The sequence below is a fragment of the Podarcis tiliguerta genome (assembly GCF_965153285.1).
Source record: "Podarcis tiliguerta genome assembly, chromosome: 3".
Lineage (NCBI taxonomy): Eukaryota > Metazoa > Chordata > Lepidosauria > Squamata > Lacertidae > Podarcis > Podarcis tiliguerta.
This window is the reverse complement of record NC_139536.1, coordinates 61124674-61195769: the sequence shown is the minus strand read 5'-3', so window position 1 is coordinate 61195769 and position 71096 is coordinate 61124674. Positions and strand designations below refer to the sequence as shown.

The 71096-nt window shown below is 43.3% G+C and overlaps 3 protein-coding genes across 8 annotated transcripts; 2 read left to right on the top strand and 1 right to left on the bottom strand.

Moving 5' to 3' along the window:
- The first annotated feature begins 18792 nt into the window (after positions 1-18792).
- TCF21 (transcription factor 21) lies at positions 18793-23188 on the top strand. Its single transcript, XM_083433661.1, has 2 exons — positions 18793-19572; positions 22651-23188. The coding sequence occupies exons 1-2, from the start codon at positions 19060-19062 to the stop codon at positions 22738-22740; spliced, it is 603 nt and encodes a 200-aa protein (XP_083289787.1). The 5' UTR covers positions 18793-19059; the 3' UTR covers positions 22741-23188.
- A 13869-nt stretch (positions 23189-37057) lies between these two features.
- TBPL1 (TATA-box binding protein like 1) lies at positions 37058-45527 on the top strand. Of its 4 annotated transcripts, none has more exons than XM_083435160.1 (7): positions 37058-37252; positions 39809-40000; positions 41614-41696; positions 41812-41875; positions 43068-43171; positions 43261-43355; positions 44322-45527. In XM_083435160.1, exons 2-7 carry the CDS (start codon positions 39866-39868, stop codon positions 44399-44401), a joined length of 561 nt encoding a protein of 186 aa, XP_083291286.1. In that variant the 5' UTR covers positions 37058-37252; positions 39809-39865; the 3' UTR covers positions 44402-45527. The 4 variants fall into 4 exon arrangements, with proteins under 4 accessions (XP_083291286.1, XP_083291289.1, XP_083291288.1 ...); XM_083435163.1 differs by having other exon boundaries at positions 37080-37634; positions 43261-43403; XM_083435162.1 differs by having other exon boundaries at positions 37081-37252; positions 43261-43403.
- A 2029-nt stretch (positions 45528-47556) lies between these two features.
- On the bottom strand, positions 47557-67500 carry SLC2A12 (solute carrier family 2 member 12). 3 transcript variants are annotated; one of them, XM_083435016.1, is made up of 8 exons: positions 67385-67466; positions 63425-64762; positions 62327-62473; positions 60425-60934; positions 55432-56760; positions 52088-52210; positions 50437-50569; positions 47557-48760 (listed from the first exon to the last, which is right to left on the bottom strand). In XM_083435016.1, the coding sequence occupies exons 4-8, from the start codon at positions 60522-60524 to the stop codon at positions 48661-48663; spliced, it is 1785 nt and encodes a 594-aa protein (XP_083291142.1). In that variant the 5' UTR covers positions 60525-60934; positions 62327-62473; positions 63425-64762; positions 67385-67466; the 3' UTR covers positions 47557-48660. The 3 variants fall into 3 exon arrangements, with proteins under 3 accessions (XP_083291142.1, XP_083291143.1, XP_083291141.1); XM_083435017.1 differs by lacking the exon at positions 62327-62473 and having other exon boundaries at positions 64656-64762; positions 67385-67490; XM_083435015.1 differs by lacking the exons at positions 62327-62473; positions 63425-64762 and having other exon boundaries at positions 67385-67500.
- Between the last annotated feature and the right edge of the window lie 3596 nt (positions 67501-71096).

The window sequence follows — 71096 nt, the reverse complement described above, 5'->3', positions numbered from 1 at the left end:
AGAGCAGGTCAGGGAGCAGTGGAAAGGCACAGCGGAGAGGCTCCTTCCACAGCCGCACGTCACCTCTCCAGCCGGGAGAGGGTCGCGGGGCTATGGCGTCTTCGCTCCATAGGACGCACACACATTTCCCCTTCATTTTTGAAGGGGAAAAAGTGCGTCCTATAGAGCGAAAAATACAGTATTTCCCAGTTTTCAACTAGTCCCCTCAAAGTGGCTTACAACATTTCTAAATTACAACAGATACACCAAGAATCATACACTCAAAATAAAATCATCATCTCCATTGGAGCAGAAGCTGCCTTCTGAGATTCCCTCTCGTAGGGCAGGTGATGTTAGATGACAAAACACAAAGCACAATTCTTTGAGCTCCTTGGCCCCATTGTGTGATTTACTCTAAGCACTGAGCCTTGTAAGCAGACTGGTTAATGATGTGAAAAAGTGAGGACTGGCTTGGCGTCTGTCAGGTTTATGTCTAGAGAAGGGTGATAACCATTTATTTTTGCTGCCTTTGCCCACTTCTTTACTTTCCCCCACCAATACTTGACTCACTGCACCTCTCTGGGATCAGTTACTGGTAATCATCTTTGTCCTCCCCACCCACCCCCAGTCACCCAACCCACATACTCACCTCATTGTTTTTAGATGTCTCAGCTAAAGCCATTTCCCCTATTGAATGACTTGCTCCCCTCAGAAGACAGATGTATATAACACTGATGGAAAGTTCTCACAACTACCTGATGATGACTAAATAAAATGGAGAAGGCTTGCAGCGGCCTCCATGGGAATTTTCTTCCTCACATTCTGTGAAACAAATGAGAACAGGCGTCCAGTCTCAATTCAGCCTTAAATAACATATCAATATAAGTCTCACCACAATTTTCCTTTCTGATTTATGTTTAGAACATAGGATATTGGGGGAAGGGATTACAAATGGAGAAATAGGTGAGTTATAGCACTCACTAAACTCGGCTCTTCGAAACCTCCCCCTATTAGGATTGATAATAACTGGGAATGTTTTGGCTTGGCCAAGGCATAGGTTGGTGAGGCAGGGCAAACAGGGAGATAACCTTGGAAACAAAATATTGGTTTTACACTGTAGGGTATCTGTTACAAGAGAATTTCCTCTGGCGCCATCAGGTATTTGAGTAGGCATCTGGATGGATCCCAGTGGGGGTAAAACTAAGATGGGATTTTGGGGCTGTGGGGATCAGGACATTAAAGCCACAAATACAGCAAAGTGCTTCCCTAACCCACCACAGCCAAAGCTTTTTTGTTAAAATGTCATTCTAAAACAGATTATAGCTTGCACAAAAACGAGTTCAATTCATTGACTCTGAAGCAACTGCTTGTTCATTTGGAAAGGCATTGCATTAATTAAAAGCCTCCGAAAGGTATTTATGGACAGTTTTCTGCCCTTTGCTCATTTTGAGCAAGGTATGTGGAACACCCTCCAGACATTGTTGAACTCCAACTTCCATTAGCCGCAGTCAGCTTGGCCAATAGGGAGGGATGAAGGACAGAGACTGGGATGAGAGAGACAAGTTTTGTTGCAGCTGGGGAAGATGAAGGTGTCCGGTTTTGCAGTTTTGGAAGCTTTCCCCCTCATGCAAATAAAATACTGAAGGGCCCATATATTGGTCAGTGACATAAATATTCTGAGCTATAAGAAAGCATTAATTAATTTTTTCAGCCTTGCACAAATTTAAGGTGTTACAGAATTTAGATTTTTTCTGGCAAATTTAGGCTGCATTCCAGCCCCAGTTCTGCCAGGGTGTTAGGGTTTGAATTGAACAGAGACATCCCTAGGGTCACTTCTGCCAACTATGCAAGTGGCACTCTGTCAGTCCACATCTCTCCCTTCTGCCCACAAAACAGGCAAGCAGGGGAGCCACCAGCTGTATCCCCACCGGTGGAGCCCAGTGGAAAGTACTGAGATGGGGAGTTCAGAGAGTAGGGCTTTCTCAACTGGCACCAGCTTAGAGCTGGCTCAAGGAGTGACCCCACATCTGCCCACAACACCTTCTGGTGTTGCTGACATGAGGGGCCAGACTGTGGATGAAACAGTGGCTGTGTGGCTTTCCAGAGCCATGGCAGCTGGAGATTAGGGTTGCTCTGACCCAAAATGGAAATTCAATATGAAATCTTAATCTTGAATTGGAAATGTTATGGCAAAGTTAGCCATCTGAGTTGTTTTTATTTTGACACTGTCAAATAGGAAATCCTATAGGCAATAAGATTGGAACCCAGCAACGCAGTGCAGTCAAATACCAAATGCCCTTGAATGTCAGTTGACAAATATCATTTCAAATATTAAATACTGACATAATATATATATAATATAATTTGCTGTCAAATACCAATAGCAAAAATTCACTGAATATTGGGGAAATGTCTAGAATAATTGAATATCCTTCATCAACATTTATTTACAGAGGACAAGTTTGGAGAGCAAATTCATTCCCATTCTACTGAAACATACTATTTGGATGTAGGCAGTAGTAATGGAATATATTACTTCATATAGTACATGTTTCATTATCAAGCAGTAAACAGGTGGTATCAAATTGGTTTTGCTATAAAATGTGTGGTTTTTTTAGCCAGCCTTTCATCTCTGTAGACTTGATGTGATATAACTTCATTGGAGGTCTGAAGGCCAATTCATTAGGCAGCTGTCTGCTGATGCGCTTAGCGAAAGTGTGTCTCAGATTTATTTGGGTTTGCCACTATAAAGGTCTTGGGAGACAGTTATTTATCTGATAGGATACTTGACTAATTGGTCCTGAGGATCTGGACAGAACCCAGGAAGGGTTATCCCACATAGTACAACTTGAGAAGTAAACCACTTTGAGGAGTTTTTAACAATCAAGCGGTGCATAAATTTTACGAAATAAATAAATAATAAACAGGTAAAAACAGGTACCTGCTCAAAAGAAAAAGAATAAAGCTCATCCACAAAGCCTGCACTCAGTGCTATTTTTCTAGGAAAAACTCACCATGAACACCTCTCTTGTTCTCTTATAATAGCAATGGAGCCCACCTGAGAGGTGCTGGAACTGAGTCTGGGTGAGTTCTAGCTGAAAAAAGGCCTTCCTAAAAATTAGTTACCACCATATGCAAAGCCCATATTTCACTTAGCTGGCTTCCCCCCACTTTCAACTATTTTTTTAAAAATAGGTTCCAGTAAGCTAGCACTTAGAGCCAAGTTTTAACAATTGTGTTACTATGTGTTTGTTTGTTTGTTTGTTTGTTTGTTTGTTTGTTTGTGTAGATGGCAGGTGGCAAGATCCAGATTGGGCTACAGTTATGGGAAATTTAACCCTGTGGCCCTTGCTGCAGTTCCATTGTTACCAATGGAAGCTTTCCCCCTCATGCAAATAACTGGCGTGGATGTGGTCATTGCCACAAAGAAATGGCAAAGACTGGGAGGATCCCCCCTCATTTGAACTGGGCCCTCTACCTTCCACTATGGGAAATGCCTTCTGCTCTTTGGTCATCAACTTTGTACATGGTATCTATCTATGGTGGCTTCCATACAGGAGCTTACTATTGTAACTGGATTCTCCAGTTTATCATGAAAGAGTCAATCGCTACATTTTTTTAAAAGTTAAAAATTCACACAATTGCACTTAAGTCATCATTGATCTGTTTTATTAAAGTTTATGGATACAGATGTTTAAAGGAAATGGTGAGGTTAATAGCAGGTGAGAGGAAACCACTTCAGGAAATTATTAATTGAAGAGTCCGGGTCAACAATGGCAGGAGAAGCAGGAGCCACGTTAAACTGCATCAAAGGGGAAGGTGCCTGAAGGCTTCCATCTGTGTACGCTTTCTAGGGCATAGCCCTCATTGAACAAAATGGAACTTGTTCCAGAATAAACATACGTACTATCTCATTCTAGGATTGCCAAGCCAGCTAAGCAATGCTCACCCACGTTTGTCTTTGCAGTGGGGACAGAGCAATGGCTCAGGACCACAATACCTCAAGAACCGCCTCTTTCCATATGAACCTACCTGGACCCAGAGATCATCTTCTGAGGCCCTTCTTCGTGTGCTACCTCCTTGAGAGGTCCAGAGCATGGCAACACAAGAACAGGGCCTTCTCTGCAGTGGCTCCCTGTCTGTGGAATGCTCTCCCCAGGGAAGTTCACCTGGCACCTTCATTATACACCTTTAGGCGCTAGGCAAAAACATTCCTTTTTGACCAGGCCTTTGGTTGATCTGTTTGACATCCTGTACCCTTCTAAAATGTGGCTCTTTTGGGGGGGGGGCGTGTTAGTGGGTTGTTGTATTTATTCTGATTATATATGCTGTGATCTTTTCTATGAACCGCACTGAGACCTCTGGGTATAGGGCGGCATATTAATAATAATAATAATAATAATAATAATAATAATAATAATAGGAGGTTAAATCACCCTATAAAGTGTAGTTTAGAACCACAGCAATGGTTCTCTTTCCACCTCATCCTTTTTCAACAGTAATGCTTCAGCACCAATACAAAAAACTCTAGCATGGAAGCACTCTTAGTTCTCAATGGCCATATATAGCCCAAACTCTATCATCAAATTCATTTGATTTCCATTTTTCAAGATGAGAATGGATTATTAGGATTTCAGCATATTCTATGTTCATCCCCATTACAACTGTCAGGAGCGATGCCTCAATGCCTTCCACATGTGCTGCATCAGGAAGATTTTGGGCATCACGTGGCAGGACAGAGGGTCAAAGGAAGATGCATTCTCCCAAGCCCACATTCCCACCATGTTCACATTCTTGTCTCAACAACTTCTACACTGGCTTAGTCATGTCCACAGAATGGAAAATGGCAGGATCCCCAAAGACATGCTCTATGGGGAGCTAGGTTCAGGCACCAGGCCCATTGGCAGACCAAATCTACACTGCAAAGATGTCTGCGAGCATAACATGAAGGCTGGCGACAATAGCCCCACCGTGTGGGAATCCCTTGCAGATGACAACAGTGCCTAGAGACACAGTCAGGTCATGTATCCACAGCAGTGACCAGAGGAGGAATGATCACTAGGAGAAGCGATGAAAGAAGAAATGCCATGGTGTTTCTGTAGCAGCAAAATTGGACGCCTTCATCTGCCCCAGCTGCAACAAGACCTGTCTCCCTCTTATCATCCCTTTGCCCATCATACCTCCCTGTTGGCCATGCTGACTGGGGCTAATGGAAGTTGGAGTCCAACAACATCTGAAGGGTGCCTTGTTCAAAATGAGCAAATGGCAGAAAACTGTCCATAAATATCCTCTGGAGGCTTTTAATTAATGCAGTGCCTTTCCAAATGAATAAGCAGTTGCTTCAGAGTCAATGAATTGAACTCGTTTCTGTGAAAGTTATAATGAGTGGTTTCCACAGTGAGCATTTTATTATACCAACTAGATATCTTTAAACATTTTGCCTCGGGAAACTTCCTACCTTATCTCTATTCCTAAAATAAAGGGGAAACTGAACTGCACCCTGTAACTGATTTAGGAAAAGAAAGAAAACACTCAAGTGATGGCTCATCCATCATTGAACTTCTCTCTCTCCCACCCCCTGACACTTCTATAATGCATCCCAGAGCCATTTTGCTGCTTCTTTTTAAACATTGTGTTTATTCTAGAGGAAAAAACAATGGAGGTATTCCCTCCCCCCTCTCAAACAAAGTAATTTTTTACCTTTTCTTTTTCAGTGGTGGAGAACTGTGCTCTTCTTGAAAGGTAATGTGGACGGCACTGCTTTGTAAAACATTTGGGATTTTCTGAAAACAAAAGTAATGGACCTCTGGAAGTAAAAGCTATATTTAAATCTAACCAAAATAGAGTTTGCATATACTTTGCCTGGAAACTCTTGTGCAAATAAATACGTGTGGCTGGACCATTATGGGTGCAGCTAACTATTTCTGATTAATGGCCTCTTTGAAAATCTGATCATGATGAACTCAAACTGGCAATGAATTTAGTGAGAGAACTGCACACAGATTGACCTTAAATTGTATTGGTTAAATGGGTGTGTGGTTTTTAAAAAAAGAAATTAAGGTACACAGATTTTTAAACATATATTCCTAAATAATGCAGAGTTGAAGTAAGCGATTTAACAATTTAGACTGTAATCCTTATCTCATTTACCTGGGAGTAAGTCTCGTTTAATGCAATGGGACATACTTTTAAGTAATAGGATTGGGAACTGTTAAGCTCTACCTTAAAAACAAGTGGGAAAGGGAGAATAATTAGAATAAAGCCAGTGCAGGACACAACTGAAAATTTAGAACAAGAAAAGCTGACACGAGTTCCCAAGCTTGTTTCACTTGTAAAATTCTGCCCCTTACAAAGGGGAATCATATGGGGAAGAGTAGAGCATTTGCTTTTCATGCAGATGATCCCAGGTTCAATCCCACCTGGAATACTGTCTCCAGTTCTGGGCACCACAATTTAAGAAGGCTATTGACAAGCTGGAACGTCTGCAGAGGAGGGCAACCAAGATGATGAGGGGTCTGAAAACCAAGCCTAATGAGGAATGGTTGAGCCTGATAAAGAGGAGACTGAGAGGAGATACATCTTCAAATATCTAAAGAGCTGGTAACATGGAAGATGGAGCAAACTTGTTTTCTCCTGCTCTGTAGGTTAGGACCCAAACCAATGGATTCGAGTTACAAGAAAGGAGATTCTGACTAAACACTATGCAGAACTTTCTGACAGCAAAAGCTGTTCAACAGTGGAATGGTCTCCCTCGGGAGGTGGTGGACTCTCTTTCCTTGGAGGTTTATCAACCAAGGTTGGATGGCCATCTGACATGGATGATTTAGTTGAGATTCCTGCATTACAGGGGGTTCGATTAGATGATCCTCGGGTCCCTTCCAACTCTACCATTCTGGCCCCATAGGGTTGCCAGAACTCCCTGAAAGTTGTTGAGCTTTTTTTCAGGAAGACCACCTTCGAAACAGTAATCCTATGAATGTCAGCTGTCTGAAATCCTGGAGCATGTAAAAGAAATTGCTGAGATGATGATGATAATCATGATGATGAATTTTAGTCAGCCAGGAGACTTTAAATAATTCTCCAAGGCTTTTAACCTCTTTATATGTTTTTTGTTCCTGCTGTGACTGCTTTTAGCACTGCCTTTTATTAATTGTTGTTTTATTAATGATTGTAAACTACCCTGGAAACTTTGAATTGAAGTATAGAAATGTTTTAGATAAATGATCATTATTATGATTATTTGCTGCTGCTATAAGTCGTACTGCTTCTTATACACCACCACCAATGCACACAGTGCCTTAAATATTAAAATTGCATTACATCCACATTTAAGAAAAACAATTATACTGAGTCTTTGGTGATGGGACAGATTAAAAATCCTGATGAATCAATAAAGCAAGCAGCCAATTTAGGAAACCAAATGGGCATGTCTTCAAATAGCTGAAGTTCTTTCTTCCCTTGTAAAGTCAACGTTGCTTATATCAATTTCACTCTTGCTTATATCTAGCTAAGTGCCTATCTACTCCATTGTATCAGCTCAGAAACTTTCATTAAATCAGCACAGCCAAAGTAAGCATGTCCATGTAATTGATTCCCAGACATTGCTGAACCAGGTTCAAAACCATTACATTACGTTTGGCACCATCGAAATACCTGTTTTGCTTCTTTATAGGCAAGGGGGGGGGAGTTTCATGCTGAGGGTCTAGGGATGTGAGCAGTGGTTATGAGATTGTTTTGAAATTAGATGTGTAGAACCTGAGACAAGTGAGAAGGCTAGAGTGTATCGCCAAACGTGCTGATGGACATCAGTCTTAAATCATCATTTGTAGAGTAACACTTTGATCATTTTCTTGCACGCAGAGGCCCTGTGCATCAGTTGTTCAATTGTTTGTAATGAGTGATTCTCCTTTGATGTTGTGTACAAATTTGGCCTTGGAACTGCTCTTCTCAATAGTTAACTTCTAGAGGCTTTTATTTCTCTGTGAAAAACCGAGGTGCCAAATCATAGAATGCTGCATGCACTATATTTCCTTCCAGCTACAGTGGTACCTCGGGTTAAGTACTTAATTCGTTCCGTAGGTCCGTTCTTAACCTGAAACTGTTCTTAACCTGAAGCACCACTTTAGCTAATGGGGCCTCCTGCTGCTGCTGCGCTGCCAGAGCACGATTTCTGTTCGTATCCTGAAGCAAAGTTCTTAACCTGAAGCACTATTTCTGGGTTAGCGGAGTCTGTAACCTGAAGCATATGTAACCCGAGCTACCACTGTATTATGTTCAAGTTTTCAAGGTTGTTCTGTTTGTTTCGGTAAACTGGGCTTTTTAACAAACGTCATAAATGAACAGTCAGCAGAAGTAGATTTAAGGCGGGAATAAAATTAATCTGCTTGGATCTAGCAGTGGGGATATTTATTCATGTAAGTAAGCAGGATCCTGCATCCAGTCACTGCCTACCCTGTTGTAAACATGACACATGCACAATCTAGCACCCTATGCAAGCAGTTAAGATCAAGGATCATCTAGTCTAGCCTTCTGCCAATGCATGAAATCTACTGTGAGAACAGTAGATGGACTGTTCCAGGTGTCCATCCAGCCTCTGCTTAAAAGCTGCTTGGTTCATAGAGGACAGGTCTATCAATAGCTGGTGGCCATAACAGCCAAATCCATGATTTGTTGGTGACCCTTGGTCAGGGCATCCTCAGTAGATTTTTTAACATGGAAGAGGGAAGGCATGCAAAGCAAGCATTTATCTATTTGTTGCCTTTATTTACTAGTTGCTTGGTAGTGACTGCTCTCTGGACATCCTACCAAGACATGGGGGCGGGGAGAGATCCATTAAAACATGCTCAGCAATAAAGAGTCAACAACAAATATGAAACCAGCATTAAGCGTGTGTAAAATGGAACTAAAACTATATTAATCAGCGAGGAAACTTGCACATACCACAGAGTAAAAACAAGCTTAACAATGACAGAAACTGAGTATTGTAACAGGACATGTGAAGGCTACAGATTTTAAAAATTGCATTCCTTAAGAATGCATGCAGACGTGACGTTGGAGCAGCCTGAATATCTGTTAGTAGAGAGAGTGGGATTGTACCCATTGATACCTCCATGTATGATAACAGAGGCTCTTTCAAAAGTTTACAAAAGGTGCATAGTAAACAGGCGCAGTGCTCCCCCCCCCCTAGAAAAATAGGTGTTGGTACTCACCATGAAGTTCTTACAGTAAGTGCCACACTTTTTAACAACAAAAAAGAGGTGCCAGTACTACGTACTCATGAGTACCCCCTGGGGGGGGGAGCACTGGGCAGGCGTGGTGTGCCATCCTACTTACCTCCATCAAGTTTACTCAGAAAATAATATCTACAGCATTCTATCAACAGCTGGTTCCGCAAGAACACCAGGAGGACAGCTTAGAAAGTTTCAGCTTCTGGATAAAACCTCTTTTTAAAGAATGCTTACTGTTGTAAAATGTGGGTGGGGAATGCCACAGTTATAAAATATTTAAAAAATTCCCCGATGGACTTTTGAATTGTTTCCTTTAAGCACAATGAACTAAGAATTCCCAGGTCATGAAATAAAAACTTCTTGCCACAAGTTCCAATACGCTCCCTTTCTGAAATGTTTACTTGCAGAGAATTTACAGCAAAAGCTAATGTTATAAAGGCTCTAATCAGATCCAAACTGTTGGAATCTCTGTGCCACTGAAAGAACCAGACAGTCACCAGGTTCAAACTTTTACTTCCTTCTCAGGAGAATCATCTTTTTTTCTTTTCTTTTTTCTTTTCTTTTTTCTTTTCTTTTTTCTTTTCTTTTCTTTTTTCTTTTCTTTTTTCTTTTTTCTTTTCTTTTTTCTTTTCTTGTGACTTTTTCTGATTTCTCCAATGAAGGGAGTAAAGTTTCTGGGAAGTTAGGAAACAGAAGAAACCCCCTTCAAAACTCCATGTAACAGAATCACCTCCGGACTGTCACTATTTTGTGGGAGGGTACAATCACATCCAGGAAATTTAGGTTTTCACAGTGGAGTAAAGCTTTGTGGGGGGGGGGTAATGGTAAATGACGATTTGCAGCTAGTAAAGTGATCAGGGAATGCACTGAAAGATGTGGAATAAATGACTGATGAACAGGAAGACATATAACCACCATCATGGGCATAGCCAAGGGGAGCAGGGGGCAGGGGAGCAGCTAGATCAACTAAAACAATAGAAATACTTGACTAACTGACTAATCATGTCAGTTATTCCCCCCCAACAAAAGTCCTCCCCCTCTAACAAAGTCAATCCCCCCCCACAACAAAAATCGTGGTTATGCCCATGACTACCATTCAAGCTAATCAGGATAAATGTTTATCGCTCCGAATGAAATCTCCTCACAAAAGAAATTAGAACTAATGCTCAACAAAAATTGGACATCACATAACTTCCACATAAATTTTGCACAAGCAAATTACGATGAATAAAGTGTTGCACACCACCCCAGTCTTCAAGTGATGTGATATTCCAAGGGTTTCAAGTACTTATCCAGGGTTTGGTTTCCTCAGGATGAGGGACAGCAGAGATTGTGGGGGTTTTTATGAGATTTGGTTTATCTACCCATATATACAACCTGAGCCTACGATGGCGAGGTTTACAGCATTAACAGCCCAAGAGGGTATTGCTTCTCTCAAGGCCACAGACTGGGATTCCACGAGAGATCAGGCCTGGCTCTGTTTCCTTGCTGCCCAGCCTGCAGCCTCCTGCTTCTAGCTCAGCTCTGGTCTTTGTCTTTCTAACTAACAGACAGTTGAGGGAAGACGGGGCACTCATTTTTCTTCTGGCACAAAGCCACGTTCTTTGTTCCCTTAACCACCCATAGTTTGGGGGCCATTACCAAGAAACTTGTCTGGTTATCCCAGCACTTGTTGGATCCAGGAATTAGAAGGGATTCAGGTATACAGCCTGCCTCCTCGCAAACTCACAACAATGTATTTTGGAGAGTGGTTTGTAGATCTGTCTGCCCATCTATTCTCTGTGAATTCAGACACCTCTCGAGAGACTGTTGCAAATCTCAGCATGAGAGGGGAAGCAGTTTTTGTCAACATTTGGATGCCAGCCACCATTTTAAATAAAAATTTTGAATAAAATTGGTGGACTGAAAGATTACTTTGGCATGACTTTGCCCATCTTTCTGGCAAAGGTTCAGCCACCTCTCAAGGTACCATCACCAATCTCAGTATCACTCTCTCAAGGTTAAATTAATCGTAGCTGGCAGTTTTTACCAACGCACTATGCTGGAGACTGACTGACTCTCCTTTACCTTCACTTTAAAGAAGCATGTTGAGCAGCCATTGCGTAGAGGAGACTTAAACATAAGCATATAAGTTACCACTAAAAATGAAACATGTACACAAACTCTGAATTGTACTGTTGAATTGGCATTAGTTGTTAAAATGCAGGAGAAAGTACCAGAATTAGTCATTTTGTAGGGGAGGTCCAGCTATAACCAAGGTGTAAGAAAACACTCTAACGGTTAGTCTAACCTATGACAGATCTCCTTTGAGACTCCAGTGTCATCCACAAGCGGAAGGATTACAGGAAACTTTTAAATAGTGCTTTATTTTCCTTCCTGGGGAGCCAAGGGACTTCTGAGTACTTTACTAAGGTCATTTGCTATTTTCTGCTATAATGTTACCAGCCCTGGCTTTTTTCTTTTCTTTTTGCATTGCCTCAGTTAAAGACTTTTTAGCTTAAATCTTCCTTAGTATTCTAACTAACCTGGTTCTAACTAACAATGGTTTTTTTTCGTCCTGAGGGTATTTATATTGCTTCGGCATTTTGAAAGTTGCCAGAATGATGCTGGCTTATGATTCAGACATAGAATGAAGTACTTTTGCAAGTTTAGATAGCCTATGGAAATCCACATAGGGATGCTTCTGAAAATCTCCTGATCCAGTTGTTTGCCCAGTTTTTGGACCTCCAAATTCACCTAGGAAATAATTTAGGTAGAGGGATGTACCCTGACTCACTTGTTTTCATCTGCATATCAGAAGGGTCTACTGTCTTGTTTCCAACATAATCCCAATCCATTAAGAATCCATCACCTGAATTATGAATCTGAATAGTGTGCAGAAATCTCTGTGCACACAGCTTGCTACCATTTCCTTTAGCTCATTTCCTTTAGCTCATTTCTATTTGCATACCCATCTCATAAACATTGTACATGTATATATTGCTAAATATTCCAAATATAAAAACCACCACATACACAATATCATGTGATCACACATACCGCTGCCTCCAGCTTCTTTGCGTGCAGTGCCTTGCTGATGTATAGTTGTGTGAATTGATACAATCCTACAAAAAAAAAAAAAAGGCTATAAATAGCTACTAGTTATGATAGCTATATTGTCTCCAGTATGCCTCTGCATACCGGTCACTGGAGATCGTGAGCAGGAGAAGGCAACTGAACACATATCCTGCTTATGGGAGACCAACGGGCATCTTGTGATGTAGGCCATTGTGAAATCCTAACACTGCACTAGGTAGACTGCACTTGTGTTCTTATTTTACTAGATTCCAGTAAAAACAGTGTGCAAAAAATATATATTAGGAGCATAGAATTGTAGAGTTGGAAGGGAAGTTGGACAGGACACCCAGGGTCACTGAGTCCAACCCCCTTGCAATGCAGGAATCTCAACTAAAGCCTCCATGTCAGGTGGCTATGCCTCCTTAAAAGCCTCCAATGACTTCTGAGGGAGTCCATTCCATTGTCAAACAGCTCTAACTGCCAGAAAGTTCTTCACACAATCACATTGATATGGGGGCTGGGGAAAGGTTGCTGTGTTTTATCAATGCACACATGAACATTGGTAACGTTTGAGGGCAGTGTGTGTGCAAATATGCCAAAGAAAATGAATCCTGCAAGAAACTGCATGTGTTCTAATTCCAGACCGGATTTGCCTAGCAAGAATTCATAATGAGTGAGACTTGAAGCAGTGTGTGCAATGTATGCATTAGCAGCTAAATACCTGGCTTGTGGCCTCTTTATGAGGAAGAGTTATGACCCAGGAGGCCAGCTCCCAGAGAGTTGACTCAGAGGTGTGGCGTGGCTGGAAGAGTTAGTTACTATTCTGTGCTGGCCCCCAAGCCTCATCAAGAATAAAATTTAATTTCTCATTAACTCAGGTCGTAGCGAGTTCATACATAAGCAGCAGAAGACAAGACCAAGTGGATCTACTGAAAAATAATGGAACAAGTAAAATCCTCTCGCCTCTACTTAATACTAGAATGTAGCAGGTTCACCCAGTAGATTGTTTGGGAGTAGATTCAGAATGGACCAAATGCAGCATTTCTTCCCACAACACGCATACTTAATGCCTGGGATTCCTAGCTACAAGATGTGTTGATGGCTACTAGTTTAGATAGTTTTAAAAGGGGATTAAAATATTCATGGAGGCTAGGTGTATCATCAATGGCTGATAAGGATACTTACAGGGAAGGAACCGCCATGTTATGTGTTCATTTTGTACATTTCTATCTCTTGCATTTTTCCCTATCTTGGGATTCAAGGCTGCATCCATAGGGTTCCCAGGCAATCTCCCGTCTGGATACTGACCAGGCCCAGTTCTGCTTAGCTTCAGCAAGGTGGCTGCTTCATGTGTGAACAGCAGTTACTGGGGAGCAACAGCTGGGAAGAGCTATTGTCTTCAGACCCTGCCTGTGAGTTTCCAGAAGCATCTGGCTGGTCAGTGTGGGAAACAGGATGCTAGACTTTAGGCCTTTGCGCTGAACCAGCAGGTCTCTTGTGTTCTTATGCGCCTCCTGCGAATGTACTTGGTAGCAATCCGGCCAGGCCCCAAGTAGTAGTCCTCAACTGATTTAAGGGGAGGCATTCTGCCTTAGCTGGTGACAGAACCCGGGTTTGAAATGTGTAGTTCTATGTCTCTAAGAAGCTGGAATCATCTTTCAGAACTATATCCAAGTCTAATTGCTGGGAAGGAAACCCAACAAATGATTTCTTATCAACGGGTTTCATCATGCTCGTAAACCACAAAAATGTAAAGGATTAGCCAACATAGAAACAGCATGTAAAGAGAGATTCGGAATCAAAACACTTTTAATCTTTGGGTTATAAGTTGTTGTGAAACACTGGAGTCGCCCCCCTGCCCCAAACACACTCTAAGGCTTTTCTGAATATTTCGAAGAAGGAATTGCAACATTTAGTGTGGTAAAACATTTTATAAATATTTCATAGAATTGTGGAGTTGGAAGGGACCACAAGGGCCACTTAACCCCCTGCAATGCAGGCATCCTTTGCCCAACATGGGGTTCAAACCCAGGACCCTGAGATTAAGAGTCTCACACTCTACCGACGGAGCTATACTGATGCATTTCTCGTCACTAAGGCCAGATTCAGCATTATGCTTAAGAAACTTGCAGCCTCTGCTGTGCTCTGATTACATCACTGTGACTCTGTGTGGAAAGCATGTCAAACCTTTTATCTGTACTGGGCATTTTTAAGATTGCCTACAGCTCAGTGTGGCTATTCTTTCACGTGATATAAGGCCATATTCTTTGTTGTGGAGAAACCTTGTTGTGGCCCAACTGTAAAACCAGATGTATTATATGGTATGTAATATTGTAATCAATTTCAGATGTGACATTAGCAAGATTGCAGTAGTGTGCAATCAGGCTATGGAATCACTAATAAATGCAGTTCTGAACTGGACCTGCCAACTCACTGAATCTATGGCTGCTTGGATATTCTAGTGCTGGCAAAATGCTGGCATTCTCAATGCAATTTTAAAACTTTAGCTTATATCAGTGACACTTCTACCACATTTGGATTCAAGTCATGTGCACATTGAACTGGACATTTTAAAGCCTATGTACACGTGTACCTTTTTTTAAACACACACCCCTACCAATCATAGAGTTAAAAACCACTGTATTATTATTTTATTTTAAAAGGTCATTCAAGATGCATAAACTGAATATTAGCAATTTGTCCAGGCAGACTCTTTCAGAATATTGACCAGTAATGAATCTGGGTTGTTGTGAAATAATGCTAAATTCATGTTTTGATACAGCTCAAGACATTCCATATTTCCTGCTCTTGAATTTTCAATGCTACATCCTCCTCCATTACATGCTACTGGTACTTAAAAGGATTTAGGGCATGGGCCCCCAGTGATAGAAACCTCTGTTGTTAACTTTTACTTCGAATCCAGACTCTTGCAAGCCTTTATCTCAGCTTAGACAGCCATGCATGAAAGTATCCAGGAACTCCATTGTGTCTTAACCCTGCACTGTCCACTAGAGTCCTGGGTAAGAAACTTTCATTTTGTGTGCCATCACTTCAGTCTGCTCATGTTCAATGACATGAGCGACTGTCTACCTGATATTTTGGTCATCCTCAAACTGAGGGAGGCTCCTCGTACAAGTTTCTGGTATCAATCACTTGGATCATAAATCTTGACTGTGGAAAACAGCCATTTAGAGGTCCACCTGCACAAACAACAATCAGGCACGTAAAATAAGAAAGACCATAAATCTCAGACCTGATGATTAGTAATTTAAAGGGGGGGCGGCTGGAAGAAGGGATGGTCTAAAGTAACAATTCCTAATAATTAATTAAGCCCGAAATGCTGACAGTCTGTTTAGTTAAAAGTACAGTGAAAATACAAACAGACTGCATCACATGAAGCTAACACTTGTAGATATGTTGACTCAGAAGAAAGACTCATTAAGTTTAATGGGACTTACTCTCAGGTAAGCCTGCCTAGGGTTGGAGCCTAAGGAAAGTGTGGAGGGTGTTAGCCAGTGCATGGAGAGTGTTAGCTTGCAGTGAAATGGCATGGGGTTCAATTTCACTCTTTGCTCTTTGGTGTTTTCCATGGCTGAATGAAGCACATGCAGATACAGAGGTAAGATAGTTTTGTTGCTCATTATTAAGGAAGAGGATCAATATCATGCAACAACCTTTAGCACACTTTTAAATGCTGAGATCTCCATGGAACTGGGTCTCCTGAAGTAGCCAAAGTATTGCTGGCTCCTCTGTTGGTATGCTCACCAAACCTCAGAAACAACACTGGCTGAATGTGGATCTAGTTTATATGAAGTGTGATAAAGACCATCACCTCTTGGGAGTTCTTTGGGCACTCTCTATTATCACTTAATCATTATCATATCTTTCTTGAGGGGGGGGGGATTAATTCTCTGAATCCAGTTCCACATCTTACAGTTGGCAAGATTCAAATACAGCATGTGATAAGGTTCAGTCCCTGGATCCAGTCTTGTGCTGAGGGCCAAATAACATCCAAGAACTTCAGCATCTGCAGATACAGGACACAGATGCAGGCCAAAATAGAAAGGGGGATGTGGCTGGCACAGCAGATTCTTTTAGGTGTACCCTGCCAAAATAAACCTAAAAATGTGGCCTCCTGTTCTGCACAATGGCCTTTTATCCCTGGTGCCATGAGAAGGGAATAGACAGGACTGAGATGATGTGCTCAGGTAGGGGTGGCAGGGTGAGGTGGCTGCCTCAGGCAGCAGGATGCACAGGGGCAGAAGATCCAGCCTCCTAACTAGATCATACATGACAGATGGCCAACCAACCTCAGCTTAAAAACTTCCAGTGAAGGAGAGTTCACAGCCTCCCAAGAGGCAATCAGAAAGTTCTTCCTGATGTTAAGCCGGAATCTCCCTTTGTAACTTGATGCCATTGGTTCAGATCCTAACCTCTGGAGCAGGAGAAGACAAGCTTGTTCCATCTTCTGTTACCACCACATTTGATGATGTCTCTCATATCTCCTCTCAGTCTCCTCTTTATCAGGTTAGACATACCAAACCCCCTCAACCATTCCTCATCAAGCTTGGTTTCCAGACCCTTGATCATCTTCTCTGCACACATTCCAGCTTGTCAACATCCTTCTTAAATTGTGTTGCCCAGAATTGAACACAGGACTCCAAGTGTGGTCTGACCAAGGCAGAATAGAGTGGAACTATTACCTCCCTTGATCAGGACACTATACCTCTGTTCCATCAGCCCCAGCCAGTATGGCCAGTGGTCAGGAATGATGGGAGCTGTAATCCAGCAACATCTGCAAGGCCACAGATTCCACATTCCTGTCCTGTGGCGATCCCTTTGTGTGGGAGTGCATGCTGCACTCACAGTGAACTGGATTGAGCCCTATTTGTTTATTCAAATGCCCTCCCCCAGGAAGTAGATCTTATACACATCTTTTCCAGGCATATAAAAGAGCCAGATAAATATAACCATAAATCCAGTATATAGATATTGGAAGAAGGAAGTCGTTACTTGACATGCCATTTTGGTTTAAAGGCAACTCGTTATGCAATCTTTTAAATGTACAGTAGGTAATCATCTGTTTAGGCTTTTATTTTACTTTTTATTTTAGGATAGGAGAGGGAAGGTTTCTTTGTGTGTTTAAAAAATGTAGCATCAAAGAAAATATTTTTAAAACACTTCATTCTACATTTACGTCAGCAGTACACAGGGGAAGAGCTCTAGATTTCCAGCAAAACATTGATGAATTACACATCACACCACAGCTGTGAATAAGTGAAACTCTAGTATCTATCATTCCCATTTCACAGATGGGGAAACTCAAACCCTGAGAGGTTAAACCGACTTGCCAAAGGTCATGCAGGAAGTCCATAGCGGAGCTGAACAATATCCAGATCCCTTGGCTCCAAACTGTAGGTCTTAATCACAACTCAAGCCAGCTTCTGGGTTTCAAACGCCTCTTCCCTGCAAATTTACTTGTGAACAAAAAAAGTGGCACCCTCCAAGAATCAGACACACAAGACTGACCCTCTGCGTGTTGACCCAAAATCCCAGGCATGGAGTCTCAGACTGAAGCCGCAATTTTCCTTCAGACAATAGCCATGATTTCCAACACATGGAAACGGTTCCCATGATGGAACTATTCCGAAGTAAATGAATTGCACCCTTTTGTAAGGCGTACTAACTTTAGAACTGACTTCACGGACAGAGGTGAGAGTAGGCAGGGTCAGTTGAAAAATAACAATAAACCCTGAAAACGCTAGACATTTCAGCATCATTCACTATTGCGGGGACTACAACTTCCATCATTCTCTATCCTTGGCCATGCTGGCTGGAGCTGATGGGGACTGTAGTTCACCAACCTCTGGAGGACACCAAGTTAGCTACCGCTGCACTTCTGAGTATGTTGTTGTTGTTGTTGTTGTTGTTGTTGTTGTTGTGGCAACCCAATACAGGTTGTAGCCCAACAGAAACAAGGGCAGACGTGAATTTAAGTCTACACCATCTTTAGGACAAACAGCTGGTGCTTTAATGCGTTGTGATGCTGTGCCTATCTTTGGCCTGGAAGAAAAAGAAGCTGGTATAATCAACAGGGCAAATGATGTGCAAGGTCCACATCATCAATTTCAGCTCCACTGAGACAAGTTCCTCTCTCTGCTTCCCTCACAAGCCTTTTGCTCCACGGGTCCATGGCTCGCTGTAATGACAGAAAACTGCTTGGATGCTCAAGAGCAAAATATTACAGTTTCTCTCCGTGTGCTGGTAGAAAGAGAGAGAGAAAGCTTGGCATTGAATCCATTTGGCAAAAAAAGAGAGAGTCATGATATTTGAAATAGGAAACCTCCATTCAGTTCTGGAAGCAACAAGGCCTGTTCTTAGAAAGGCTCACCTCTAGGGAGGCATCCAAGGAGCTAGACTGGGTGACAAAGGAGAGAGAGACAAAATCCAAGGGAAGTGAAGAAGGTGGCAGCCCTGCTAAGAAGATCTCCTGTCCCTGATCTACTTCGGGAGTCCCTCTTGCTTCACCCAGGAACGAGGGTGGGGAGAGACTGGCGCGAGCAGGCAGGGGCCGTGGCCAGCCCCGGGGAAGCCCCTCCCCTGGGCCGGGCGGCTCCCCATCCATCCCCCCAGGATAAATGACTCCGGTGTCCGCCTCGTCGAACTCCTCGCAGCCTTCCCTCTCACCGTCCGAAGGCGGGCGAGGGAGGGAGGTCCAGGAGGGGATCCGAGGCGCGGCGGGCTCACCCGCCTGCGACTGCCCGCTCCTCCCAGGTGGCATCTGCCGGCCCCCACCATGTCCACGGGCTCCCTGAGCGATGCAGAAGACCTTCCCGAGGGGGAGATGCTGGAATGCGACGGCAGCCTGAAGATGGGCGGCTGCTCCCCGACGCCGCGGTCGCTGCCGGCGCCTCCGGCTCCCCACCGCTGCCACGAGAGCAACGACGAGGGCTCCGGGGGAGGCGGCGGCGGCGATCGGGTCTCCCCTGCCAAGGGCCGAGGCGGCGCCCCCTCGTCGGGCAAGCGGAAGAAGGCGCCGGGCAAGAAGAGCCCGCTGGGCGGCGTGGGCGTGCTGGGCCCCGAGGGCAAGCAGGTCCAGCGGAACGCGGCCAACGCCCGCGAGCGCGCCCGCATGCGGGTGCTGAGCAAAGCCTTCTCCCGCCTCAAGACCACCTTGCCCTGGGTGCCGCCCGACACCAAGCTCTCCAAGCTGGACACGCTGCGCCTGGCCTCCAGCTACATCGCGCACCTCCGGCAGATCCTGGCCAGCGACAAGTACGAGAACGGCTACATCCACCCCGTCAACCTGGTAAGCGGACTGGAAGGGAGGCAGGCGGGCAGGGAGGCAGCGCCCGAGACCAGCTCCCAGTCCTGACAGGCCCCTTCGTGCAAAGCAGCCCATAGCTCCAGCTCTGCCCTCCTCCCCTTTCCCACCACCTCCGCTTGGGAGGGAGGGAGGGAGGGGGTCACGTCGGTTGCTGCAGGCTTACAGGCAGCTCGGGGTAGCTGAGGTTTCTTTCTAGACGCAGAAACTTTACCATCCCCGGCCCTCCCCGTCTGTCGCTTTTTAAGTAACAACGGTACGTTATCGTCCTTGCTTGGAAACGTGGTCCATCAGCCCCGGTCATTCCGCTGAGTGGAAGCTCTGGTCTTTTGCTCCCCCCCCCCCCCCAAGTGTTGCCCCGACGGCACGAATCCTCTTTTTTCAAGGACACACCACCACGGACGTGTTTGACCTAAAGGCGACCCCGATTCCGTGGGAGGAAACGGGAGAGCAGCCCCCGCCCCACTTGGCACAAACCGGGCAGGAGCTGTGGGGCGCCCCAAAGATCCCTCGACGCGCTTGCTCTCGAGGGGTTCTGAGAGTAACACCCCGCCGAGCAAACCTCGCTTGGCTGCTCTGCTGCTTTATTTATTCGGAGGAGCTGTCATTCCCTGAGCTCAGTTCTCTGTACCTAAGTTATTGTTGCTGTTGTCATTTATTAAATTTGTATACCGCCCTTCATCTGAAAATCCCAGAATTTCCTGTTCACAACAGGAAAAATACAAAAAGAGAACACAAAATACATAACTAAAAAACCAAGGAACCCCAACCACCCTTGGTGTTGCTGCTTAAAAAATTCGTCGAATACGGCCTGGAACGGTTGGGCTGGGAATTTCCCCCCTTCCTCGTCATTCCAGACGAGCTGGATCACTCCGGGGTAAGTTCAGGGAGGGGAGAGGGATGCTACTTCGCATTAAGTCCTCTCCAGTCGCCTTTGGTGACTAGATCCCGGGTGGCAGCCTGCTTCAGACACAGCGAGGCTCTTTCAGAGCCAGTCCTTTCTCACCTCCCTCTCGCTCAGGATTGAAGTTGGGGGCTTGGGTGGGCGCCACAGAATTAGGTTAGGCACTTGGGCCACCCGCTTCGTTTTATTCAAACGGCGAGATGCGCTTCTCTCGCCGAGGACACTAACCGAACTGCGAGAGACGCCCGATTAATTCACTGAAGGGCGTCGAACGTCGGAATGCGCGACCTCCCGTGTCTATTTCCAACCCTACGTCGTAACTTTTGTTATTGGAAGTTCAAGATGAAACAACAACAAACGAAATTTAAAGGTCAGCGTGCAGCTGCCCCATTATTTTCATGTTCTGTCGTCAGGAGTCTCTGTCAGTTCCAGTTGTCCGGGGGTCGCGGGCTATGACACACCTTCACATTTCTGACCACTGGGTCCAGTAAGGGGAGGGGGAGTAGGAATAGGGCGGCTTTGAATGTTTGGGAACCGTCTGCATCCCACCTCCAGATAACTAAGAGGACAGGGGAAGATTCTAAATGGGGTAACCATAAGGCATAAAAATATATTTAAAACCCCGTTCCACGGGTGGGTGGGCAACCAGTTATGTCCCCAGGAATTGAAATATTTAGCATCTCTTACAGCGCAATCCAATACTCAAATGTAAATCCCATATAGTTCCATGGGTCTTAGTCCCAGGTAGGGAGAGACAGGGCAGCAAACTCAATAGCTTGCTGCAGCGACAAAAATGGTTTATATTTTTAAAACACAAAAGCAAATCCTTACAGCTCAGTGGAACAAACTCCATCCCCCAGGTTTTAAACGTCCAAGACTTTTTATATTAAATGAATGAGTGCCATGGAAAAAATCGCATTCCTTTCTCTATTTTCCATAAAAATTGTCGTTCTGGAAAATTAAAAAAGGTGTCATTTTTTATATAATCAAAAACGATTACAAAAACAGCAACAGCAATTAAATATGTTAATATTAACAGAATCTTTTTGAATTAAAATGTATTCGTTATTGACAAAAATTGACATAATATTGGTGTCCATACTTATATGAGTATAATTATTTTAGCAAAAAGATGCCCCATTAATCAGTAAGCAACGAAGCACACAAAATGTTTCCAAAATATGTTCTGATTGAAGATAATATTTTTGTTATATAATGTGTCCGGACTATGTTAATTTGGTCATTGTTATTGTATTATTGTTTAATTTTATTCTAAACCATAAGATGGTAGTGCAGCGATTGCTGTAACAAGCATAAAAAGCTGGGCAGATTTTAAAATTATAAGTATTTGACATTTTTAAAAAAATAAAAAAACAACCTCAAGTAATTGTAACGCTTTATGTTTGGAAAGAAATGCAGCGGATATAATGGGCTTTCGCAGTTTTAAAATTTGCACACCCACTGCGTTCAACTGAAGGGCTTTTCACCTCAAAGGAACTTTTTGGAAACCAAAAGCCAAGTATATCGTGGAAGAGAAACGAAATGGCCAATTCTGAAACGCTTTTAGAACCAGATAGCGCTGTTATCATTTTCAAAACAAAGCAGCAGCCGTGCCTTGACGTTACCCAGTAGAGAATGGACAGGTTTTAAATCTGTCTACCACAATCTGCCTGTGTGAGCCGTGTCAATTAATATGCTTTAGGGAAACATTATCATTTCTAATCGAACGTGGCACATTTTGCTATCGAGGATAACTAAAGCGTGACCCGTCACCCAGAGGATTACAGAGAGCTATGGGGAGAGGGGGAGAGGGCGCACCCGCGCGCGCAAAGAGAGAGAGAGAGAGATGCTTTTATGGACCAAGTGTTTTGTGTTTGCGCTGTGATTCCAGACAATACGGCGGAGCCATCTTAAAGACCTGGTTACGCTCAGTAGCTGAAACTGTCTAGTCTAACCACTTCTTCTCATTGTTTAGAAAGAACACCTGGGTAGTCTATGAAATTCTGACAGTTGGCTTTGCTTTATCGCCGTCCAAGTGCTACACCATTTAAAACACACTGATCTCTCTCTCTTCTCTCTCTCTCCCTCTCTCATCTCTCCTTTCCCTCTTATTCTGGTTTTTCTGTTTCTCTCTCCCCCCCCCCCCTTTATGGCTCCAGACTTGGCCCTTTATGGTTGCTGGCAAACCGGAGAACGAGCTGAAAGAAACAGGGAGCACCACTCGGTTGTGTGGCCCTACAGCATCCTGACCCAAGATGTCCAAGCCTGGGAACAGCAACCTTGTTTGCATGCAGGAGGTTCTGCCTGAGCATGCAAGTATGTGGGCTTACTCGTGTGCAGGACTGGCGGTAGTGAGAAAGGAAGGAGCCGACCAGATCGCTTCCCGTGAGGAATAAAAACACACACTAAATCTGAAGTGAAGACCAAATGCACCATGCCAAAGGAAGAAGGGGAAAAAACCCACAGTGCACCTATTTAACTTTATTAACTTGTATATATTTGACTATCCTGCAACAACGCCTTGCTGGTTCAAGGGCTGTTTTCTGGATTCCTCCTCCTAGACTTTGCCACTGTCTGTTTTTGTGTGCTCCCCCCCTTTCTTGTGAAAGACTGCGATTCCTAGAATCAATTATTTCGATAGTCACATCTCTCTCAAAGAATTCACATTAAAGATATTCTATGGATATATTTTCTTCAGACAGGCTTTGCTATATTTTGTTTCAATTAAAAAAAAGGGGGGGGAACCACTGGTCCTTAGCAGGAAAGGAAAATAGCACATATAGTGGCTTGGGTTTCTTTTAAAAGATACAGTATTTAAAAAAAAGAAATTGCTGAACAGGACCATATTATCAGTTCATCTGCAAACCTTTAAATGGCGTGATGCATCCCAAAGCAAAATTGTTTGACCCTAGATTGCAAAATGTTTATTTTTATAATTAAGAAGAGCTAGACTGTGTCCTTGCGGGGTGGGTGGTTTGGAGGGCTAGAAAAACAGAGCACAGGGGCTGCCAAACTTGTAGAAAGCACACACACACCCCTCCAAAGTGTAATGAGAGTTTTGATTGGGAAGTGGATGCATTGTGACATTAGTTGTGGAATGAGATGTTTTGTGATGTTAGCTCAATCCAGAAACTGATCGAGGTGGAGGAACTAGATTCTGAAACATTTTCACTATTAACAACTTTCACAGACTCCTGTGCATAAGTAAGTAAGTTCAATGGGTAAATATATATAAGATTATAGCCTAAGACTAGGATTTATCATTTGCAAACATGGTTTATATGGCAATGGATGTGGGAAACACAGTTTTAAATTGCCCGTGTACTGAAGACACTATAGGGAGCACTTTTTACTGAAGGTGCAAACTATGTCTTTTAGTATAGAGTGTGTCCCTTTTGAATGTTGCCAATGCAAAGATTGAAAGTGGAAGAGAACTGCTTGGAAGTAGGCACCATTTATTTCAATGGAGTTGTCTGTAAGAAAGGTGCTTGCAGGATTAAAAAAGTTGTTTCCTATTGGGAAATATGTTCTATGGTTTCAAAGGGATTTGATGCCCAATGTGTGTCTAGAATTAGGTTGCTGGCTTTGTTTGCTTTCAGTGGGAGTGCTCTTAAGCCATTTTGTTTGAAAATGTGCTCCACATTCAATGACACATACACATAATGTGTTTAGGATCTGGGTGCAACATGGAGAAAAGTTATGAGTTTACATTTTAACATCCTCAGTCAGTTGTGGACCTTCCTTTATGTAGAATAGGTTACTTTTTGGAAAACCAAATTATAGAGGGTATCAAATTAAGCTAACGCGGGTGGCGCTGTGGGTTAAACCACAGAGCCTAGGACTTGCCGATCAGAAGGTCGGCGGTTCTGATCCCCATGACGGGGTGAGCTCCCGTTGCTCAGTCCCTGCTCCTGCCCACCTAGCAGTTTGAAAGCACGTCAAAGTGCAAGTAGATAAATAGGTACCACTCCGGCGGGAAGGTAAACGGTGTTTCCGTGCGCTGCTCTGGTTCGCCAGAAGTGGTTTAGTCATGCTGGCCACATGACCCGGAAGCTGTACACTGGCTCCTTTGGCCAATAAAGCAAGATGAGCGCCACAACCCCAGAGTCGGTCACAACTGGACCTAATGGTCAGGGGTCCCTTTACCTTTACCCCTAAATATTCTATGAAGGATCCCCCAACCATCCAGAAACAATGGGGGGCAGTGAGACTCCAGGGGATGCAGTCAATACAGCCAGTTTCTGCTTCTCAGCCTAACTTACTTCACAAGGTTGCTGAGAGGACTAAATGAGGGAGAACCATGTACTCCAACTCAAGAGAAAAAGGTAGAAAATGCAAAAAAAACAAAAACCCACAAAACCCTTAATCTCCCCACTCCCAAACCTTGAATCCCCAAGTTCAAGCTTCAGCACCTTGAGGAAGTGTTGTAGGACCGACCTGGGTGAGATGTTCTTTAAAGCTCAGGAAAGAGATGGAATTTTAATAAATCTTGCTGGGATGCATATTTGCTTTCTCTGTTATCCACCTGATGTGGATCAAGTTGAATGGGCCGTGCGTCTACATGAACACTTATATTTCCTGGCAAGCACTAACACAGTCCTGGCTGGCTACCACTCTTCATCCTTCTTATTCCAATCCTAGGCTCACTGAAGTTGGTACAGAGCGTCCCATATGCTTGCTTTCTATTAGAGGTGTGTCTCATTTTGTTGTCTGCCAGACAAATGACCAGAATTAACTAACAGACATTGCACCACAGTTTGGGGGCAAAGGTATTGTCAGAATTTTCTAAAATCAGGTTGTCCCCCAAATACACATACCAAATCTGTGCCTTCTATGCATCGCAGAAGGTACTTAAACAATGTTGTTCAGTGCATGATGATTGAATCACTGAAGCCTTGTTATATGCATAGACATACACTGATGATTCAGTGATAATCTCAGTATAAAATATTAGCGATGCTTAATTTCTTAAGAGGTTTGCTGGCTCGGATCTCTTTCAACTTCGTGTAACTTGACATCCTCCATTCCTATCCATTGAAGAAAAAATGTAATTGCTCTCAAGTGAACACATAGCATTCTGTAGTACAGTGGTTCCCAAAATCCTTTGCCACTGAGCCACTTGGAAATTGCTGGGAGTCCTAATGTTTTTCCTTAATGCTTTTTCTTCTGTTTGTTTTAGCAATTGCAATGAGTGGTGCTGGTTGCCGTATGCTTTTCAATTATAGTTTTACTTTCATTTTTTATATTTCATTTCATTGTATTACAACCCGAATTCTATAGAATTCAAATTGTAATACATTAAAATACAACAGAAGAAAAGACGCAGTAAAAATACAATTAAAAACCAATATGAAATATTTAATACAAACACTCCATGGACCATATTCATCTTGCTCATGGACTGCTGGAAATGCACAAACCACAGTTCCCCTGCTGTGGTATATTCTCAAATGAATTCTCATCTTTATTTTATTTCATATGAGCCTTGACTATCTAAACAGGTTTGGTGCTAATCCCTTTGCGATGCGGCTTGAAGGAAACATTGCCCATGAGTGGTAAAAGCCTGATTCAAAGATACAGACATGATCACATTAGGAGGTGGTGGAGCCAGGGGCTGCACCTAAGGAGAATTAAGGAATACTGATGAAGTAGAGTGATTTGCATTTGGGGGAGGGGTATACCTCTGCTTGGCCCAGCTGTATGGTGCCTTCTGGCTTCTTAACTTAAACAACTTTCTTTCTATTGAATTGAATTGATTTGTTACTCGGTGGGAGATTAAGCCGAGAGATAAACAGAAAGTGCTGGTCTCTTTCCCCTGAACAAGCTCAGTCCAGAGGCAGCTGATGCGCCAGATCCCAGAGAGCTGTTTAATGTTTCAAGGTTATGACCGCACTGTTTACAAGATGTCTTCGGTTATTTATACTGTTTTTCCCAGCAGAGGGGCTTTAAATTTCCGCTTCACTTGCTCTTTCAATATATATATATTTCTATATATTTCTGTTCTGTTCAATTCAATAGCCTAGAGATTTTATTGCCGTTCTCCTTTTGGGAAGAAAGGGAAATACGTCATAACATTATCACAGGGGGAAAGCATGATTTGGAAATGTACAAACGCCCAGTAGAAAGTATGCAAGTAAACAAAAGGAGATTTGGTAGCATGGAGAGATGTCATTAAGAGCTGTTGCCCACTGGCTGCTTTTGACTACAGCTGCCATCAGCTCCAACCAGTGGACATAGGTCAAAATAACAGTCATGCAGTAGTTGCTTCCCAACTGACACTGTTTTCTAGATGTGATCCATATCTAGATCCCTGGGAGATACGTTCATACACAAGCAAACTGAGGTTGCACAGTTGAAGGGGATTTGGTGCTCCCAAGCAACAAGCACACTTAAAAAAATGTGATAAGAAAAGTGCAAGAAAATGCACTGGAAAGTGATGTGTAATGATGCTGTCAGTGCTGACCTTTAAAGCCCTAAACGGCCTTGGTCCTGTATACCTGAAGGAGCGTCTCCACCCCCATCGTTCAGCCAAGACACCGAGATCCAGCACCAAGGGCCTTCTGGTGGTTCCCTCATTGAGAGAAGTGAGGTTACAGGGAACGAGACAGAGGGCCTTCTCAGTAGTGGCGCGCGCCCTTTGGAACGCCCTCCCTTCAGATGTGAAGGAAATAAGCAGCTATCTTCTCTTTAAAAGACATCTGAAGGCAGCCGTGTTCAGGGAACTTTTTAATATTTGATGCTGTATTGTTTTTAACACTTGATTGGAAGCCGCCCAGAGTGGCTGGGGAAACTCAGCCAGATGGGCAGGGTATAAATAAATAAATTATTATTATTATTATTATTATTATTATTATTATTATTATTTAGTAGCAATGTATGTAGTGGAGCAGAATCGTGGAGCTGCCCTGCCAACACCACCTTCACTGCTGCTTACCTGAATGGGGCTGGAGCAGGTAAGGTTGGGGCTGAGCAGCTGCACTGAAAGGACCACCGTCGGCCAATCCGCTGTCCCATCATCCCCCCCCCCACTGCCCTGACCTTGCCGTTATCCATCCAGGCAAGCAATGTCGCTGTGAGGAGAGTGGCTCTGTCCACATCATCTCAGCACAAATGAGAATGAAAGCTTAGCAAACAGTGGCAGTGTACAACCTCCGCACAAACTTTGTGCCAACCAATCAAGAGGAGTGTGCAATTACATGGGTCCACAGACTTTGCCTGTGGCAGAAGATTTTGTGAACCAGAACCCATTTTTCAAGTGCATGAAACGATCTCATAAGTGGGTTGATTACACATAGAAGACTTTAAAAAAAACCTAACTCCATGGCAATGGCTGTTTAAATGTTGTGTTTCAATAAAAAGTGATGGAATGTTAAGAATGCTGACATTTGAGGGAACAAGGTACAGGGCCTGCCCAAGGCATTTTGCTGTCTGAGGCAGAGTAGCAACAGTGTCCCCCAGTGGGGAGATCAGAGTGTCTGATTAGGATGTGGGAGAGCAGGGTTCAAATTCCCACCTTGGCCATGAAGTTCAGTGGGTGACCTTAGGCCAGGCACTGCCTCTGTGCCTAACCCACCCCACAGGGATGTTGCTGGGATTAAATAAGGTGAGACAGAACCCTGCATGCCACCTGAGTTCCTTGGAGAAAAAGGTCTGCTATAAATACAGCAAAGAACCCAAAACCCACAATCTAAGTCAAGGCACACTGCACTAGAAGTCAAGGTATTTTGGTGCTTGAGGCAGAAAACCCCAAAATTCAGCAAGTATTGTATTTTTACTCCAATTTCTTTTTACTGGAGAAAAATCGGCTAAAAGGCTAGGATTGTAGTGGTTAGAATTAACTGGAAACAGTGGAGTAGAAGCTTGCAGCCTTAATTAATTAACCTGGACATGCAGAAGGCACACTGACAATATGTAAGATAGAAATAGTTGACATTGTGAATGAAGCCAGCCCCCAATAGCAGAAGTATGAATAACACATTTCACTGATAGGTGTGATGAAATACCTAACTGCTTGCAGCCCTTGCATATGACTTGAAACTCAAATTCTTACCCTATACTACTTTAGATCTGGAGTAGTCAATGTGCTGCCCTGCACATGTTGCTGGACGACAATGCTTCTCTTCCCTTGGCCACATGTGCTGGGGTCCAATGACATCAGGAAAGTACCGAATGGCCTACCCCAACTTTAGATGGTGATACTTGTGGGTGATGGTGACTGGTCAAATGTTGGCATTGGGATTATTTGCATTTATTGAATTTACATCCTGCCTTTCCTCCCAAAGGAGCCCAGGGTTTCAAACAGATCCGCAATTTTAAAAAGAGAAGCAAAACAACAGCATTCCTAAGACAATTACAGTTCTAAAAACATTCTAAAAGCAGTCACAGTTAGAAAACATTCTTCCATCTAGCGATCTCAGGTTTGCCAGGAACAGTATTCTGGTTTTGGAGACCTGACCTTTACATTGGAAAAAAAGGAGAAACTGAGAGAAGCAAAATTGACTGATCCTTCCACCCCAGGGTAGCCACTTATGCATTGCCAAGGAAATGCCTCAACACGAAAGAGCATACATATAAGTTTAATATGCTAAATTGTATGCATAGATGCAATTTGATAATGACAATTATTGAAACAGAAATTCATCTCCAGGTGCTGTTTCTGGGCATTGCTAAGACCCACCCACCTGCACATGCTCCCTTCTTGGAGTTCTTTACCTTTAAACCAGATGTGGACTGGAAACCCCTTCAAACAGAGAACGCCTTTGTTATGTACTGAGTTGAATAGGATCCAAAATGCAGCAGTCTGATTGGTCCTAGAACAATGCAGCAGTATGATTGGTCTGCAGGAGCCACCCAATCCAGCTCCAGATGGAAGTGAATCCACAACCTGATTGGCCTACAGGAGAATTCCGGAATCAGCCAATCACGTGCAGCCCATTGTATAAATAATGAGTATAAAGCAGATACTTTGGGGAAACTTTCATTCCTCCTCGCCTCTATGAGCTGAATAAAGAGCATGAAATCCACTCTAGACTCTGAGTATATTGCATCCTTCAAAGAGAGGGCTGTCCTCTGATAACCTGTCAAGCAGAGAACTGTCCCCTGTAAGAGGACACATGGCCACCCTGACAGCTGATGCATGCCATTCGTTTCATAAATGGGGAAGAGAGGAGGAGATAACTCCTGCTTTCTGTGGCACCCACACTTCAGCTGTAGTTACGGTCATAACCCACAGCCTCAGTGTAAACAGTGCACTAGATCAATGGTGATGGGAAACACAAAAGTTGTAAATGAAGAATGCCAGAACCCCCTCTGGTTATTTGACGTATCTCCTGGAAATCACATAAACTGGGACAGCTCAAGCAGGTTAACCAGTCTTTCTTCTGGATTCTATAATCTTTCCTGGGAATTGTTTGTTGAACATCAGCTGAGTTTGCATCACAGCGTTCCTTTCTGATATACAGTGGTACCTCGGGTTACAGACGCTTCAGGTTACAGACTCCACTAACCCAGAAATAGTACCTCAGGTTAAGAACTTTGCTTCAGGATGAGAACAGAAATCACGTGGTGGCGGCTCAGGATGAGAACAGAAATTACACGGCAGCAGAGGGAGGCCCCATTAGCTAAAGTGGTGCTTCAGGTTAAGAACAGTTTCAGGTTAAGAATGGACCTCCGGAACGGATTAAGTTCTTAACCAGAGGTACCACTGTAAACGTATTGTGGATTACAGTGGTGCCCCGCAAGACGAATGCCTCGCAAGACGGAAAACCCGCTAGATGAAAGGGTTTTTCGTTTTGGAGGTGCTTCGCAGGACGAATTTCTCTATGGGCTTGCTTCGCAAGACGAAAATGTCTTGCGATTCTTTCCCGCTCCCCAACCCCTTTATCTAAGGCACTAAGCTGCTAATAGCCTTTTAGCAGCTAATCCGCTAATCCCTTAAGCCTTTAATAGCCGCTAATAGCCGCTAAACCGCTAATAGCACTAATCCGCTAATGGGGTTGCGCTAGACGAAGAGACTCGTGGAACGGATTCTTTTCGTCTTGCGAGGCACCACTGTATTATGCTTCTTCTACTTTCTCCCTTTTCCACCCTCCTCCCTCCAGAGCCTTTTTTCTTATGTGTCATGTGTTTTAGACTATAAGGCTGCAACTAGTGCCCTGGCTTTGGCAGCAGCAAGACTTAACAAAGCAGTGGGGGGCACTGCCATATCCACAGCCCTGCTGCTCACACTGGCCAGAAAGTGGGATGGGGTTCCTAATTAGATCCATATTTTGCAGGAAGGCCAGCAGATCCCAGACTAGCTCTGCTCTTCCCCACCACTGGAGTTCCCCGATTCAGGTCCTTCTCCAAGCTGCAGCTGGCAGAGATCCCGCCAGTGGCACTTCCTCCCTCCTGCCCGTTTGGTGTGTGAAATGGAGACCTGTGTGCCAGCAGACATCTTCATCCAAACCAACACCACTCCCAAGCTTTGTGCAAAGGCGCTTTGGGGTGCAGTCCCCACCTGAGAGCAGAGACTATTTTATCATTCACATTTGTAAGGAGCCACTTCTTGGCTGAGAAGCGGAATAAAAATGCTTTTAATAAACAAATGAACTCTGAATCCACAAATGTAGGTTTGCATGCAAGAGACACAATCTACTATGAAGAAGCATGATTGAACAATCCAAACAACTTCTTATAAAAAGCTATAATTTCAGGTTACAACTGGGTGCTTATTGAAGTGGAACTAATCAGAATATATTAACAGCCAACTTGGGGCTTTTAAAAGGTTAATTTGAGGAAATGCTCAAAGGAAAAATATATTTTTAAAAAAAAACTTTGCACCAAGTTGTGGGTTGTGTAGCTCAACATGCCTTCATAACTACTTTAAAACAGACCACTACATTTCCTTCCTTATAACCATGTGTATGCATACTGCCAACTGAGGATTACACTTCATATATTTGAGAAACTGGACTCTAACCCAGGAAAGTTCATGCCATAATAAATATATTAGCCTATAAGATTCTTTGTTACTTTTGCTGAAAAAGACGGGAACACAGCAACCTTTCTGGAAATTACTTCCATCATTTTTTTTATTCATGGGTCAGCAACTTCACTTCCATGTAACTTAATATTCGACTTTCAGATGCCACAGGGTGGCAGTCATGCTACATACAAAAATAAACAGATAGTATAAAATAGACTCTGGACTTTTCAACTTAACTTTTGCCCCGCTTTTTGCAGGTAGAGGTCTGAGCTTTAATCCTTCCCAGCTTTCCCTGCAAAATCGCACTCTTTCAAGCTGAATCAGAGCAAACCTCAACCTGGGATTTTTGCAGATTGATAAAGGGTGGGTTTTCACAGGGAAAGCTTTGAGGCAAACAAAAATAAGAGTGTTCAGATGCAGAGCTTTAATGTGTGGACCACGTGTGAAAAGAGCGGAGGAAAGTTAATTGTAAGCCCTCCATTTTTTACAAAAAGAAGACCTTGGCACAGACCTTGGCTTGCGCTTATCCTTGGCAGAAAGGAACTCTAAAAACTGTATTCAAGAGCTATAGCTCTCTTCTGCCCTTGCACACCTTCTTGTTAAGCCCTTCAGCCTTGCTTCTGCTAAGCCTATATCATGATAATTCTCTGTCAGCCCCCAAATCTTTGTCTGGGGCCTGCAAGTTCCTCATACTTCCTTCCTCAACCCTTCTCTCATTTTGTAGCTGCCAAAGCAAAAACTCACATGCCCAAACTGGCAATTACCACCACCACCACTTTTTATTTGTATACCGCCTTTCCAGTTAAAACAATGCTCAAGGCGGCTTACAATATGAAAAGATTTACATAATTATAAACATAACAAAGTAGTCATAAAAATAAAGCACATTAAAAACTACATAACCAAACTGAACAATTTCCACATAAAAATAAAGATACAAAAAGTATCAGTAATCTCAGTTAATATCAGTAACAAGAGCAAAAACTCCCAACAAAACTTCCCTCAAAATACCCTCATCCTTGCTGGTTAGCAGCCGCAGTTCTTATAACTGCCCTGGGCCAGGTGGAGATTGGCCGGAACAGGGCCCTGAGGCAGGGAAGTCCTCCTCCCAGCCTCAACAGACTGTACTGGGTGGAGGTTGAGGCACCAAGTTATCCATTTGTGCCCTAAACCTATTCCCATATTAGCAGGTCTGCTAAAATCTCAGCAGCAATATATGCTGACCTACTGGTTGTCTGAAAAATACCTTCCAACGAGACTAATCTACTGATATTTGGCTGATTGGTGGGAACCGCCCAGTGGCGTAGCGTGGGTTGTCAGCACCCAGGGCAAGGCAAGTAATTTGCACCCCCTAACCCGTGGATTTGCGCCCCCTAACCCGTGGATTTGCGCCCCTAACCCTAACCCCCAGATGTTGCGCCCGGTGCGGCCAGCCCCCCCTGCACCCCCCACGCTATGCCACTGGAACCGCCTGCCCAAGAGCCCCCCAGGGAGGACACAAGAGACTCAGATCCCAGATCCTGGTGGTGGTACACTAAACAGCAGTCTGCAGAATGGACAAGCTGGGAGGTGCTAGAATGACGGGGGAGGCCAGGAAGAGGGCCTTCCAGGACAGGGTTAGAGACCTAGAGTCATGGTGTGAGTGCAGATTCAGAGAGGAGTCAGAGGTTGGCCCTGCTACACAGTAGCATGACAGCCCCAGTCCCACTGGCTCTACTCCCCCCCCCCCCCACTCCAATCGAACAGAGTCCTGTACAGACCAGGCAGGCACAGAGGAGCTCACCCCCTCAATGCAGCCTGTTTTTGCATGGGAGGGATCCAGAGTGAAAGACTGGGGAGGATAAGGGTGGAGCTAGTGGTCAGTTTCAGCAATGTCTCAACTGGATTAAGGCAAACCAGAGAACTCTGCTGTGTTGTTTTCTGTTAATAAAAAGCTAATTGCATTCCATGCCTCCCGTGTGTGCCTGCCCTGCAGTTGACCTGGCTCACTTTTCAGCTCGACACCAGTTCCTTGCCAGAATATCTTGGGCTACCTGCAGAATCAAACTGCTAATAGAAGTCCCTGCCCCCGCCCCCAAAAAAAGAGGGTTTTAGGATTGTCTGTAGTGTTCTAGGTCATCAGAGCCTATAGGATTCCTGCTTCCCGAGTTTGAGGGAACAGTCAAAAATGTAGCTTTCATAAAATTAATGTAACCAGAGCATCTAGGACTAATGTTGGGGTTGCGACCTTTGGTCAGACAAAATAAGGGATGGGGCAGAGGAATTGGGGCGCTAAAAATTGCCATACATGGTGCAGAAATGACTTCAAGGTCAACAATGGCACACATGGTTTAGTGCTTTATTCAATGGAGAAAAACAAAAGCATTATGATTTGTAATTGGTTTGACACAAACCAACATGAAGCAACTTAACATGGTGTTTAATATCTTTGTTTTTGTGCAAAGGGCCACAGAAGTCCCTGTTTTGAGACAATAGTCTCTGTCTCTCTCTCCACTTCACCTTCCGTAACTACTTTCTGCCACTCCTTGCTGCATTAAGCAGTGCTTTGTCCTTCAAAATAAGAGTGGAATCCGGCACATAGCAGTTCAAAGTTCAGAGAACTCAGGATCTCACTTTTTCTCAGTTCCATAGAGCACCGGTTCTGAACATTACTCCATTTGTTCAACATCATGGAGGAAATCCACTCCACAGGGCAAACTTGGTAGATCACATGCTGTAAATATAGCCATCCGCTTTGCAGCCACATCTTTGTTCCTTCACTGAGCATCCTTTAAAAGCTGCTCCAGAATGCAGTTGGCTGTTACGCTTTCATCATACAGCTTATCCATGTCCACTCTGGTAGTGAAGCTGAGATTTTCATAGACCTTTTCAACGTCTCTGTAGATAAACTTGCCATTTTGGAGGGAGAGGGGCTGGAGGTAGAAAAGCCAGTTGCAATTTGAAAAAGCAAACCATTTCTCAATGCAAGGGCAGTCTCAATGAGTAAAATGAATTCTCCCATTGCCCTGTGTGCATCAACTGGAGAAAGGTGCTGCAGCTTGATTTTGGTCAGGTCTCCAACAAATTGTTCATCACATCTCTGTGCCAGTTTGGCTCTAAAGGAATACAAAATGGCATACAGGCATACAGCTCTATGCAGGTGGTGTTATTGGCCTCAAGCTTCATAACAGTATCTACAAAGAGGGACAATATGTGATTGCAAAAAAGGAGATAATGGGTTCGGGTGGTGATGTTTCTATTATGCTTAATGTATGTAGGGTTTGGTGTCAGCGTTGCTTGTGCTGTTCACTTGTGTTCCTTCGGTGGTGAGAGAGGCTGGGGTTGGCCTAGGGTGCGGCTGTTTGTTTGTGACTGGCCGTGGTGATCTTTGTTTTCGTGTGAGTGGGGTGGGTGGGTGCTTTGGATCAGGTTAGCCATATTGATTTGTATGCTGTTGGTGGATTGTCATTGTCTTGTTGGGCTGTGTATGCAATAAAGGCGTCTTCTTCTGTTTGTCCCCGTGTCAGTTTCAGTTTATTGGTTAATTTTTCTAGTAGGCAACTCCTTGCCAGCTGAGCTCTGGCTGGCCTGCTGCTGCTCCTTTGTTCTCTCAAGAGGATATTTTGAAGGTGACTTATTTCCTGAAATCCAAGAGAAAGAAGTGTGAGGAGGAGGAGGAGGAAGATGTAAAACAGGGTGTTTCAGTCTAAACTGGTGCATTCCAAGGTGTATCAGTCTAAACAACAAAGAGACAGGGAAGTCAGCTGAGAGAGGAGTCACTTCATTCCAGGAATGTTCTCGAGGAACCACTGGGGAATAAAGGTCTTACCTCTGTTTTACAGTAGAGGAATTTCTGCAAAAGCTGCCTTATACCAAGTCACACCACTCTCTCACTTAACTCAGCACTGCCTACACTGACTGGCAGCAGCTGTCCAAGGTTTTGGACAGGAAGTCTCTCCCAGCCCAGCCTGAGATGCCAAGGACTGGACCTAGGACCGTTTGCATGCAAGGAAGGTGTTCTGTATCTGAGCTATATGGCCCTTCCTTCTGCATTTGGGAGATTTAACAGAACAAGAAGAGCCCTGCTGGATCAGACGGGGGGGGGGGGTGTCCATCTAGTTCTGCATCCTGTGCCCTGCTGTGATCCTGCCAGGTACAACAATAAAAGTCAACCTAGCTTGAACAAATGCTTAGTTGTTGCCAAGCCACCATAATGTTCTTCTCACACACTTGACAAAAGAAATGTTTAAACCTGGCTCCCAAGTAAATGTGTACTGGGGAGGGTCCCAGTACATGAGACAGATGCTCCTATACATGCAAAGTAGAACAGAACACATGCATCTGAACAAGCAGGCTGTGCAGTGATGCCAATAGCCAAAATGAACAACAAAAATCTAAATTTCATGCATATAATTATATGAAATTTAACTCAATGATAGTATGCTTCAATGAAGCCATTAATATTCCTGGAAAATATATTAATGTTCTATGGAGTTTTGGGGGCACATTCAAAATTTAAGGAAGTGGTAGATTTAGTAAAAAATATTAAACTTGCATATGATTAACAATTTAATCCATTTTCAACTAATTTAAGAGTAATTTAAGTAATTTACTAGTGTCAAATTGCATTTGCTTCCTCACTGAGAGTGCCAGCTGCAATTTTATACATGAGGAAGGCCCACTCAGTTCAACTAACTACTTTCCTATGAGTAAGCCACATTAGTAGTAATAACTTTATTATTTATACCCCACCCATCTGGCTGTGTTTCCCCAGCCACTCTGGGCAGCTTAGAGCATATATAAAACCTAATAAAATATCAAACATTAAATAAGAATAATTTTAATTTAATTCAGTAGGGCTTACTTGTGAGTAGACATGAATTTGCTTGCACCGCTTACCAACAAGCAGGAAGCATCACCCCGCCCCCAATCTGTCTCACCTCACAACTACCCAATCTCCCATTTCAGCATCAGGCTACCACTGTTAAATCTCCCCTGCCTGCATTTCCCCCTGCTGTGACAGAGAAGGGCCCTGCCCCAAAGGACCCATCAAAGAAAGGGAGGGCAAGCAAGCAAAAGCATCATTTAATTTTTTTTAAAAAATAAAATTTTAAATAAAACATCATCTTACTCTTATTACTGGGAGGGACTCCATCCCAGCATAAAGCCCTGCGCCAGCCTGACAGGCAGCAAAAAGGCACCAGGGTCGCCCGCACCCCAAACAAGAAGAACCTCGTGGAGCCTCACCTGCTGGCGCGCTCTGCCTTCCCTCCTTTTATCCCTGGAGCAGGGCGGGCCGACAACGCTCACTCCAGCTCCACAGCCAATCAGGCAGCGCCAGTACGAATGGCAAGCTAAACAACCAATCTTTGCAGCTTCTCCATGCCGTGCAAACCCCTCGCTATTTTAAGGCTCGCGATTTAAGACGTGCAGCGCGTGGGGGGGGGGGAGGAGCAGCAGCCCCCCCCGCCTTGAACTCGCGCCGGAAGACAGATTCCGCGCCTCCGGGCTAGCCACGCCCTCCTTCCGCCGAAGAAATCCCACAGCCTTGCCTTTCGCCCCGCCCCCTCCTCGCTCCGGCGGCCGTTATCCGGAAGTACACCTCCCAGGGAGAACATCCGGCTGCCGCTCTAGGCGGCGGGGATGCGGGCTCTGTCTATGGTGTTCGCGCGCTTTGTGATGTTTTATTGTGTCGCGGGGATTCGGTGGCCTCGAGACCCGGAACAGCTAGAGAAGGAGGCGGCGGCGTCGTGTTGGAACGGCGGCGGCGACGGGTCGCGCAGCGACTGGGCTGCGCGGGAGCCTATAGGATTTCGGTGAGGAAGAGAAGGGGAGAGGGATCAGCGGCGAGCGCGGCCGTTGCGCGGCAGTAACGGTCCTCGCGTCGCTAAGGCGTCCTCCGCCGGGCCGGGGGGGAGAGGGGGAGGGGAAGATCCGAGGGGGCTTCCCTGCTCCCGCCGCCCCTTCTTGCACCTGGGAAGGAACCGAGCACCGAAAAGAAGGCGGGATTCGTGTGTCCTAAAACTAAGCAAAATTGGGCAGCTGCTTTTCTACCCGGGGCGGGGGAATCTCCCTCCCTCCTCCGCCCGCCCCGCTTCCCCCGTCTTCCTTCTTCCCCGCGCATACCGCTGCATGCGAAGCGCAGCCCCCTCCTTCTCCGTAGGAAGGGAAGAAGCGCAGGAGGAGGCAGGAGAGCAGGTAACCCAACATCCCACCCCCGTCCGCAGACTCTGGTTTGTCTCCTGGCAACCCCGGGTGACTCAGATTAGCCAGGAGCCTTTAGGAATAGGGACCTGCTCTGATCACTGCCAACAGGGTTTAGGAGAGAATTGCCTTTTTTAATAAAAAAAATCGAGTTCTCTTCCCCCCACCACCTACCCACCACCTCCATCTCTCCTAATGGCAAACGCTGAACTCCCGTGCCATATCGGTATTGCAGTGAAATTAGCCTATGTGCAGACAAGAAAGAGGTTTCAGTTCTCGATCGGATTGCGGCTCATGTAAAGGACCGGACTTGCACTCTGGCGTGTCCGACAGAGCCAGGATTGTCACTTGAAGGGGCATGCAGCACCCTTCGCAAGTTAGGGTTAATGCAACCCCTTCTGGATAAAGCTTGGCCAGAGTTGTTCAGCGCCTTGGTAATTTCTAGTCTGGATTACTGTAATCACTTGTATATATAGGACTGCCTTTGAAGATTCTCAAAAATTTGAGTTAGTACAAACCACAGCTACAAGGTTACTAATTTGGGTTGGTTATAGAGAGACCATATCATTTTGCCAGTTCTTAAACAGCTATACTTGCTTTCTGCTCTGTTTCTGGGCACAGTTCCGAGTCCTGGTTTTCTTTAATGTCCTAAATGACTTCAAGCCTGCCCACCTGCCTAAACACTACAGTGTGTACCAGAGGCTTTCTTCTGAGTGCCACCACCATCTGAGTTTAGGCAACTGATGACCAGAGAGAAGGTTGTCTTGACTGTAGAGTCTTCATATGGAATGCCTTACTAAAGAGCATCCCTCTAGGAATATATATACGTTTATTATGAGGTATCACATAAGACTGCTGTGGTTCAGTTGCCCTGCAGAGCCAATTGTTAAGGTTAAAGGCTAGAAACTTGTATGTATACAAGTATCAAGGCTTGGGAAATTGATTAATGCCTCTTGAATAGCTAGAAAGTGTAATATCTTTGTATGTACTCCAAATACCTGGGTGGGTGAGCTGGGTGGATTGGCTATGACTCAGCTTTACCAGCCCAGGTACTCTGTGCAGCACCAACAAATATGTGTATGCTCTTCCATAGAGTTTCAATCTGTCTTACTCGAAAACTTGTTTGGGAGCTGGATTGTGAGGCTTTCTACCTGATGTTTGGCTGGAGAGACAGAAAATGATCTTTGGCTTTCACTACAGGGTATACATTAGGAGTGAGCCAGTGGAAGGGGCGTGTGTATGTTGCCTTATTGTCATAGACAGACACTCCCTGGTGATATTTGGTGTGATCGTAGCTGACTTCCCCTGAAGGGATAGGGACCTATTAAGATGGCCCTTTTCCAAAGATTTATGGTACCTAAGGGATTCCTGAGCACACTGGATTTTTCAGCCCTTGCTCCAAGGGATTTTCCAGGCATCACTGCTGGTGCTCCAGTCTCACTGTGGAACAGCAGGATGATCAGGGCTATCAACACAATCATTCCAGAAAGTCATGAGGAGCCCAGAAGGTTCCTTGTTTTTCCGAGGACCTGGAAAGCAATGAAGCAGGCTGGTAAATGGCCACAGTGACACCATTGCCATCAGTGAACCACCCAGCAGAGCTTTCTCACATGGTGAGCAGGCCGGTCAATTTGGGAGTAGAAACTGCTAACCACTCAGTAGCAAAACACTGAGAGCAAAGTCAGTTACATCCATTCGTAACTTGACATGGCAGTTGCTGCTGTCTGTTGAGTCTTTTAGAGCACCGTCTGGTCAAAATTTGTGAGATAAGCATCAGTTGTTACAGCCTGAGGATGCTGGCAGGCTTTATTAAAAAAAAAAAAATCAAAACAGAGTGGTATCCATTGTTATGCCCATTGAAATCAATGGACTTAAGTTAGAAAGGCTGTTGATTTCAGTGGGTCACCTCTGAGTATGACTTACTTGGATATCACCCAATACTAGTAGTAATAATAAATAATATTATTTTTAAAGTGACACGGCTTTGTGACACTATCCATAGAAAAAATTATAGAATTATCTCCTTGGTGCTATCCTGAATTCATCCCTAGTTGTTTTGCAAAGACTTGTCATGCTTTTCAAAGCAGGACTTGTAGGAGTTTGAGGCATTAAGACTTTTTTTTCTAGATAACTGACCTGTACACCTTCTCTCCTTCACCACAATCAAGGATGTGATCTTCATGGTGTCGTGTTGGAATCTTGAGGTTTTAATCTGAGTCACCCCAATGGATGCGGAGAGTGATGTTGCCTTGGACATTTTAATCACAAATGTAGTCTGTGTCTTCCGAACAAGATGTCATTTAAACTTGCGAAAGATTGCGTTAGAGGGAGCAAATGTAATATACAAGCGTGATGTTGGGGTAAGTTACTTCTCAGTTTTCGTTCACTCGTTGACTTCTTCTAATAAGGCATATTCAACACATATAGACCAATGTGTTGATTTTCATTCTCTATGCAGCAGTTTTGTTAGTGTTTCAGGGGCATTTTTCTTTTAATAAGAAATTGCAGAATTTAACACCGTCATACCCAATTTCAAAATACTGCCGTTGAAGACTTCTGAAGTCGGGTGATCTGATAAGTTTCATTTCTGTGTTTTGTCATATATATATATATAAAGTGACAACATGCAGCTGTTTATTGAGCAGTACACGATTCAACACATTCTGAATTTTCGTTAACCCCACCTTTTTTAATAAGTATTGTGTCATTTGTGTGAAGGTCATCTCAATATTGCAGATACAGCAGCTTTGAGGAAACATGTGTTGACATATACAGCATATTTGTTTGATCAGAGGTGTGTGTGGTGTTTGAAAACATTTTTTTAAAAAGACCTAAACTTGCTAAGTGTCAGATTGTAGCCTATGTATGTGAAGTTCTTGACAGTGTGCTTTCTTTTTATTAGCTTGAAGTTCGGTTATTGAAACCTGTAGCAAAGCAAAATGTGCATTACAGCGGTACCTTGTATTGCGAACCGTCCCCCTTACGAATGCTTCGGGTTACGCACTCCGCTAACCCGGAAGTAGATGCCCCTTGTTACGAACTTTGCCCTGGGATGTGAGCGGAGATTGCGCTCCAGTGGTGCGGCAGGCACCATTAGGGAAAGCGTGCCTCATGTTATTAGCGGTTTCCGGTTATGAACGGACCTCCAGAACGGATTAATTAATAATTCACAATTATTATATAACCGGAGGTACCGCTGTACTATAACCAGTAATAAGCAGTAGATATTTCAGTGACCAAACATGCAAGAGAATGTTATTTTTGGTACTGTGACTACCATGTGTGCCATTAGGAGCTGGCTTGGTGTAGTTGTTAGAGCATCAGATTAGTACCTGGGAGACCAGGGTTCAAGTACCCACTCAGCCATGAAGCTCACTGGGTGATGGATGACCTTGGACCAGTTGTCTGACTCTCAGCCTAATCTACCTCACAGGGCTGTTGCGAGGATGAAATGAGGAGAACTATTTACACCACCTTGCAGGAAATGTGGAATATAAATGCAAGAAATAAATGAGTTTACTCCCCTTTCATTAAAATAATGACTATTGGGGAAGTTCAAGGGCTGAAATAGTTTAAAAAAACACAAAACTTTGGAGTTCAATAATGCCTTTAAAAAACAGGAGTGCATACATGAAAAACAATTAAAAAAAATATTTCTTGTCCTGTTACAACTGCCTGTCTACATGTTAGAAGCAAAGATAGCAAAAGATAGTTGCAAGAAATACTGTATAGTGTGTTAATTAAATAGAATAAATTAATGTCTAAAAGCTTTACCCTTTGGTTAAGGTTAAAGTTATCCAGAAGGAAGCCACGATGAAATTAACAAATAATGGGAATAGTAACATGAACATAACAATAAAAGTGTATGAGCTTTAGCAAAAATGGCAGCATTTGAACCTGTAATTCATTGTTCTCTTTTGCTGCATCAGGAAGTTTCTTTGTTTAAAGTATATTTTTTCCTGACTGATTTCAGAAAGTATTAATGAAACTTCGGAAACCAAGGATTACAGCAACAATTTGGTCCTCAGGAAAAGTAATTTGCACAGGAGCTACAAGGTATATATTGTTTGTGTTTTTTATCATCCATAAAATCACTTCTGTGTTGCTGTATTTTAACCCTTGCTCCCTTAACTTCTTAACCAATCGCTTGTGTGGTTTTTTTCCAATCTAGTGAAGAAGAAGCTAAATTTGGTGCCAGACGATTAGCTCGTAGTCTGCAGAAACTAGGTTTTCAGGTAATTCTTTCAATCACTGATGAATTGTGGCCTTTTAAAATGTTTTTAATTCAGAGAATTGCTGTTTAAAGAGATCTGTTTCTAGAAAACCAGGTGATTAGGCTTACTGCTGAGCAGATTTCCAGAAATTTGCTTGGCAGTCGTGAGTGCTCTTCCTTTGCATTGCAAGTCCCTGGGTTTTGTGCTTATATAAAAAACCACACACATAGGAGATAAACCATACCTTTCTACTTGTGGGAAGGAAACAAGGGGTGACGCTCTGTTCTTTTTCTGCAAAAGTTTTCGCTGCTGGTGCTGCCTTATAAAAAGGGGGAGGGAAAGGAGAAAGCAGGCCTTTTTATTTATATTTATTCAATTTATATCCTGTCCTTCTTCTCAGAGGAGCCCAGGGCAAACAAGTATAAAACACTAAAAACATCTTAAGACATCGGATTCTCATTTGCTCTGGCAGGCACAAACCTTTGCCAAGTCAAGGGAGATCACTTGCTGCCACTAAGAGCAAAAGAAGAACTGAACTGTTGCTTTTAAAAGTTAGAGCCCATCAACATTTTCTATAAAAGGGTTTGTTTGAAATGAAGCAGGAACATGATTACAAGAATGATTATGGTTACAATGATTGTATTTCCCAATACTCAGCAGAATTTGTGGTTGTTGACAGCCATTGTAGCAACTAGTATAAACTATGAAAAGCTAACTGAACTGATGTCAATGCACTTCAGTTAACTGGAAGTTGACATCATTTCTGAAAAGGTGTAAATGGCACACCCTAGCAACAATTGAGCACTTTTAGGTTTAATGTGCTTAATTGTCTCCCACTGAAATCAATAGGACTTATTATCTTTAGGTTTGGAATTATTGTGCCTAAATGTAGCCTTTTATAGTTGTCTGTGATCTCCTTCAGGTAATTGAAAGCTATATTAGTACATTGTTAGTAAGCAAGAGAATTCCATTATAAATTACACTAACTTAATTAGGTGTAATGAGACCTGAAAAGAAACTTACCTTGCCCTAGAACTGTCAAAAATTTCTAACTGTTATAGAGTTTTAATTGCCCTTTATGTTGTATTTTTGTTCAAAGTTGTATTAAACCACTGCTGGCCTTTTAGTTAAAATGAAGCCAAAATGTGTATAAGTCCTTGGCTTTCAGATTAGTTCCTAATATTTTCATTTGTGTTCTTTTTCTTTCTAAAAGGTGATTTTTACAGATTTTAAAGTTGTCAATGTTTTAGCAGTATGCAATATGCCCTTTGAAATCAGATTGCCGGAATTCACAAAAAGCAACAGACCCCATGCTAGGTATAGTAGATTTTATATCTATTCTCTCTCTCTCTCTCTTTTTATTTTGCATTTTCATTTTTTAAAGCGAACTTTGCATTTCTCTTTAGTTATGAACCGGAGCTTCATCCTGCAGTGTGCTACAGAATAAAATCTCTCAGAGCTACTTTACAGATTTTTTCAACAGGAAGTATCACAGTTACAGGTATTCACCTTTTTGTGAATAAGTAACTTTCTCCGTGTTGTAGCTCAGGTAATTAAGTGTTTGATAAGGTCAGCATGTGTATATGACTGCCCACTAATTTCTGTGTACCTGTGCCATCTGATCATTGTTGTAGATCAGGCATGTCCAACAGGTCAGTCGTAGGTGTGTCCCAGGTCAATTGCAGTATACAGTTCAGTGATCTCCTTAGTGTTCCTTTTAGGACCCCCTCCCCCGCAAAAAGCTCAACAACTTCTGGCAGTGACAATGGTAGATCACAGCCGGTCTCTTTCTACTGTGAGTAGATTGCACTCTCTTGGGAGTTGGACGTGCCTGCTGTAGATTAAAACGAGAGTTGAATTATGATTTGTTTTGGAGATTTCGGTGGTTGCTTGAGCTAACCCATTAGCAGATAGGATTGCCGCATATTTAAGAAGAGATACTTTGATTTAAGCTGTCTCATCTCAAAGCCAACAGGGCACTCAAAACGTAAATCAAAAGTATAACGACTGGGTTAGGTGTTGGACTGCTGGACTTGCCGATGGCAGTGTCCCAGACAATTTAGAATACTAAGTGCAGGAAGCATTCTTTGAAAAATGAAAGCATCTCTGCTGGGTTTTGTGCTGCCACTTCCTGTGTGGATTTCTGGCCTCTCTGTTTCCTGGTCGTCAGTGTGAGACAATGGAGATCAGACCAGAATGTACACAGATGTGATGTGGGATGTGTGCACATGGGTGAGGTGTGGCATGTGCTGAACAAGCATTTTCAGGTTAGTCTGAATTTACTTCCTACTTTGCCATGTAGCAGTTTTAAGTAATGCTAGCAATGTTGATATATATTGAGAATATTGGTCGATTCAGGTTTTGTTAGAGTTAAGTTCAAAATATATTCATGATCAAGGAACTGAAGCCATAGGGTTAGCTTTTGTGTGTATCCTTGTTCTAATGTTTTATCTTGTCCTACCCTCAGGGCCAAACGTAAAGGCTGTTGCCACTGCAGTGGAACAAATTTATCCATTTGTGTTTGAAAGCAGGAAAGAAATTTTATAAGTTGCCACTTCACGGTTAGGCGACCTAACCAAGCACCTTTTATAAGACTGCTGCGCATTGGACTAATAGCAAAAAGAAAGAAGGTGGGGAAGAAAAGGACAACTGGACCAACACAGCTGAGGAGGTGCAAACTCTTGGCCGTGGTGATAAACTCCAGTCCCTTTTGGATTTTATTTGGAACAGTGCTGTATTGTAAAAACAAACGTTTACAAGATACGAAATTGCTGCTTTTTACAAGACATTCTATTTATTTCTGCAGTAATTTCTGTGTGTTCATAAGCAGATTTGTCATGATATGCACTAAATTTGAAAACACTTCTATAGGATGAGCTTGTGTTTTTATTTGTGAATATTCTTTACATTTTTGTACGCTGACTGTTGGGCACCAAAGAAGCTGTAGACGTTACCCTTTTTCACCTGATAAAACGTGCACAAATAAAAGTCTGCAAAACTTTTCTTTATACCTGTTCTATTACGTTCCTTCTCCTTTTTCTATTAACAATTGTATATTGGCAAAGTAACTAGAGCAATGTTAGTGTGATCTTCTGCTCTGATTTTATTCCAATTTTTGTGCGCCTGTAAAGTGAATTGTAGCATACTAGTTTGACATGAATGAGAGATATGTATGTGTTCTAAGGACAGAATTTGGTTTTATTGTAATATATTTGTAACTAAATGCAGAATTTAGGGGATCTCTTTCCAGCCAGTCTAAGCAAGGGTTAAGCATAATAGGCTTGAGTGATGAGAGGAGAAGCTTCTGTTCTGAAGTATTTGGCGTTAGTCAAATCAGCTATCCTATTTCCAGATGCAGGGCTGTTTTTAAAAGGAAACCTGCCTTGAACTACTGCTAGTGACTGATTTTAATTTTCAGGAAAAAGTGTATTTTTTCATGGATGCAGTTCTATGCTACTTCTAAAGAACTCTGCACATATTTGCCAAATGTTGCTATAGCACTGTTAGAATTATTTTTTAAAAAATGCTAACAAAACAAGAAAGCTTGGCTTTGGCATGTAATCTTGGACTTGAAAAGCCAATATTGAAACTGCATATGGAACAGATGAGTGATAAATCGTAAGGCAAATGAAAATGATACCCTTGCCAACTACAATAAATATGTCAAAATGCATCTATGTCTCTTTCCCGTATCTAAGTCTCGAGGTGAACAGAATGTGGGCATGACTGCTGCAGGTGCTAAGCATTCATTGTCCAGATTTGTACTTCACATTGAAACAAACTCACTGGAGTACTGTAAATAAAATCCTATTGAAAGCCTGCCCTTTTTATTTTTGCAAAATACTGCGAAATATAATGAGAATCTTGGAGGGGAAAATGAATACAGAAGAATCAACTTGTTTGTGAAAAGGCAGAGGAGATGTTTGGGAAAAAAGAGGGGGGCGGACAATGCCAACCAACCCTAAAAAGTTCTCTAAAAATGTATTCTCCAAGCAAGTGCCATACACTCAAATAAATAGCGGCACATGAACCAGGTGATCAGGAGAAATATAGCCATAATTCTAATGGAACGTGAGAAAGGGCTGCCACAATCAGAAACTGCCACTATGGACTGGATTCAACAAAGTACAGTGGTACCTTGGTTCTCAAACGCCTTGGAACCCAAACACTGCAAACGCGGAAGTAAATGTTCCGGTTTGTGAACATTTTTCGGAAGCCGAATGTGCTCTGTTTTGAGTGTTACACTTCCGATTTGACTGTTATGCTGAGGTCTGTCTATTTTTGCTATGTCCATAACCATGCAAGGGAAGGTTGTTTCATTGTGCAAAAAAATCTTGTGCTGATGGAACATTTGTTTTGGTGTAGCATTGAATTCCTTTATATTTGGCTGCCGGTTTTAGTTACACACCATAAGTGCATGCCTGAGAACTTTTGGGACCATTTGCATTTTTAAAAGTGTGTGAAATAGGAGGGAGACCCTTTGGCAAGTCTGATAAGGGGAGATAGCTTAATTACTTACTTGATATGTGTTGACTTTCATGACAGTGGGCCGACCACTTACATAAGAGTTTGATGGGGGGGGCGTGTCTGCACAAAGGCCAAATCACACAAAGTCAGGAATCCCAGAAACTCCTCCCACCAAAGAAGCAGAGGGCCGCTTACCAGAGTCTGGGAAGGTTGCAGGGGAACCCTGAGAGTCCTCACACCTCCTTCCTAGAGGCTGGTTAGGAAGCTGCCACCATACAGTGCAAGGGCTCTGGGATGCTGTCCCAGAGCCCTCTTGCTCCCTTCCTTAAGCAAGGAAAACCCAGATAAATGGAGAGCAGAGAATGGTGGGTTTTCCAGGCTTTCCATTTATTTATTCCCCACACCCCCAAGTAAAGTTGTGATCTCATAAGCCAAGCGAGTGCAACTTGCAGCCTTACGGTATGTGTTTTGCTAAAACTTTATAAATTTTGGTACTTAAATAAAAGTACCAAAATTTATAAAAAGAACATTTCTGCCGATGAGCAGCCTGCTTGGGAGGTGAGTTGAGGAGCTGTAGGATAGAGTGGTTGCCACCCTCTCATCTGCTCCAACCTTAGGAGGAAGGCTGGAGGTATCCTGTCACTGCGTTTTCAAGACAACTGAATAACCAAGGCATTACAAGCCAACCACATTAGTTCCTGTCACCCTTTTCTGTACACAACTGTTAAGAAAACAAAACACTGGGAAACCAAACTTGTCATGAAAATAGAGGGTCTTTCTTGCGTTTTTTAAAATGTATTCTTAAGAACCCACCTGTGGCAAGTGAAGATGCTTCTGAATCAAATTATGCTTACCGTATTAACTTTCATGGACTAGCAGATTGGTGGGGGCACAAGGATGGTGAGCAACAGCAATCAATTACAGGCTGATTCATACATTTTACTGAGCCATGTTCTATATCTGCTATACATGTAGTGTTTCAAGTACACTTGAACAGCTGTGATGGCTCAGTCAGTACAGCATGAGACTCTTAATCTCAGGGTCATGGGCAAAATATTCCTGCACTCTACAATACTGCAATTCTATCTGTTTTGACTACTTCCTACTTAAGATAGAAGGGGATCAGGTCTTTCAAGGCTGCTAGGCCATAGATGTTGCTTCCCTACTGAAGTTTTAAAAATAGCTTGAAAATACAGCTTAATGGTTGACGCAGCAGTCATTGAACACGACAGTAGTTGTTAAACTATAATTCTTTTATGAGTAATCACAAATAATTATTTTAAGAGTGATCTGCCTATGCCATCATGGAAGTATACTTTATCATTCTTGATATTTGCTAGAGAAGTTGTAGCCCAGGGGTAAGTAATCTGTGACCTTCCAGATCATTTTGGATTCATCACTTCCATAAGCCCCAGGCAGAATTGCCCAATGGTCAGGGATGGTGGGAGCTGCAAAGCCACAGGCTAGCCATTCCTGCTGTAACCCCCTATGCCTGAGATTTGCTAAAATTCAAGTGTGCATAGTCTTTCAAGAAACAGCAGAAAGGCCTGTTGAGGACCTCCTACTTTAGTGCTTATGCATTTCCTCCCCTCCTGCGCTATGGAAACTTCTGCTTTCTCCTTTAAACTAATCAGAGTTTCCTGTTGCAACCTAACAGGGCCACACTGGTTAGTTTGTGGTGCGTTCAAACTAGAAAGCATATGCTTCTCGGTTCACTGATGTGCTGGAGGAGAGAGAAGTGGTCGAGCAGGCTCATTCATTTAACACAAAACCATGGTTTGGCTGCTGTGCTTTAGTTTGGTCATTATGCTAAACCAGGCTTCCTTGGCCTCGGCCCTCCGAATGTTTTTGGCCTACAACTCCCATGATCCCTAGCTAGCAGGACCAGTGGTCAGGGATGATGGGAATTGTAGTCTCAAAAACATCTGGAGGGCTGAGTTTGCCCATGCCTGGTATATTACTATCATGATCATTACTATTCTTGTCTATCCATCATAAGGTTCCTGGGTGAGTTGTAGCATAAAAAAACAATAAAAACAACCCATCACATAATAATAACAACAAATACCCACATTTTGGTCAGATTTACAAGCTCTAAACCACTGGTGGAAGATTCTCTCTGGTATATCCCGTTCACCTAGCATAATGTGATATTTGAGAGATTTGTGCGTTACATCGTGAAGAACCTTTTACAGAGTCCATTGAACCAAAAAATACAGAAAAGCTTATTTGTAGTAGAAGAATATGCATATGGAAGTACTGCCAGCATTTCTGAGTATTCTACCATTTTGTCAACCTTTAAAAAATATATTGATGTGGGTTTTGTGCACCATCCTGCCTTAGTAGAATTGTTCATGGGTCTCTTTGCTGGGAAGTTCTATAGGCATCAGTTGATCCTGGCGTCGGCCCCTCCAGCACTGAGTACTTGTTGCATACTTTCTGGAAGAAAAGGGAGGCGGGATCAGGGCAATATATTTTTACTATAAGAATTTCTATCCCTTACAGGCAACATTGGCAGTTGTGCTTTTGGAGCTAATTGAGTTGTGGTTAGCATGGGTCTTTGCCACCTTAGACCGGTGTGGTTTAGATTTTTTTATTCTGTATTTTTAAAAAAGTTTTAACATTAAATGGAATTTTGTCAACTTCACACTTGTCATCAGATATGGTCTGACAACCATCATGCGACAGACAACTGCTTGTTAAAAGATGAAACGCGATGCTTGTTTTGAAGTGTATAAATCATGCAAATAGTACAAATCCGCATTTTCTTTGCATACATAACATCAATTTATATGCATTGTTCCAAATTTTACAGAATTTGGATTTCTCCTAGTTTTTGCAAAGAACACACTGATGAAGAGACAGATACCATTTACAAAGAGCAGGTGAAAATATTTTTAAAGGCAATTTCTCAAACTCCTACAGTGGTACTTCGAGTTAAGAACTTAATTTGTTCCGGAGGTCCGTTCTTAACCCGAAACTGTTCTTAAACTGAGGTACCACTTTAGCTAATGGAGCCTCCTGCTGCTGCTGCCGTGCCGCCGCTGTGCGATTTCTGTTCTCATCCTGAAGCAAAGTTCTTAACCCAAAGTACTATTTTTGGGTTAGCAGAGTCTGTAACCTGAAGCATCTGTAACCAGAGGTACCACTGTATTCTGAACAGGGAATTTAGACAAATAATAGTATTTTTTATATAAAAATAGTATTTTTTATGTAAGAGAAAATGTAAAAGAAACAAGGCTGCAAGAGTGTTTTTCAATGCTAACTTCCCACCCCAGCTATAAAATTACTATGGATATATTACCTGGCTGACCTTACAAGTGAGTTAGGAATAAAAAATACTATATATCAGCATTAGCTGAGGTGTGAATTCTGCTATTAAAACAACACATTGATTCACAAAGATCCTCAAAAGCCATGGATGTAGCCAGGATTTTTGTCAGGAGGGGCAGAACCTCAGTTTGCTATGCATTTTTATTTATTTTTATTGATGAGGGGGGCAGCTGCACCCCCCCCCCCCGGCTATGTAACAATACCTTACCTGGCTTTGTTAAAGCTCACAGAATTGGGCTCAGTGTGGCCTCTCCATGTAGGATTTATTAATAATGAAGCCACAGTATAGACTGCCCTGCTCTATGGAAAGCTTGCATATAGGTACTGAGCCCACACAGAATACAAACCATCAGGAATGGTGTTAGTGAGCTCTGGGTTCCCTTCAGCCAGTGTGGTGTAGTGGTTAAGAGTGGTAGTCTCATAATCTGGGGAACCGGGTTCGTGTCCCCGCTCCTCCACATGCAGCTGCTGGGTGACCTTGGGCCAGTCACACTTCTCTGAAGTCTCTCAGCCCCACTCACCTCACAGAGTGTTTGTTGTGGGGGAGGAAGAGAAAGGAGAATGTTAGCCGCTTTGAGACTCCTTAGGGCAGTGATAAAGCGGGATATCAAATCCAAAATCTTCTTCTTCTTCAGCTGCTGCCAAGTGTGACACAATACAAGCCCACTAGATGGCAGCTTTTACTTCCAAGAGCATTTGTAACCTCATGAGGAAGGATGTGCCGTTTTTCACACTGCCATTTACTAGAATTCTGTTAAAAACACCGTAACTTCCATACATACTGTTTTGCCAGCTTCATGGATATCTGCTCTAGGGAACATCCTTTTGTCTCGGGGATGAAGAAGACGACAAACGCCAATGCTGCCAGGCTCATCATGGCATAAACAAAATAGACCCATGGTAAACCAATGAGATCTAAGAATTTTTTAAAAAATAAATAGTTATAGTAAATAGTAAATAGTAAATAGTTATAGTAAATAAATAGTTAGTTATTTTAGGAACCTTGTTCTCAGTCCAGGTCAGCAGAGCGGGGGGGGGGGGGTCTGTGGCTTTCCAGATGTTGCTGAACATCAGCTCCAGCAAGCATGGGCAATGGCCAGAAAGGACGGGCCATCGGCCACTGCTCAGTCCCCTGCCTCCTCCCAAAATGTCACAGGTGCATGAATAAATAGCAGCAACAAAATCGTTCATTAAATGAGTTTCGTTTCGCAGACATGCTGTTGTGCATGAATGCGTTGTCTCTCATGCAATGGTTGAGTCACAACAACCTTAGAGAAATGGGCCAAAGGGTGGGATTTTGAAATTCTCCCAACAGTTTTTCCTCAGAAAAAATGTCAGCTAAGAAATGTTGGTTCACTGAGTGCAGAAGCAGCAATGTTATAGCGGTGGATGAAGGGAGCAAGGGCTTAGAGGTTAGGAAGGAGCCAAACCTATTGCTTCCTTCAACATTAAGAGAACTAGGTTCACAGTTGCACCCAAACGGTGAAAATCGGGTGCCATTTTGTAAAATAGTCTTTAGGGGAGAGTTGAAATATTTATCAATGCTTTGTGAGGAGATTTTAAAAGAACATTTCAGATATGACTTTTGAAGACATCTGGAGGCAACCCTGTTTAGGGCAGCTTTTAATGTTTGATGTTTTATTGTGTTTTTAATATTCTGTTGGGAGCCGCCCAGTGGCTGGGGAAACCCAGCCCTGTGGGTAAAAGCCTCAGCGCCTAGGACTTGGTCGGCGGTTCGAATCCCTGCGGTGGGGTGCGCTCCCGTCGTTCGGTCCCAGCGCCTGCCAACCTAGCAATTCGAAAGCACCTTCGGGTGCAAGTAGATAAATAGGGACCGCTTACTAGTGGGAAGGTAAACGGCGTTCCGTGTGCTGCGCTGGCTCGCCAGATGCAGCTTGTCACGCTGGCCACGTGACCCGGAAGTGTCTGCGGACAGCGCTGGCTCCCGGCCTATAGAGTGAGATGAGCGCACAACCCTAGAATCTGGCAAGACTGGCCCGTACGGGCAGGGGTACCTTTACCCCTTAGTCAGCTAAAGCCTAACTAGGGATGGGGGGGGGGGGAAACTAGATTCAGTTCATATCGAAGGTGAATCTACCTAATTCGTGCTTTCTGAAATAATAAGCGAACCAGAAGAAACAGCCATTCTACAAAAATTGTGCTTTCTAAATGTTGCAGTGCAGTTCTCCAGCCAAGTAATATATGCATAAAATGTGCCTTTAAATGCATATATATGAAAATAAGATATAAAAACACATTATATTACGGGAAATATACTTTGCGTGTATTTTGGGCAAACTTTCACAACCCCTGGTCTTACACACATGCAAAATTTGAAGCCAACCTTATTCTTGTGATTTAAACACTCTTCTTAATACTGCATTTTAAGTTGTGGTGACCCATTATGCTCACCCTTACTCATGCCAGCTTTACCTGTTGTAGTCAAAAAGGTTGAGGAGATTAGAAGATTAACACCCCAGTTCATGCTGGAGGTTAGAGCCATCGCTCTTCCTCTGATCCCACCGGGAAATATTTCACTCAGTACCAGCCAGGACACTGAAATTAAAAATACAAACGTAACAGTGTGCGGTGTTATGTAAGGCTCATCTAGTCTACCTTTGCAAACCCCTGTCCTGATCCTATGGTCCCTCATTCCACTAAATTGGGCAACGGTGGGGGGGGGGGCACAGGTGCCAGAAGCAGCAAAGCCAGTGGGAGTTTTGGGTATTCCTTGATATAAGCTGTAGGGCACACAATACAGAATCAGGGCTACGCTCCTGCTTGTCTCTCCCCAGTATTGTACTGACCTTCTTGCTGCACCTAGTTCAGCATACTAAAGCAAAACCACCTCAAAGGTATTGGGCCAGGGGGCTGCATGTGACCATGGATGGGGAAGCCTGGATAGCTCAGTTGGTTAGAGCATGGTGCTGATAACGTCAAGGTTGCAGGTTTGATCCCCGTATGGGACAGCTGCGTATTCCTGCACTGCAAAGTTTTGGACAAGATTATCCTCAGGGTCCCTTCCAACTCTACAATTCTGCGATTCAAAGTCATGGAAGAACACATTATTTTCATTCCGAGGGTCACAGGTGCTTCCAGACTGTCAATATGTTGTGGGTGGGATACAAGTGGCAAATTATAGTTGCACAATTATAGCTGACTTGGTACTCTTCCAAACTGGACTTCTTGCGGTAAGGAAAGTTACGGCAAAATGTACTGGGAAGAGAGGGATAACAGTCATTTTACCCACTGTTGTATAACCTCATCACAAATCATTGCTCAGTAAACAGCCAGAGAAGTATAATCTCCATGCAGACTTCGTGCAAATAGGAGGGATGCTCAATAAACAAATCGGAAAGCAACCACAGCTTCCATTTCTAATGTCTCTAATTAAAAGGCCTCAGGTAGCTGGGAAATATACTTAAGACATTTGTATGCTGTCTTTGACGGCAAAGCCCTCCCAAGGAAGCGGCAAAGCAGAATGAAAACATTTTAAATTTTTTTATTAATCTACTGCAATCCAACTTTACAACGGAAAAACAGCAGCAATTTAAAAGCCCAACATAACTGTTTTGTGAAAATGCGGTTTGAAATACAAGTGTTTAAAATGTCTGGCCAAAGTGGGGATATGTACTTAGCACTGTTGAACTGTAGAGTTGGAAGGGACTCTGAGGGTCATCTAGTCCAACCCCTGGCAACACAAGAATCAATTGCCCCACATGGGGCTCAAACCCACAACCCTGAGATTAAGAGTCTCATGCTCTACCAACTGAGCTATCCACCATCTCCCTGCTTCTCTGGGAGACCATTCCAAAGATATGGGGCTGCCACTGAACAGGCCTGCTTCCTAGAACAACATATCAGATGAACCAATGGTGGACCTGTGTACAGGGCCTCTAAAGATGATCTATAAATGACAGCCAGGTTTGTAAGGGAGGCAGCAGTCTTTCAGATAACATCATCCCAAAGTTTCAGTTCTTCTGTTTCAGCATCTCCTTGCATTGTTATAAAACTATTTTCCTTCTGCCAGGAAGCAGCAAGAACCCAAAGGGATATTTCCACTTGGGCGATAGCAGTACCCAGGTGACAGCTTTTTAAATTGGCAGCTGAAAATCTCAAAATCTCCATCTCTCTTTTCTCAACTGAAGAATTTGAAGCACTCTATCTGGCACAGTGGTTAGCTTCCCATGCCCATTCATTGAAGAAGCTACATTTCAGAATAGGATTAGACTGACCCCTGCCCACCCCCTGCCTTAAAGGACAACATTCCAATATCTGGTTGAAGTTCCTCACTGATAATGATTGATAAGTTTGGGTTTAAGAGTTAAACTGTACAGTTATCATAATAGTACTCTGGCAGATTAAATGTGGATGGAATGCAGGAAATAACCTCTTTGGGAGGCAAGTTATGGAAGGCTTTCGCTGTGGCTGATGATATGAAAATAAAGTAGCTTAGAGTCTTTGGTCTGATGAACAAAACTTGCTCTGTTTCAGCTCTTATGTGAAACCCTCTGGCTTCTTATTGTGGGCATCCAAGCTATATTCCAAACAGGCCTCTGCAGAGTGTGCATCTGACCTTGGAGGAGAGGACTACCTCTGAAACAGGCACTGAGCCAGAGCTAAAGACTCCAGACTTCCCAGCTCCATTAACTTCACTGAGTTATGCATGTTTGCAGATAAGGGACAATACATACTGTTTTCTCCTGAGCACATATACCTGAGAAATTCATTTAAGAACTTTCCTTTTTGACCTTAACCCTTGCCACTGTAACAGGTGCAGCTATGTGGCTGTAATCTAAACAATATAGCAAAGAATTAACTTGGTTTTCTGACTTTTCTTCTTCTCTGTCTAGCAGCTTCAAGACTATTAAAGGAAAGTGGTGTATGTGTGTGTGTTTCTTTCAAAAAGTAGAGTTCAAAGTACTTGAAATGGTTTATTGGGTTACAAAGGTACGCATTATGGGGGGGTGGAGATCAGACAGATTTACAGCTTAGAAATGAATGAGGCATGGGATATGAAAGCCTCTGAAAGAAATGCATGATTAAGAAGTGGTGCAAGCTGAGGGACGATAAGTAAAAGGGATTATTCCCCAAGCAATAGGGGTGGGGAAAAGAGAGCCAAATACAGGCATAGGCAAACTCAGCCCTCCAGATGTTTTGGGACTACAACTCCCATCATCCCTAGCTAACAGGACCAGTGGTCAGGGATGGTGGGAGCTGTAGTCCCAAAACAAGGCACTGAAAAGTAAAGCTCAGAATAGGTATCTTTATTTCTTAAACTTCAGGCATTACACAGATGCTTGAGACGAAAGTCCTATACACAGAAGGGGCTTGACTGATTTGCTCCTCTGCTGTGCTTGTACCATGCTGGCCCTTTCCCCTTTCCCTTCCAGTAAGCAAGAGCAACTCACCTGCCAGGAAGCTAGCAGATTGGGCTCGCCCACACTTCCACTTGCCCTGTTCCCAGGAAACCTTGGTCTGAGAGGTTTTCTGCTTGTTCCATCCCATTTGCCCTGCCATTTCCCCACAGGAAAACCTGCTCTCTACCACTGAATTGGAGCAAACCTCAATCTGCTGTAAACCCAATTGACATTTGCTCCAATTCAGCAGTAAAGAGTGGGTTTTCCCAGGGGAATGTGGTATGGCAAGAAGACATGTGGATGAGCCTAACAGAGCCCATGTCCCACCCAGCAAGCCACTCCTACCCATAGACACTGTGGTCTCTTCTTACTTATCAGTCAAAACAACTTGCAATAAATAAATTGAAAAACACTTACTTGGTCCAAGTCCTATGGAGAAAGCAGCAATGTAAACAAGCAAGCAGGCCAGAGAGAGCCATTTCAGAGCTGATCGAACTTCCATTGCTTCTGTTGCTACCTGAGAATCTGTGTGGCTTGTGTCGGGGACTCTGCCTCCCACTGACATGGTCTTGTTCCACCTTTCCGTATTAGAAATGTCAGCCTTCCGTTGTGAAACTGTGCTGGATGAAGCCAGGCTAGCAAATTGCTCCTCAAGAGTTTCATTTGTGGAGGTCAATTGTCCCACTCCGTGGAATGTGGCATCTTCCCAGGACTGGTTTCTACAGACAGCAGTGGCATTCACATGTATATTAAGCGTGATCAATCCCATGGTGAACAATGACACAGACATGAGGGATGAGCCAATAATAAGAAACGTCTTGCTTCCTATTTGGTCAACAAAAAGGGTGGCTGGGATTGTACTGACCACTTTGACCACTCCAACACCAGTAGAGGCCAAACTAGCTGCCTGATTGCTCTGAAACCCAACTGCTTTCAAAACAGTGGAGGCATAAAACAAGATGTTAGGCTGTCCTGTTGTTTGCACAAAAAACACTAGAGTGATTCCGATCAGCATCCGAGTCCTCATATTGTCTTTTGAATGGAACAGATCCCAAAAACGGTACTGGTGCTCATCTTTCAAGGAAGATTTGATCATAGCAAGTTCTTTGGTGGTGTCTGCGGTTGTCCTGAGTTTTCCAAGCACTTGGCTGGCAGCTTCGTCAAAGCCTTTCATAACGAGAAAACGAGGACTTGGCAGAAGGAAATACAAAGCGATAGCTTGCAGAATCCCCAATGGGATGACCAGGCCAAACATGTACTTCCAGCCATGGGAAACACTGGCAAAGGCATAATTTGAAACATAGGCAAAAAGTATGCCCACCACAATCATGAGCTCATTCAAAGACACAAGCAAGCCTCTTCTGTGCTGCGGGGCAATCTCTGCGATATACACACAAGTTGCGGTTGAGGAGAGTGAAATGGAAACCCCTATCACAATCCGCCCTATTATGAGGAGTCCGTATGAGGCAAAGAGTATCAGCACTAGACTTCCCAGTACAAGTAACCCAGATGCCAGCATAATGGCAACTCGCCTCCCATATTTGTCAATCAGGATCCCACCAGTCAACGAAGCAAGAAAGGCACCAATGAGAAGAGCACTTACAACTATCTCCTGTTGTCGGCATGAAAGGACTAGGATGCTAGTTAGCTGAAGAAGAGCTCCAGAGATAACTCCAAATTCATAACCCATCAGAAGGCCACTGATAGCAGCAATGCCAGATGATAGAAGAGTGAGCATTCCGAATCCTGGAAATAAAGTTTATAGAAATGTTCAGCTTTAGTTCAGTATTTTCAGAAACCATATCTTTGCCCAAGATTCTTAAGCCAACAGAGATGAAATTTCCATCCAAGATGATGAAAAAACAACCCAGATCTTTGTTTCTGATACTTCCAGTGATTAGAATTGTATAGTTAGTTTGCTAATAATAACTACTTAAGCTTCATATTTTAAAAAGAGGGTATATGTCTGAGTGTCCCTAAATACTCACATGCTTGCTTTTGTAGTTATTCCCCATGTTCTGAGCCCAACTGATCATGTAATCCTTGACTTATTTAAATTTGTACTCATACTGTAATTTTAAGATCAGCTCGGCCAGCTTGTTTTCTCAATGGTTTTTTAATTACTGCTTTTATGGTTTTGTTTTTGTACTTAGCACACATGTGTTTTAATTTTTATTGTAAGCCAGGCTTGAGGCCAAAAAGAAGGCAAGATATAAATGCTTAAATAATAAATAAATAAAATTAAAATTGCATTGTGGGCCATAGCATGGCCCATTTAGAACTACATTCAGTTTCAAGTAAGGTGGCTCTGAAAAATCATGGATCTCATGTTGTTTCTTCCTAAAAGCCAGGTTTAGTTCAGTTATTATGATTAATAGTTCTGAATCATGTGCCTAAATCCTGTTGGTTGCCATGGTCGTGTCTTGGGCTGGATAATTCCACAGGTTAATTAAACAGCACTCCCTCTGTTTGCAAAATTCAGGCTGTGAGTGCCATAACTAACGCAGCCAAAAAGGCACCAGACGCATACAATAAGAAGACTACTGACAGACTTGGGGGGGGACCCAAGGTTTGCAGAAGTGTATAACTTTATATATAAAGCTTCAGGAAAAATCCTCTGGGGAAGGGGGGGGGTGTTGCTGTGAGAACTGAGCATGCTCTGGTCATGGAATGTAGGCTGACTACTAGATAGGATAACGGGGGTGGAATGGGGGTGGAAATGCTGGGGCAATTGCCTCAGGCGCATTTTCTGGGGAGAGATGCTCATATCCCCCTCTTTGAGCCAGCCCTGCACCACTTTGCGAGGTTGGGATCTGATCAAATCCTAGCCTCACAAAGCGGCTTGAGGAGGGTGGCATGAGAAGGATGCTGTGCGCCCTTTGATCACAGCCTCCCCCTCCCCAAGGGGCTTGGACCAAAGGGCACGTAGTTGTTGCATCTTTCTCATGTCGCCCTGCCCGGATCCCAACCTCACAAAGTGGGACCACCCTGCAGACACATTGTGGCCTATCAGGTGTACAACAGTGCATTGTGGCCTGACAACCTCCTTACACTCCTTCTTTTGGCAATCTCAGACAGGCAACAAGAAGAGATTTGCCGAATATCTGGTGGGCTGTTTCTCATGGCAGGTGGGCTGCATTTGGATCGGTGGGTCAGAAGTTATGAAAGGGAAAGGGGGTGGGGGCATCACCAAGCACAAGAAAGCAGAAAAGATAAAAGAAAGAGGCAAAGCCTCAAAGTGGTAGTGAAAAGGAGAAGGGAAGAAAAAGCAATTTAACAGTAACCTATTTATTTATTAGATTTATAGACCACCCTTCCTTATAAGAGCCCAGGGCAGTTCACAGAATAAAATGCAGGATAAAACTACGTAATGAACTGAAACAAAAAACAAAACAAAACAGCAAAGAACTTATTCTGATAATATACACATAATTGCTAAATATAATGAAACAACCCATTTATAAAAACAAGTAAAGGACTTGTTGCAACAAACCTAAATCTCTGCTAACCATCATACAAAACATCACACCTGAGCTTTTCATTGGACCATTAAAACTCTCAAGATTTCTCCTTACAAAACCACAATGTTATAATTAAAATGCATCTTGATGCATAAGCCCTTACAAGAATTATAACTGACAAGTAGGAGCCGCAACAGGCTGGGAGCGTTGCTGTTCCGTGATCAAGTTAGTCAGCGAGCTGTGTTTTTGCTCTACTCTATTCCACCCACAATGGATTTGTTCAAAGTAACATAGGTCTCCTTCAGGTAAAGGGCTGTAGCTCAGCTAGAGAACACATGTTTTTCATGCAGTAGATCCCAGATCAGATACCTTGCATTTCCAGGTCGGAAACAGGAAAAGACCCATGTCTGAAATCCTGGTGTCACTACCAGTCAACATAGACAGTACTTAGCTTGATGTACCAATTGTCTGACTTGGTGAAAGGCAGCACCCAGTGTTCTTACTGCATAAAGTATTTTACAGGTTGACTGCCATTCAGCCATGTTCCTATTAGCAATTGTGTGCATTGTAAAATGTCCTTTAAGAGAGTGCACTTTATAAATCCACGGCTAATTTTGTTTTAAAACTACTTTCTGTATGTATAAGAAACACACAAAAGTGTGAGCAGGCACTGAAAAAGTTTAGCACTTAAAATTCACTTTCAGTTGTCCAATGAAAAGGCCCCAAGATCAGTGGATTAAAGTATAATCTTTTCCTTATTCAGCACCAGTACATTCTGTGTGAATGTATTTACCCCATGTAGCTGTTTTGTGTTACTTTTGGAACTCGACAGCTTGGAAGTCAGTGAAAGACCAAGAATGAACAACATGTGGGATAAACAAACTGAAGCAACACTGACGCTAAGGTTCTTTTTAAAAAATTTAAAATAAATAAAAAATCTAGAAATAGCTACACTGCTCTTGGTGTGCTTAGAAACCAAAGCCAAAATCACTGGTGAAACATGGAAGAGAAGCATATTCTATAAAGTCTAGAGCAGAGTTTCCCAAACTTGGGTCTGTAGCTGTTGGACTACAGTTCCCATCATCCCTGACCACTGGTCATGCTAGCTAGGGATGATGGGAGCTGTAGTCCAAAAACAGCTGGAGACCTAAGTTTGGGAAACATTGGTCTAATGACTTGTTTTCACAGCACAACCCAACCAGCCAGCAGCCATCATAGGCAACAGTGGTGCTCCAATGCGACGGAGCTGCAAAATAAGGGTATAGAAATTTATAAAAAAACAAATAAAAATTGCAAGCCCCATAAGAAAAGCCAGAAGCCAAAAGGCTTTTCAAAGTCCCAACTAGCCACCATCTCTTAAGTACACCTCAGTGATGCTGAGAAAATAAATGAGATCACTGGGGTCCTGTGTGTTTACTTCCCCTAGTTCCCTGAAAGCAGAGATATAAATGTGATGAATACCTAACATATTATAAAACTGTTAGTTCAAAAATAGCTCTTCCTTGTACATCAATATAGTGGTACTTCAGGTTACAGACACCTTGGGTTAGACACTTCAGGTTACAGACTCCGCTAGCCCAGAAGAAGTACCTCTGGTTGAGAACTTTACCTCAGGATGAGAACATAAATTGCGCAGCGGCGGCGTGGGGGTAGCGGGAGGCCCCATTAGCTAAAATGGTACCTCAGGTTAAGAACAGTTTCAGGTTCAGAACGGACCTGCAGAACGAATTAAGTTCTTAACCTGAGGTATCACTGTAATTAGAAAGCCTAAAGACTAAAGGATTATTTTAGAAAGAAAGAAAGAAAGAAAGAAAGAAAGAAAGAAAGAAAGAAAGAAAGAAAAGATTGTCCCTTTGGCTCTTGTATATATTGTTGCTGGGACTTAGTCACATTCTATCGCCATCTATTGCCCTGCAGGCACAATTGTCACTCAGACTATGCGGCTGTACCTGTTTGAGCAGGAAGCTTGTGCAGGCTGCATTTGCTGCATTCCTCTCCTATATTCTGACATTGCTGGCTGAGGTCCTCTGTGTCCTGCGCAGGTACCATGGCTGTAGAAAAACAGCTCCCCACTTGGTTACTTCTCAGCGATGACAAGAGGCTCTACAGCGAGAGCGTTTCACCCTTGCTGTCAAATCTGGTGCCTCTGGCTCTTCTGTCCATGGCAGCGTGGGACAGGAGCAAAGTGAAATCTGGAAATTACTGAGGGATCCGGGAGCAACTTTTTTTTCTCTTCCAGCAGGTTTTGCCCTTTTTGGTGACACAGGCTGTTGCTATTTTGGGTAAGCCTATCATGAGCAAGTGGGAGGGCTTTTGCTCAGAGGTATTGTTTTTGCCTTTGAACAAATAGCTGGAGACCTTAGAGGGTTGTGCAGAGAGCTCAACAGGAGTTTCAGAGGTTTTGCTTACAGCTTTCCGCTCCTCCAAGCTGCATATTCCCCCTTCTCCTTTTTTTTAATCTGTGAAAAAGAAGAAGAAAGAGTTAAAAGAGGCTGCTGTGTCAGCAAGAAGTGGTGCACTGAGCAAGCACAGAACAGATGGTATTCATTACTGTGCCATTATGAGCAATTAAGAAATAAAGTAAGAAAAATGATCACTTTCAGCATACGAATTAGGTTTTAATAACAACAATAACAATAACAATAATCATCATCTGTGCCACAATAAAGAGAAAACAGAACCGCCACCTGAGAGAGGAAAATAGGTATACTTATAGACTGGAGAAGCTCAAAAGCTTCAAAAAATAAAGTTCTGTGCCTGCTGCAAAAAGATGGCCAAGTCGTAGCAAGGCAAGCCTTTCTGTGGAAGGAGATCCATGTGTGGAGAGCCCTAGTGTGGCTGCTCCTCACCTCACAACAGCAGTGGCCACAGCATGGGAGCGAGAAGGGGAGGTGTGGGAATGGGGTTGACCCCGAAAGCCGGGGATGGTGGGTGGTTTGTGTGCGAGGAGGGTTGCATGGAAGGAGGGCAAGGAGGTGGGGAGCTAGGCATGAAGGTGCAGACGGGTGCAAAGAGGGCTGCAGAAGAGAAGACCAGACGTGGCTCCCAGAAAAGGGGCTGGGAAGGTAAAAAGCAAGCTTAATAGTTGCATGGGGTGGGATGGGGAAGCTCTAGGGAGTTAACAGGGGGTGGTAGGGGGTGTTGGGGTGACCAAAAGCACAGCCCCTAGTATGTGTGTACACACACACACACACACACACACACACAGGTTCAAATTTCCATCACTCCTCCACAGTTGTGACTGATGCCTTTCACTTACAGTTACAGAAACATGGGAACACAGAACATGCTCAGTGTCCCTTACACTGAATGCCAATGCCCCAGACCTTATTGACAGGGATCTTAGGTATGTTCACATGATGCATGTGCCAATTTATTTATTGAATTTATATACCACCCTATACCCAGAAGTCTTGGGGCAGTTCACAGTAATGTCAGGTAATGTAATGTACTCCATGTAAGTACTTACTTTAAAAACAGCCTTTTTACATCATTTCTACAATATTGTGTTCTCTAAGTATATTAGTCTTTAATGACCTCTGTGCAGTAAGAATCCGTTGTAAACGGTGTGAGTGAGAAACAAATGTTTGGCTTTGAAGAAAGAACACTGCTACCGGGGAAACAGCAATAAGATATTAAACTTATCCAAGACGCTTGGTATTTCAGCACTTCAAAACAAAACTGGACAAAGACACACATAAAAAACCGAGGTGCTTCATTTCCTTGGAACTAAAAGGAATAACATGCAGCCAGCCCACGCTCCCTGATATCTGATCACCAGTATTGCAGGACTAAAGTCTCTCTGACCATGTGTTGACTGACAGAGTGTGAAAGAAGGAGGCTTGAGCAACTAATCCCCAGATAGTGAAGCAATGAAGATCTAAGAGTCTGGACCGAAGATGGCACATTTTCGTAAGATGGGCAAGAACTCTGCACCCACTTGGAACATCCCAAAGTATCTGATGCAACAGCTCTGCTCCTTCCTCTTCCTTAGTTTGCTGAAATAGAATGTGGCATTTTATGTGCCCCCCCCCCAAGTGTCTCCCTATTTCCTTGAGGTTGGGCTTTATGCAAAACATTATGCATAACACCACACACAGAAATTCATTTCCTACCCCTCCTATACCGGGGGTGCTGTATTATACAGGTCCTCTCTCCACACTCACCCGCCAATCATAATGATGAGAATTCTGCTATCCAGTATAAAATAGCACCATCTCATTTGCATTGAAAGAAATGGGGATATGCTTTTCTACCAGCCCGATTGCAAATACAACAAAAAGCATGAAGCCACACTCACATCAAACAACGGTAATGGGGTACTAGAGGTCTATTCTCACAACCATTCAAGAAAATGTCACCTGTGAGGAAAGTTGAGCAGGTCCTGTGCATGCCTGTCATCTGCTGAATATTGATTATGGTATGCTATTACCGCTACCTTCAATCTGAGTTAGTAATGACCAAGTTCAGAATGTGGGGCTGCATGCACACAACGCTAGCTAGGGACAGGTCGAAGCAGCTGGGAATCATCAAGGGTTAGGATTTTCCCCAAGTTGCACTTAAACACAGTAAATTCTGGTTCCAGCAGCTATCCAGCATCAGCTGCTGAAGTGAATGTGGGAGTTGACAGCAGCACTCTCCTGGTAAAGTTAAGCAGTGGATGAGGAGAGTGATGGAATTACCAGTCAAGTCAACAGGCCCCAAAATAAATCAGGAGCAGCTGTTGAAGAAGAACTTAATTCTGCTTCTTTCTGGTCTCGTTGTTTTTTATGGCTTCTCAAAGTCTGACTCAATTGAATTTTCACAGCTATTAGGATGTGTTCTTTGTATAAATTGGGGACAAGTCACATTGAATGGATTTCTATCTACTATGCTGCAACTGGAACTGCTCATTTGTCTTAAAATTGATGAATTCATGCTCACCAAAAGAAAAGAATTGTGTTTGTGACCTTATTACTAGTATTGCACACAACAGCAGATAATCTGTAACTCAGAGGGAAGCCATTCATGCCATGTTGGGTGAAAAGCTGAGACATCAATATTATTCATGCGCAGTTGTCGATCTACTGTAGGAAGGAACTGGAAAGGGCTCTGGCTGCACTGAATGCATACAAACAAAGAGAGGAAGCACAGGCAAGTCCACACTGTTCAGTAAAGAAAATCCTTTGGAGAGAATGTATCATAAACCCAGAATGCACAGTGCGTGCATTCAGTCAACAAAAGGCAGGTCACATCGCTTCAGATTTTTTCTCTGTGGGAGGGAATCGTAAGAACAATTAGCTATGTTCAGAATTCAACAGACATATGACCTTATGAGCAATGCACTCCCCACAGAACAAAATGTCTTGTTAACAAACATTAGTACCGTCCAATATCCCAGAACTGACGTCTATAAAGCAGCAGGCTATGTACATCATCTCTACAAGTTACAGTTACTGCAGAAAACCCACTGCTTTTATTCTGGTATTTTGAGAGGAAACCTGTCTCTTTAAACACTGATATAAATATGTCTAGAAGCCTGAACCCAATTAGGAAGTTCAAAGAAGTGCAAGCATGCATTAGCCGCACTTCACGTTTTGCTGAAGAAACTGCTGGTGCACAACACTAGTGTCTCTACAATCATAAGGTGCGGAGTTGACTTTAGTAAATTAAGTGTACACCTTTGACCTTTGAATTTAACAGTCCAGAAGGGTAGCTGTGCAGTGAAAACAGCAAAGATGCAGACCATTCAAATAGGTTAAACCTATCAGCACCAGCCTGCAAAGAAGATGCATACCTGAGACAATTTTTATTGATGCCTAGTGATTGAGTTAGATAATTAATGTAAGGTACCCAAGCTTTGGGGATATTTCCTTTTTCTCTTCTTGTGTAGCGGTGGGCTCTCTGCTTCCTCAAATCTGTGTTCATAAACATCTAACACGTTCTCTGTCCACAGATGAAGGACTCTCTTGCCCATGATAGCTCACACAACAATGTATTTATTGGTCTTCAAAATGCCACTGGGCTATTTGCTATTTCACATATGCCTGCTTAAGGCACTTGTGAATATGTCTCATAAAACCTGAGGTTGTTACAGCAATAAAACAGGCTTTGCAATGCAAATCTCTCCCCTTCTTCATAACTATATATGGTACCGAATTGACAAGCAGCAGAACAGTACCAACTGGCTCCTGCAGGCACCTTCAAGGAGGAGGCGGGGCCCTGCAGTTATCCTGCCATTGGCCACCAGCACAACCCCTTCATGGGTACTTCACTCTTGGATTTAGCCGCGCGGTTACAGCTTCCGTCTGAAATTGAAGTGTAAAAATAAACAAAACAGCAACTTATTTATCACCTCATGCTAATCAGCCATGCAAATTATGCCATAGGCTGCATGGCTCTGCACTCCAACAGGACTGTAACAGATGCCAAGTGCTGAAGGACTGGCTAAGCTGGACACCTGCAGCATCTAGGTTTGTTTTCTCTCCCTCCCTCCCAATTTCTTTTCCTTTTGTGCCATGCCTTGTAAGTCTAAGGCAGGGACTGTCCCAATGATATATAATCATAGAGTTGAAAGGACCCCAGGGGTCATCTAGTTCAACTCCCTGCAATGCAGAAATTTCAACTAGAGCATCCATGACAGATGCCCATCCAACCTCTGCTCAAAAACCTCCCATGCAGGAGAGTCCACCACCTTCCAAGGGAGTCCGTTCCGCTGTTGAACAGCTCTTACTGTTAGAAAGTTCTTCCTGATGTTTAGTCAGAATCTCCTTTCTTGTAACCTGAAGCCATTGGTTCGAGTCCTACCCTCCAGAGCAGGAGAAAACAAGCTTGTTCCCTCTTCCATGTGACAGCCCTTAAGATGCTTTGTGAGGTGCTCCGTGAGCCTTTTGTCAGCTGAAGGGTGGGATAAATATGCTTTCCATAAATGAATATAAATATATTTGGCAGAACTCTGAAATACAAATTGACCTAGTAGTCCTGTATTTCGATGCCAGACATGTGAAGATTGGCTTTTGTGGTTACAAAGTGAATTACTGTGTGCATGCATGCTGGGTGCTCAATTCCACTCAGCCTGATAAAATACCCTCAGTACCATTTCTGGTCCTGACAGTGACTTCTAAAACAAATTTCCTACCTGAAATTAGGGAGCTATCTATCATCTACATATCATCTATCTATCTATCTATCTATCTATCATCTATCTATCTATCTACAGTATCTATCTATCATCTATCTATCATCTATCTATCATCTATCTATCTATCTATCTATCATCTATCTATCATCTATCTATCTATCATCTATCTATCTATCTATCTATCTATCTATCTATCTATCATCTATTTATCATCTATCTATCTCAGGGTGGTGGTGGTTGTAAAAGTGACTACCTCAGCACCTAGTCTATCTAAGGCTTATGCTATGTTTAAAAGATGTGGTCATTCCCAGTTGTAGATCCCCACAAAAATAACATCATATAGCAGGGCCAGGGGACCCGTGGCCCTCCAAGAGGTTGCTGGATGAGAGTTTCAACACTCCAACCCAAACATCCTCTTGAGGGACACAGGCTCAGCAACCCTATCACATGTCAGGTGTCCAGAGGACTTTGCATACATAACATTATTTGTTCCATTCCCTTCGTCTTCCCATATCAGGCAAATACAAGCATCAGCTTCAGTAGACAGGTGGTTATCACTGGCAAACAGCATGGAGGAAAAGGGTTAGCCCTCCCCCTTATCTCAGCATTGCAGTCCTGATCACATTCAGTGGCCCATGCAATGGCTACTGAGATTACAAAAAAACAAGTAGGGCAACCAGTCAAAGGTTTTCTGGTGTCATATCTAGGCTGCAAACACACTCCCATTTGCTCTGCATCCGGTGCACTCCCACTGCTTGTTTGGGAAACAGCATACACACAAAGTTCACCACAGTCCATAGGTATTGTGTCATTTTAAAAAATGAAATGCTGTCCCCGCCGCCCCCCCCCCCCAAAAAAAAACCCAGCTTCAGCTCGAGCTGAGAAAAACAACATCATTGAGTTTTAAGCCAGTGATGTGTACACAGCCCTAGTTTGGTCTTGTGGTGAGTTGTCAATGTTGACAGGGGGTGCTAACACAGGAACATAAAGGAAAGCACAGCTTTGGTCTGCCAAAGATCCATCTAGTCAAGGATCCTTTTCTCAAAGTTGCCAACCAGATGCCTGTGAGAAGTCCAAAAGCAGGAACTGAGGGCAGCAGTGCTCTCCACACTTGTGATTCACAGCAACCGGTGTTCAGAGGCATATGGCCTCCGACAGTGGGGGGAAAACACAGCCATCGTGGAGGAGCCTGGGGCGGGAGGAAAAATAGCTCATTCGGTTAGAGTGTGGTGCTGATAATGCCAAGGTTGCAGGTTCAATCCGCGTATGGGACAGCTGCATTGCAGGGGGTTGGACTAGATAATCGGGGTCCCTTCCAACTCTACAGTTCTATGAAGAGTGGTCCAAGGATGTGGCCACAGCTAAGTGCCGCCCTGAAGCAGGAGCTTCCTCACTCACACTCTAGTCTTAGCCACTGAGTTTTACCGCCTTCTTAGTGGTACAAAACGACCTGGAAACTGGAAAACATCCTTTCCCCTTTCTTTTTAACGAAAGATACCACTGCATATGCTTTTACAGCTTCCTTTAAATTTTCCAGCAGGACTGAGCTGTGGCATTAAAAACAAGCTCAGAGTTGAAGTGGTCCCGCTTCTGATAAAGTCCTGGTGAAAGATGTTTTCTCATATTTGGGCTCTACATAATCATAGTTTCTTTTTTAAAAAGAATGTCAACCACAAGGGTTTTTGGAAGCCAACACTGAATGACAATCTGTCCTCTCAGTTGCCCGAGACCCTCCAGCCCAGCCTTCCCTTTTCCCCTGCCCTTTGCTCGCCCAGGTGTATGAGCTTACCTGCTGTTGCCAGGCAGCAAGGCTGCAATCTCTTCTGCAAGGTTTCCTTTCTTTCCCTGACCTGAGGCTGTGAGACGGGAGGAAGGCGGAGAAGCAGGGAGACGCCGGCCGACCTTCCTATAGCTGCCTCTTTTCAGCTGCTAGAGTGGCCCCTGCTGACAGGAGGGGAAACTGCGGGACTCTCTCCCAAGTTAAAACGAGGCCTGCCGGAGAAATGCGGTACAGTGCAGTATAAGGGTGTTTGGCCTCCATTAGAATGTGCCAAAAATGCAATTTGCAAATAAGACAAGCACAAGCTTGTGTCAAGGGAGAAACGTGCTAAGAGGAAGGCACCGTGATCAACTCCCGCCCGGAACCAATGTCCCCACTGTGGAAGGACGTGTGGATCCAGAATTGTCCTCCACAGTCACTTACGGACTCATTGTTTAAACCGTGTTTATGCAAGACAATCTTACTCGGCTACGAGTGATCGCCAAAGAAGAAGACATTAAAAGCACACCACTTCCCTCAAAGAAGCCCAAGAACTGTAGTTTACCCCATTACACAGCTGCAGTTCCCAGGATCCTTTAAATGTACAGTATTGTATGTATGCAGCAGTAATAATAATAATAAGCCCGGACTAGCTCTTTCCTAGGTCCTGATCTGACATCATCCATAGACTTTTGGGTCAGGAATCTGAGACCCTCTTTCCAACAGAGGATTTTTCCTCTGCCTCCGTGTTTCTGATTTTAGAGTCCTTTAGACATGATAGAGGAATTTGCCACCTGAGGTTCCTGGACTGGAACCCTGCTTCTCCCTCCAAGCGAGTTTGCAACCATAAGAACTATGTAACAAGGTCTATCCTGCGAGACGGCAGAAAATCCCAAATAACCGTAGTGCCTCATCTGAAAAAGAAAGAAGCAACTGCATGTACTATGTAACAAATGAAAACTGTATTCTGGGTGTCAAAACATTGTATGTAGTTATGAAACATTTTCTGAAGGTCTCAGGAGGTTTCAAATTGTATGTGTTACTTTATGCTTGTTACTTTGTGTGCAATGAATATCTAAATGGAAATGGCAACCTTTCTCTGTAATTGTCACTTCCTTATGTAAACTATGTTTCTTGGGAGGATGAAGGCCTACTCTGTATCCAATCATCCATGGACTATCTGAGGCAACTGTGAAATCTTGAAAATCTATGGTTAAATATCAGCCACCAGTCATTCTGTGCACTGGAGAAAAGAAAGGGTCGGCGTGTTCACTCAGTCACCTAGACTATACTTACCTTTTGACGTGCTCAGAGGGAGCAATCTCCCCACACTCCACCTAACCCCACCACCCACCCGCAAAGCCCCAGGTAACCCATGGCATACTTCCTTACATGTACATGATCTAGGCCTGGCACAAACAGGGAGGACATGGGAAATGTAAGATCACCACCGAAGGATATAAAAGCATGGCCTATTTTTTGTCCTGGGTGCTCTCACCTGCCTCTCACAGACGTGGGCGGGGGGGGGGGGATGCTGTTGCAAGTACTTCAATAAAGTTCAGGTCTGCTGACTGCCTTGCTTCAAATACTTTGGCCTCAGGCTCCTTCCATTCCGACTGACAAAGGGTTCTTTGAGTGTGGGGAGGGTTCTGTTGGGTTCAATCTCTCTCCCGTTCATTGCATTCATCAGACACAAGGTACAATCTACAGAGGAGAAGGCAGGCAGGTAGATGGTTACATTGCTCAGTGACATCTGTTAATGATTGCCAAACATAAGAGGCTTTGACATTGAAACAGAGCTTTCGGAGAGCTTGAAGTTATCTGGAGATTGTGCGTTGACTGGCATTCAGAAGGTGATGAATACTCTTTTGGATACCAGAACTGTCATCTTTTCTGCTATAAAGCACCTCACAAATGGTCTCATGCCATTGAAAAAGTGACTAGATGTACTGAAAAGATAAGCAGAGCAGTTAAACCTGCAATGCTGGCTGTATTTAGGGAGGATAGCTGAAAGCATTGTACCAAGAGGGCATAACAGGCACCGGTTAGTGTCAGGCGTTCTCCTTCTATAGGAGGCTGTGCCAATAGACGCAAAGGTTGCATTTTACTCTCACCTTCCAGTGGAATGTCTAGGGCTGTAGACCTATGTGGAAGCAAGTTTCATTTAATCCAATGAAGTTTCTGGGTATACAGGAATTATCTGGACACACATTAATTGTGATTAAGTGATTTCCTTTTTCACCAGGTTTAAAAGATTTTGAATTCAGTAAAATAAATTGCTGTCAATGTCAGTTTTTCTAATAGGCAAATAAGCCATCACATGAGTATTCTGAGATTATCTCACAGCCTTTTGCTTTCTTAGAAATGAACAACATCTCACTTTCTGTATCTGCATAGATTTTGTACCCTTATGGACTTATTTCAAAGCTTTGTATTATTAATTTAGCTTTCACAATATTTACTGACCCAGACCCTGCAGTCATTGTCTGAAGCCCTTTGTTGAGTGGCAACACAAAAACAGGGCTTTTCCTGTGGTGGCTCCCCGTATGTGGAATACTCTCCCCAGGGAGGTTTGCCTGGCACCTTCATTGCATAACTTTAGGCACCAAGTGAAAATGTTTCTCTTCAATCAGGCATTCAGCTGATTAACATTCTATGGCTTTTTAATTGTGTTTGTGGGAGGGGGGTTATTGGTTTGTTTTTGCTTTATTGTGTATTTTGTGCTCTCATTTTATATTTTTCTGTTGTGAACCACCCTGGGATCTTTGGATGAAGGCCAGTATACAAATCACGTAAGTAAGTAAGTAAGTAAGTAAGTAAGTAAGTAAGTAAGTAAGTATTAATAATAATAACTATTTGAATTATTGCTGTAATTAAAATATGCAAACTGATTTATTCTTACTGAGCAAGAACCTGGGCCGCATGTCTTTCCCAGCCCACATGGTGGCATCATTCATCTAAATTTCACTTTAAAAACAAAATCGTTCAGTAGAAAATTCTGCTAGTAGTCCAAAGTTTTCTATAGAGAGCATGGCTCTAATAAAACTCTGGCAAGTGTTAACTGAGTGTTCTGAGCTTTCTTTGGTCTCTCGGCACTTATGCTAACAGGTAACGTTGTCCTGTCACTTGCTACTGTTTGCTATAGAGGCCAAAAGTATAGTCAATGTACTGATGGAAAAAAACCAGAAAGATAACTGTGCTAGTTCTCTTGCAGCAAAAGCAAGGAGCCATGTGACAACCTAGAGGCTGACAAATTTAATGTGGGACAAGCTTTAGTACATTAAGACCCGCTTCATCAAATGCATGAAGTGTAAGCTGCAGTTGGCAGGCATATATACACATGGGTGTAAAGGTGTGGGGAGTAAACACTGGAGTTAAATGGCAATGGGATGCAGTCTGTGATCATTTAACTGGAGCTTGAATGTACGCAAAAGAAGCAGAATAATAAATATATGTGCACTGCAATCTTCAGACCATAAAAGCTATGGAATGCAGTTTGTGATTCCTAGAACATTTCTACTTGGTGAATGCAGGGCTTGCCAATGTGGCACTGTGGGCACCATGGCACTCTCAAGTCTTCCTCTGATGCCCATGAAGCCTCTAAGTCTCCTTGGTCATTAAGTGGGGAGGGTGATTACCTTTTTCTCCCTTTAAAAGTAAATAGAACTGAGGGAGGAAACTGGAAGAGTCACACTCTTTCCCACTTCCTCTTTCAGCTCTCTGTGCTTTTCCAGGCTCTGAA

Bases quoted from the DNA above. Each gene is read 5' to 3' on its own strand.
- TCF21 (XM_083433661.1), top strand. From the start codon at position 19,060: ATGTCCACGGGCTCCCTGAGCGATGCAGAAGACCTTCCCGAGGGGGAG. The intron at 19,573-22,650 runs GTAAGCGGACTG...TTATGGCTCCAG, and splicing joins ACATCCACCCCGTCAACCTG to ACTTGGCCCTTTATGGTTGC.
- TBPL1 (XM_083435160.1), top strand. From the start codon at position 39,866: ATGGATGCGGAGAGTGATGTTGCCTTGGACATTTTAATCACAAATGTA. The intron at 40,001-41,613 runs GTAAGTTACTTC...GACTGATTTCAG, and splicing joins TATACAAGCGTGATGTTGGG to AAAGTATTAATGAAACTTCG. The intron at 43,172-43,260 runs GTATAGTAGATT...ATTTCTCTTTAG, and splicing joins AGCAACAGACCCCATGCTAG to TTATGAACCGGAGCTTCATC.
- SLC2A12 (XM_083435015.1), bottom strand. From the start codon at position 60,524: ATGGTACCTGCGCAGGACACAGAGGACCTCAGCCAGCAATGTCAGAAT. The intron at 56,761-60,424 runs GTACAGCCGCAT...CTTTATTTCCAG, and splicing joins CAAGCTTCCTGCTCAAACAG to GATTCGGAATGCTCACTCTT. The intron at 52,211-55,431 runs GTAAGTGTTTTT...TTTTAATTTCAG, and splicing joins CTCCATAGGACTTGGACCAA to TGTCCTGGCTGGTACTGAGT.